Genomic DNA, 70,884 nt, shown 5'->3' with positions numbered 1-70,884 from the left:
ATTGGATTGGCTTGGATTGGCTTGGATTTGGATTGGATTGAATTAACGTGGATTGTGTTGGATTGTGTTGCGTCATAGCCGCGCCACGTTGCGTCATAGCCGCTCCACGTTGCGTCATAGCCGCGGCAGGGGGTTCACGGCACGTTTCACCATCGACTTCATCGACAATGTCTACGCTGGAAGACAACAATTTACAACAACAACCAATACGTGATCCATACGACTTGCAGGCGCCCCCCCCCCCCCCCCCCGCAGAAATGCTCTGCATTTGATCGTGCCCCTCGCGAGGGGGATGTTTTCTTTTTTATTTGAGTAGCTATTTTGAAGGGCAAGTGACTCATAATCGCCAAATCCCTTTTAAACTGTGTTCTATCCTCCAGTTATTTCAAGAATACGTGTTCGATACTGCTAACAAGCAAAGCCCCTTTCCTAATAGAATGATGGTTGAGACGCAAAGCTTTCTCTCATGCAACCTGAGTCAAAGTCGAGAATCCGAACAGCTTCGACGACGTCGGCCGGACAATTGTCGCCTCTGTAATCAACCAGAGACAGTTGATCATTGTTTTGTGCTGTGCCGTGCCGGGACGCGGTGTTCTTCTAGGACGTTTTGCAGCGGACACTAAAAAACGATATTGACATCACCCCGTACACCATTCGCTTCCTGCCATTTGAAGATGTTAATCGGGTGCCATATGATGTTTTCGTTCTCCTAGGATTGTTTAGCTTGTGGAAGTGCCGCATGACTGATCGGCATGTGGAATCCCCTAGGCCGACGAAGTGCATTTTTCGGGAACAGGCGGCGTTGGTGCGGAGCGTTTATGCTGCGCAGAGTGATCCACCAGAGTGGCTGCCTCTTTTGGATGCGTGCGTTTGTTTGCCTGAGTTTTGATCTTTGTTCGACTGATGTCCTTGCCCTTTGGTGTCTGTTAGTGTTTATATTGTGTGTTAAGTGTCTTTTCTTCTGAAGTTTTCTAAAATTTTCATGCATTAAAGAAAAAAAGTCGGCATGGCGAAATCGGATAGACGCCAGCGTCATATCGCGAAGGACCCAGGTTCGATTTCCGCAACGGGAAACGTTCTTTTTTTCTTCATCATCATCACCATGTGTCCTTGGTGGAAACCTTTTGTGTGAAGTTCGCTTTCCTGCAGAGCATTCTGGTGTTACGACCTACGGCGCAAGTGAGGCATAGGAAGCTTCGCATTAATAGAAAGGTCATCAAAGGGATTAATGGTGAAAATTATTTCCAGGAGTTGCGTGCAGCCGTTTTAATGTGCCCGCCGCCGAACACCTTAACTATGGACCAGTTTAACCGGCGTAGAAAACACCAACGGGACTAAGGGATTTTATCTACTACCCCCCGAGAGAATTACCGAAGCTATTTCTTATGTCTAGGGTTGTATTAGTTAAAGGTCTGGAACCGTCCCCGTACACAGTAACGGTATCTAAATACTCCCGCATTTTTTTCATTTAATAACTTGCTTGAGCAAAGATTCGGCGCCGCATGGGGATGTGGCACCTCGGCTTTGCTAACGCCTGACCGCAGCTATATACGTTTTGAGGTTTAACGCGGGACCCATAGGGAAAAGTAGTTCTTGCAGAGAGCGTCCTTCAATCCTCGGTTGCCGAATGAGGTCACAGTGGAATGTTGTGCCTAAATTTCGGAACCTCGGCATAAACATTATAATTGCTGCTGTTAAAATAGCAATGTGACTCCCCCCACAAGGCCGCTAATACGCGCGATAGGGTATTAGACAACGCTTCCCAAACAGGAATGTATGATACTGCACACGCTCGTTGCTACAGGCTCAGAATCCGCGCACATAGTCTCACCCTATGTGGGTACTCTGCCGCCCAGGAAAGTGTAACTCACCAATAGACTTACACATGCCTAAAAAATCTTAATACAAGCATGAATTGACGGCGCCCCGTATAGTCCTGGTGATAGGTTCGGTGAGCCCCAATGTGAACCGTCCTTTTAAATGCAGAGCATTTCAGTAACTCACGATGTCACCCGCGTTGGCGTCCGTAGTCCGCACCGTCGTTGTCCCTACTATATATATATAAAAAAAAACACCACCCGGCGCCAGGTTTCGATCACCCGACCCCGCGGGCGGAACGCAATGAACCTGGTGCTGTACCGACTGCGCCACAAAGCTTTTTTTTTTCTTCTTTAATGCCGGTCTTCGACACAACACAGAAACACAAAACAAACTTATTCACATGAGCAACTCGAGCGACAAGCCACCAACCTATATGAAGGCTGATGTCTCTCTAAAATTCCCTAAGCGTAGTCAAGGGTTCTATCCTTGAGAGCCACTCAGGAGTGCATGCCTTGCGCTTCTGGACTTCTACGTACTGGGAAATAGATTCACGAAAACATTGCCGCGTAGGGCGGGCGTCCACATCACCGTGGAGCCAGGCCATGCGCGAGCGCCATATGCTATGCAAGGCCACCAACATAACGAGGTCCAAGGGTGCCCCCTCGTCGTTTTCCACCGCTAAATAGCGTATGCCATGGGGGCTCAGCGGGAAATCTTTATGAAGGGTCCTCTGGAGGACATCCCACAAAAATACCGCAGCCCAACAATACACAAAAACGTGCTCTATCGTTTCTGGTTGTTTACAAATTGAACACTGAGTTCCCCATAGCACAGATATCCCTCTATCCTGCATCCAGGTTCCAACAGACAAGGTGCCCGTGTGTAATTTGAAGAAAAAGGTTTTCACACCAGGGTGAACCTCCATTCTTTTGACGCGCTTTAGCACATTTTGGCCTGGCCCAGCACGGTAATTATATCTATACATAGGGACGGGAAAAAAAACATCGCAAATGTCCTTATACAGTTTTTTGCGTGTCACAGAGGACAGGTACTCGCCAGAAAAACGTGCGAATAGAAAACGGGCTGTCATAACTATTTCCTTAAAATACCCATACACGCCACCTGGCATGCACCATGTTGATACTACATGTTCCGGCATAGCACGCGCCAGCCGTATTTGCATGACACTCTGCAAGAACGGGTCCCGAACATCTCGCCAAAACAAAAACCGGTTTACCAGCTGTCGCACATAAAGGTGCGCCAGCCCCAAGCCACCATCTCGGACTCTCCGAAACAGGTTTGTTCTGCTGCACCTCTCCCATGTTGATCCCCAAACGAACACCGCAAATACCCGGTGAAGCCTTTGGACGTTGATTCGCGAACAATGCAGTACCTGCATGATATACCAAATCTTCGTTACAAAGAATAAGTTACATGCCGTGGCCCTTGCAAAAGAAAACATCCCCCTCGCGAGGGGCACGATCAAAGGCAGAGCATTTCTGCGGCGGGGCGCGTCTGCAAGTCGTATGGATTACGTATTGGTTGTTGTTGTTGTAAATTGTTGTCTTCCAGTAGACATTGTCGATGAAGCCGATGGTGAAACGTGCAGTGAACCCCCTGCCGCGGCTATGACGCAACGTGGAGCGGCTATGACGCAACGTGGCGCGGCTATGACGCAACACAATCCAACACAATCCACGTTAATTCAATCCAATCCAAATCCAAGCCAATCCAAGCCAATCCAATCGAATCCAATCCAATGTCCCTCGCGAGAGAGTGTTATAGCGCCGAAATCGCCACCACGCGAATGCGTGATGGTGACGTCATGATCACGCCACAGATGTTAGCGACCGCAGCGCGCGCGAACGACATATGTGGTTTAAGCGCGAACCGACCGCGGCGAGAGAGGACGTTGCGAGCGGAGAGAAGGCGAGGAGGACGCGGGGGAGAGGGCGCACCTCTGGCCGACGGTTGAATGAGTCAAGGATATAAGGCACGTTCGTAACCTTCCGTTCTGTGTCGGCTTTGTGGCTCAGTCGGTAGAGTACCGTGCACCTTGCGTTCCGCCCGCAGAGTCGTAGGATCGAAACCTGGCGCCGGCAAGTATTATTTTTTTATATAGTGTAGGGGGAGCGATGCGGACGCGGACTACGGACGCCAACGCGGGTGACATCGTGAGTTACTGAAATGCTCTGCATTTAAAATTGACAAGCTTGCCCCCTTCCATTTCTCGGCCGTCTCCCTCACCGCCTGTGTCTGGCTACGCCAGAATGGTTCACTATCCCTGTAATATTCCAGTTCAACGCCCAAGTACTTCACTGGAGTGGTGACCCAACTAATATTAGTGAAGGTTGGCGGTGTTGATGACCATTTCCCATGCCAAAATCCTAGGCACTTTGCCCAGTTCACAAAACTACCCGTCACCATGCCAAACTTTTTGACAGTGTCAACTACCAACTGAACGCTTTCTTCGTTCATACAAAAAACGGCCACGTCGTCTGCGTAAGCCAAAAGTTTAACTTCTGACTCATGCAGTCGGAAGCCTTCGATGGCACTATTTCTGATTATACTTGTAGGAAGCAGACTCGGTCGTTGTGGTTGATGAGGCTTCCCACACTTTATTGGTGCGCGTAGGCCCGGCCAGGAGTGGGAGCGGCGTGGACAAGCTGCCGCCCAGCTGCACGGTCGTGTTCGATCTAGTTTCCTTCTCGCGAGGCGCGTGGCACTGCTGATGTGCCAGTCCACTGATGATGATAGTGGTGAAAGGATGTGGATGATGATAGTGGCGCTGATTGCGATCGCGTAGATGCCGCTACAGGGCTCCCCCCCCCTAGCGCGTAGCGCGTTAAGATGACAGATGTATCACAAGTATGACGGGAAACAAGCTATATACAGGCATGCACAATTTGTCCGTTGTCAGGAAGAGTCCGTGCGCAGGCAGTGGTCAGGTGGCAGGGATTGACTAACGGCACGGTCCTGGTCGTCGGCGAGATAGCGTCCGGGATGTGGGGAAACCTCTGGTGGACGAGGCTGGGAGTGGGGGTTGGGACGGGTTGGCGCAGAGTGGAGCAGCCCCGAAGAAAGAGTGACGCCAGCCGCGGCCGCTGCGTAGACAAGGCGATGTTTGCTGAATCGGCGTTCTACGCGCAGCCCTTTGTGACGAATGTCCGCTTGCGTTCGGCTGCAGGTACGAGCAGGTTTATAGCCTTGACGGCGACGTTTTAAGTACTGGTTCGGGTGCCGCCTCGTGGCGTGGGTTCGAGGCGCCCAAGACCCGGAATGGCGATGATGGGCCCAAAACAGCACTTGCCGTTGACAGCGCGTGTATGAACGGTGCTGGGCAGGACCGCGCTGATGGCTTGTTGGAGTGCGCCTCAGGAGTGCTCGTGATGCAGCTTGTCTTGGCAACAGGTGCTTAGGGCGATGTCGGTGCCGCTTGGCGGAAGCACGCTGAGCTGGTGGCGACATAGAGCCGTTACGCACTTGGGCGCGTGCTACCGGAGCGTCGGGCTTTGTGAGCGCTTGCTGGTCGTGGACGCGAGAAAGCTCTTGCAACGCATGCCGCTGCGCTGTAGTCGTAGATGCCTTGTCAACGGGCTCTTCAGCAAGGATTTGGGTGTGTTGTTCTAAAGGTTGGGAAGCCGGAACGTTGTCGGCATGGTTAGCGGCTTCACTCCCTTGAGATTTCGGCTTAGGCGTTGACGGCGGCACTATGAGAGACGTCAGTTCGTCTGGCTTGGCTTTGGATGCCACGACGTACGTCTCGCGTGAGTCATGCTGCGACTGCAGTGGAGCAGGGCAGTCTGTCAACTTAGCGGGGCATATGACGAGCGATGGTGGCGTAGCGGGCGATGAGGTTGGAACGGATTTCGTGGTAACACCGGAAAATAGCTCACTAGAGCCCCCGCATGAGGCGGTAGAAGGGGCCGAGGCGGGCTGTGACTTTTCCGTGACGTCGTCTGCTACAAGTGTCGTCGGTGTAGGGGCGGCTGCCGCGCTGGAGGTGGCGTCTAGGTGGCCGATACTAGTGGCCGCGGACGGAGGCGATAGCGCAGAGGGTACAATGGGCGGCTGCTGTGTGTGCGGAGAGCGTGCGTGTACCTCCTCTGGTGCGGGCCGAAACAGGTCGTCCGTGAGGCCGTAGTGCGCGAGCACGGCAGCGCGAAGGTCATCGTAGGGGGTGGCGCTGGGCGGTGGGAGGACGAGGACGCAGCGGAGCTCGGGCGGAAGCGTCTCCCAAAGGATGGAGTTCTTCAGAGGCTGTACAGTGACGTGGTTTAGCAAGAGGGTAGCCTCGAATTTAAAGAACCATCCCCTGAGGTGCCGTGGCTCGAACGCTGGTATCGGCGGGTCCCCCCACGTCACCATGTCGGTGTGCCGCTGGCCGGGTATCAGGCGCGGAACCTCCGGGTCACCACTTGTAGGGAACGTCCGGGTCACCACTTGTAGGAAGCAGACTCGGTCGTTGTGGTTGATGAGGCTTCCCACACTTTATTGGTGCGCGTAGGCCCGGCCAGGAGTGGGAGCGGCGTGGACAAGCTGCCGCCCAGCTGCACGGTCGTGTTCGATCTAGTTTCCTTCTCGCGAGGCGCGTGGCACTGCTGATGTGCCAGTCCACTGATGATGATAGTGGTGAAATGATGTGGATGATGATAGTGGCGCTGATTGCGATCGCGATGATGCCGCTACATACTCATACACAGGGCTTCGATGTATATGCCAAACAATAGGGGGCTGAGGGGGCAGCCCTGGCGCACCGAACACTGCACTTCAATTGGGGCTCCCAACTTTTTGTTCACGATCAGCCGAGTAGTGCAATTGCGGTATGCCAGGGCGACTTCCTCTTTAATTACAAACCCAACGTTCACATGGTCCAAAATACAAAACAATATCTCGTGTGACACACAATCAAACGCTTTTTCCAAGTCAATCTGCAGGACTGCCACTCCCGTGTGCAGGGCATCGCAGCACTCGAGGACACACCTTGCTTTATGGATATTTGTAAAAAAGAAAACCTCCCCCTCGCGAGGGGCACGATCAAACGCAGAGCATTTCTGCGGGGGGGCGCGCCTGCAAGTCGTATGGATTACGTATTGGTTGTTGTTGTTGTAAATTGTTGTCTTCCAGCGTAGACATTGTCGATGAAGTCGATGGTGAAACGTGCCGTGAACCCCCTGCCGCGGCTATGACGCAACGTGGAGCGGCTATGACGCAACGTGGCGCGGCTATGACGCAACACAATCCAACACAATCCACTTTAATTCAATCCAATCCAAATCCAAGCCAATCCAAGCCAATCCAATCGAATCCAATCCAATGCCCCTCGCGAGAGAGTGTTATAGCGCCGAAATCGCCACCACGCGAACGCGTGATGCTGACGTCACGATCACGCCACAGATCTTAGCGACCGTAGCGCGCGCGAACGACATATGTGGTTTAAGCGCGAACCGACCGCGGCGAGAGAGCGCGAGGCGAGCGCCCCACATGTTCTTGCGCGCGAACCTAACGCGGCGAGAGGGGGTGTTGCGCACGTCCCCACCTGTTGTGCGCCCGAACCGAACGCGGCGAGAGAGGGCGTTGCGAGCGGAGAGAAGGCGAGGAGGACGCGGGGGAGAGGGCGCACCTCTGGCCGACGGTTGAATGAGTCAAGGATATAAGGCACGTTCGTAACCTTCCGTTCTGTGTCGGCTTTGTGGCTCAGTTGGTAGAGTACCGTGCACCTTGCGTTCCGCCCGCAGAGTGGTAGGATCGAAACCTGGCGCCGGCAAGTATTATTTTTTTATATAGTGTAGGGGGAGCGATGCGGACGCGGACTACGGACGCCAACGCGGGTGACATCGTGAGTTACTGAAATGCTCTGCATTTAAAATATTGCGACCCTTAATTCCGCACGTCTGATGTGGCCCTACTATTTGTTGGACAACACTTTGAAGCCTTTGTGCCAGAACTTTCATAAAGATTTTGTAGTCGACGTTTGTTAATGATATTGGCCGGTACGACTTGACAAATTTAAGTTTCTCCGCTTCATCTGTCTTAGGAATGAGGACTGTGTGGGACGTGGAATATAATGGGGGCAGTGTTTTAAGATCATACGCTGCATTAAACATCTTCGTTAGCACAGGTACTATTTCGTATTTAAACATCTTATAAAAAGCAGCGCTTAACCCATCCGGCCCCGGCGACTTTCCCGGGTTCAGGCTTTCAATAGCACATTTTACTTCGTCTTCCGAAATAGGTCGTTCAAGCCAGTCCTTCATTTCGTCTTCCAAACGAGGCAGCCCGTCTATGAAATCCCGCTTGAAGCTTTCTGCGTCCACCGCCTTAAGAGCGAACAGTGCTTGGTAATACTCATAAAAAACATTATCGATTTCGCTTTTTTCACTCGTTACTTTACCCATGTAAGTTATCTCCTTGATCTGATTGCGTCGTGCATGTGCTTTTTCTATTCCGAGCGCACGCTTTGTGGGCGCCTCACCTACTGCCCATTGCTCTGCTCTCGCGCGTACTAGGGCACCGCGATAGCGTTCTTCGTCAATAAGTTGAAGCTTATTCTTTATCTGTGCAATGTCGTCCTTAAACACCCCGGGCATTCTGCCCTCCTCTAACGTTAATTTTTGTAGGTTGTTTCTAAGCATTCTTTCCTTTTTGGTTTCTTCATATTTAATACAGCTAAACCGTTGTATGGCTTCTATTTTTATCCCTTGCTTGCTTAACTCCCACAGCGCCCCGATGTCACTATGTGTTCCTTCTAGTTCGGCAGTTTTCTTTCTAACAAACGTCGTAAATGTTTCGTCCTCCAAAAGTTTAGAGTTTAATTTCCATAGGTCCCATGTAAAGGGGGACTCTTCTTTCTTCCTCCGAATCCTGCGCTTAACCAAACAATGATCGGAAAAGGAAACCGCGTGCACATCATAGCTTTGGCATTTCTGTATTAAATCCAGCGAAACGTAAATCCTATCCAGCCTCGCGTGGCTGAAACCTTGAAAGTGGGTGAATCGGACGTCTTTTTCCCCGTCTAGACATTGCCCGACATCAACGAGTGCATAATCCGCAACAATTTCGGATAACAAATTAGTACTAGCATTTCTATACGCGTTGTTACTTGTTTTATCCGGGCCAGAAAGTACGCAGTTGAAATCACCTGTTATAATGAGCATTCTGTCTGTATCGACGTGTTGCCTGAGAGTCCCAAAAAAATTATCCCTCTCTATTACAGCATTTGGAGCGTATACTCAGACAATTCGAAAGTTCACATTATGAAGGCTGCAATCACACACAACAAGCCTGCCCGAACGACACGACGTCACACCCTCCACAACCAGACCCGGCAGTTTCTTCAGCAACAATAGACATCCCGCGGAAATCCCCACAGCATGACTTACGCAAGCATAGTACCTCGACGTGAAACGACGCACCATGGCCTCGGTCTCCTCCTCCCCCTCGACTTTCGTCTCCTGAACGGCTACAACGTCAATGTCCTGCTCTGTTAACAGACGGTAAACCTGACTTTGCTTTCGACGAGTCGACAGCCCCCGGACATTTAATGTTGCTACGCTCAGGGACCCACTCATTACCGTTCACTTATGAAGGCTACCGACCGGGCGCATGGTGCTTACCTGACACGTGAGGACTACGCTACGCGTTCTTAAACGGCGCCAAAGCATCTGGCGGAAGTTGCTGCACCGACTGCGTCTATGGAGGCCCCCGACCACGATGCACGTTCGTTCGAGGCTTGGATAACAGCCGTCGCCCCTGGTTCGTTTACAGTGGCGGCTCCTCGCTGCTGGTTGTGGTTTCGTGGCCGCTCCCTTCACCCGACTTGTCAAGGCTGCGCTTGACTGTACCTCCTGTACCGCCTAGCGTATCCGCGTGCTGGTGCTTGGCGTCTCCCATTGGCGGCTGAGACGCCGCTGCGGCCGGTTGCTCGGCGTCCCCCGTTGGTGGCTGAGACGCCGGTGCGGCTTGGTCCTCCTGCGTCCTAGGCTCCGAGCTCTGAGAGAAGTCCGTTGTGCTGGTAGTCTCCTCCGCAGTCGAGTGGTGTCCCCTCCCTTCCGCGGCCGCTTCCGCCTCGACCACGTCCATGAGGTGCTCGTCAAGTTCCTCGCGTTGCACAGGCCCCGTGACCGCCGCGTAAGTGCGAACGCACTGCGCTTCCGAGTGGCCGAAACGCCGGCACCGGGAGCAGCGTGGCACTTTGCAGTCTCTGCGGACGTGACCCGTTCCCTGGCAGCGAAGGCATTGCATCGGCCGGCCCGGTGCGACGAGGAGGGCCAGCTCCCCAGCCACCCGAATTTGATGGGGCAAATCTTCCAAAGTCACGCCAGATTTTAGCTTCAGCGTCACCACCCTCGTCGTAGACCCTTTGTCAAGGACACCTTGCACTCGCCATCTTTCTTTGGTGATCTCGATGACCTTGCCGAAGGTAGCGAGTGCTGCCCGGACGTCCTCGTTATCAACGCCGTGCAGCAGCCAGTGTAGCTTAAGCCTCACTTGGTGGTCTTGCGGGTCGATGACAAGACACCGGCGTCCCTTCACATCCTGCTCGCCGGCCGCTAGCATTTTCTTTGTGGCCTCGGCACTCTTGAAGGTCACCGCCCACACGTGGTTGATTTGGTACGCCCCCAGCGCAATCACGTCGGGGAGCATACCAACACGGGCGAGCATGTCTCGGAAGTCCTCTACACGAAACGGTCGGGCTTTCACGTCGCCGTGAAGAAACACCGTATTGGAAACAATACGTCCTGTAGGCAACTGAGGCAAAATAACTTGATACTCACTATCTCCCTTAGCATCTACCCTGTTTCCGCGGCCAGCCTGGGCCGCTGTCGCCGCTCCGACGGAGCTCATGATTCCGCGTCCGCACGCTACGGTGGCAAGAGGTGGAATCGACTGCGCCAGAGTATCCAGCTGACCGCACTTGGGGCAGTGGGGTGTGAGGAATTGATGTGGATGCGTATGTACACGTATACAACTTTCCTGTATAAATCCCTTGCCTTTGAGGCACGAAGCTCTGTAGCGCGAGGCATAAACGAGTGTCCCGGTGTTTTTTGTACGCATTACGCTCTAACGCCAGACGTCAAGCAGTTTTATAGTGTTCTAATACCGTGACTACATGAAACGACGTTTACGACGACGACGACAGGAGACGCCAACAGCCCCAGCCCCTACGAGGCTTCGCCCCTAAAAAAATCAATCAACGAAAACTACGAGAAAACAAAAAAATAATAGCATTTCTTTTGGGGAAGTAAACGTATGGTGTGCCTTTAATAATATTACGTCTGTCTTGTACATGTCGGATAAATGACTGAACAATCGATTTCAGCATGACATGGAAGAAGAGGAAGCCACCCTTGTAAGCGGAGTCGTCGCTAATGGGCTGACGTCGGAAACCAAAAAAGTAGGTTGGGGCTATGAATGAGTGAGGGACGAAAGTACTATTCAAACACAATGCTGGCCAGAATGGTGCCGTGCATCAAAGCTATGCAAAGATGGCCAAATGAAGACCCCCTCTTTTTGCCATTTGTTTTCTGAGCCGGGCGAAGGCAGTTGAGACTTCCACAGCGCGGACTTCACTACAGGCCCCGACGCCTGTAGAGCCGCGAAGGCGCTGGAGTATTGAGCGTGATCAGGGATACCTGCGGTGGCCGGTCGCCAGTGGAGAGGCCGCGGCGACGTGCTTCGCAACCAAACAGCGTTGCGTGAACCGGCGGCCGGAACGCGGAATTGAATCTCCCGCCCTGAGGCCGCTTCTACGAGTCTCGCGGAGAAGCATGCAGATGGCGCCACGCGGCCGCCTAGAGGCAGAAATGCTTCCAACTCGTTCGCGCCTCTCCAAACACACAGAAACATCCCCCTCGCGAGGGGCACGATCAAATGCAGAGCATTTCCGAGGGCGCACGACGTTAAGTAGTTTGCGTTACGTTAATGTTGTTGCACTTGTGGCAACTGCAGACGAGAGAGCGCTCGTCAGCAGTAATGTGAACGAGTCAACGATATAAGGCGCGTCCGTAGCGTCACATTCTGTGACTGCGCCACAAGTTGGAAGTATTTCTGCCTCTAGAATCGCTCCAATCAGGACTCTCGCTGGCTGAAGTTTGAAATGCGACGAATGGTAGCGAAGCGGTTGAGCCAGCCGAGTCGCCCGATGGGGAAAGGGAGGGCGACGACCCCGCCGTCTCTGCGACCTCACCCCCAGGCGCGTAGCGACATTTCCATTGCCGGTCGTTCACCCAAGGCAGGATTCGGCCGAGCCGCCGCGACGCAAAAGGAGAGGCGACTCTGCGGCGGGACAAGTCTGGGCAAGTCGGCCGTGGGCGGTTTGGTCTGGTTTGGACGAGGCGAAAATCGGCCCCGCTGTCGGCGCGTCGCCCCGTGCAACGAATTTGTGCCGGCCGCTCTGGCACAACAGCCAACAACCAGCTATGATGACGAAGCCGTAGACAGCATCTACGAGGACGCCGAATAAGGAATGCAGAACGCAACAACGCAATTCATGACTTTGATGGAAGACGTTAACACAAAGGTCGCTAAGACGCAAATGGAAGAAAGCCCAGTGGCAAACTTCGTAATAGACAATCGCAACAGTCGGGGAGATGCACTGGTCGGATTAGCAGATAGAAGTAACCAGAGGTTGATGAACCCTTTCTTCTACAAACGAAAGCACAAAAAATGGACATGGAGAAGTCGGATGGTACAACAAAAAACAAAATTGACTTCATTTTAAGTGACAAACTAGGTATCGTGCAAGACGTTGAAGTGCTCAGTAAGATTAGAAGTAGCGATCACAGGATGGTTAGATGCAACCTAAGGCGGAATTTCAAAAGAGAAAAAGGAAACTTGAAAACCAAGAAACCCCTCATGGAGTCAGTCGCAGCCAGATCGCAGGAGTTTAAAATAACTCTGCAAAACAAATTCGCGCTACTGAACAAGCAGAACCAGTTCATTGTAGACAAGCTAAATGACAACCTAACATCGGCCCTCAGTGAATCAGCAGGAGCTGCGGGAGAAGCAACATGTAGGGAACAAACTGGAAAAGTAAGAAATGAAGGAACTTATTGAGGAGGAGGGATTAAGATTTATTCACCTGTAGGAGTTCCATTGTGAGAGGCCTCCTTAGTCCAGAAAGCCTTGTTCCTTGGCTGCCCGGCGGGCCCTGTCCACCAGTCGCTGCTGGTCTTGAGGGCGTGAGCTGGTCAGCTGGTCCTCCCACTTCTCCAGTGTTGGGTTTGGTAGGGGGGTTAATGATGGTGATTGTCGCACTTCGAGACCATATGGTAGAGAGTGTTGGGTGTGGGGCAGTGTTGATAAGTCAGTGTGTATGGTGTTGGGTAGATGGCATGGAGCAGTGTTCGGGGGGGGGGGGGGGGGTAGATGTTAGTTTGCAGCTTTCTGAGGGTAATGGCGTCCTCTCTGCTGATGTTTGGGTGTGGCGGGGGGTAAATGCGGAGCTTCAGTCAGTAATGGTCGAGGACTTCCGTGTATCTTCTTGGAATGCCATCACTGGAGGTCATCGATCGGTCTGCCAACGAGGGGAAGGCCCGGAAGGTATGCTCGCGGGCAGCGGCGTGGACGGGCCGCTAAATTTTCCTCTAGGTATACGTGGCCTGGGGTCCAGACTATGTGAAGTTCGGGGGGGGGGGGCTTTGTAGAGTGTTCAGGATGCGGATGGCTTGACCAGAAACACGACCTAGTTCGTAATTGCGGCAGGCGGTTTTGGAGTCTGTGATGACAGTGAGCTAGTCTGAGCCCGTGGTAGCAGCGAGGACGATGGTGATTTCCTCTGCAGACTCTGTGTCCGGCATTGAGATTGTGGCCGACATGGGTTCTGTGCCGTGGTTCTACACAACGCTGATGACATGTGCAGACTTTTGAGGGTACCGGGCATCATCTGCGTAGCGGACCGCTGGTTTGTTGTCTCCATAGGATTTTCTGAGGGTGATGACCCTGGCTTGTCGTCGGTACGCATTGAATACGGGATGCATATTCCTGGGGATGGGAGCAACGGGTATAAGTTGGCATAGAACCAGGGGGATGCGCTGTTTACTATATGATGTCTCCTGTGCATCGTAGCCAAGGCGACGTAGAGTATCAAGACCCCTTTTGGTGAGTTTGAGTCTTTGGAGTTGGCTGGTATTGTGAGCTACGGCGAGTTCCTCCCAGGTGTTGTTCAGAACAAGTTTCATTAGCGTGTCGGTAGAAGTTGTCGGAGCTAGACCAAGTGCAAGCTTCTAGGCCTTCCAGATAAGGATATTCAGTTTGTCGCGCTCGCTATTCCTTAGGCTGAGGTATGGAGTGGCGTAAGTGATCGTACTGATGATTAGGGCTTGGGTCACGCGTATTGTGTCGTGCTCTTTGAGACTATGGCATCTGTTGCTTACACGCGCGAATGAGATGGGCGACTTGAAGTACTGTTTCTTGAACGTTTTGTATGGTTGCAAGGCCTGCTCTGTCTCACTGCAACGTTACGACGCGAATCCGCATGGTATTAACCAGGGGTATGGGGTTACCATTGACTGAGATATAGAGCTCGGGTATGGAGGCGGGTGCGCGACCTCTGCTGCGTTTATTGAGCAGTAAAAGTTCCGATTTGTCAGGTGCAGAGGAAAGCCCGCGAGCCCGGAGGTATGCTTCCGTGATATTTATTGTTGTTTGGAATGCGTCTTTTTGTTCTCCTACTAAGCCTGTACGCGTCCATGGTATTTTGTTCAGAAGTGGCAGTAGCACTCGCATTGGCAAGTTAAAAAGCAGTGGAGAAATGACAGAACTTTGGGGGTGTCTTTTGGGGGGTGTTTTTAGAGTTGCCGTGCGGAGCTGTCCCACGCCAATCGTGGCCGCGCGGTCGGTGAGAAAGTCGCGCACATAACGGTAGACGTTCTCTCCGCAGTGGGTGGATTGCAGGCCTTGGAGTATAGCTTAATGGGTGACATTGTCAAACGCGCTTTTGGCGTCAAGTGCGAGAAGGCCGCTCTTGTGGCTGCTGAGATTATCCAATAAGTCTTCTTTAGTTTGAAGAAGGATGTCCTGTGCTGAAACTCTGGGGCGAAAGCCAAACATGGTGTGCTGGAGGTATTCCTTGTACGGCGATAGTCTCTCGGCACCATGTGTTCGTAGAGTTTCCCCACGCAAGAGGTAAGAGAAATGGGGCGCAAGTTGCGGGGCTTAATGGGTTTGCCTGGCTTGGGAATCATGGTGGTGTCTGCATGTTTACACTGCACCGGTAATTGTCCTCGCTCCCAGCTTTCATTGATATATTGTAGGAGGCTGTCAATTGTTTTGTAGTCAAGGTTTCGGAGTGTTTTATTGTTGATGCGGTCGTGTCCTGGTGCGGTATTGCCGGCCAGTTTGCGAATAGTAGCGATAATTTCTGTGGTTGTGAAAGGGACATCTAGGTGCGGGTTGGGTCTTCGAGCGTAATCGGGTAGGCCCGTGGTCGGGGAATGAGCGTTAAGAGAGGCGCCAATATGGTAGGCAGTGATGTCGCGGAGGAGTTCTTCATTTGTCCTGGGATAGTTGTGCATGAGCCGGTGGAGGTGTTGTCGTGTAGTTACTTTACTTTCCGTGCGCCTGAGTAGCGACCGGAGAATGAGCCAGGTGCGGCGATTACTTAAGGTACCTTGTAATTGATCGCAAAGCTGGTTCCAGTTTTTTCGGATGAGGGTGTTTGCATATTCCTCAGCTTGTTTAGTCAGCTGCGCTATTCGCAGTTTGAGCTTGCGGTTGTGTTTTTGTTTCTTCCAGCGACGTATCAAATTCCGCCGGGCGTCCCCGATATGAAGTAGGTGCGCGTCCACCGCTGGGTTGTCCATCGTAAGCTCAACTGTTTTGGTCTGTTCATCTACAGAATCCAATAATTTTTTAGTCCCTTCCTCGATATCAGTGAGAATTGTGGGTTGCGCGGACTTACGGAATGCGGTCCAGTTCGTGATATTCGCTTGCACGATTCTCTGGGGGATCCGATTATGTTTTACTAAGATGCAAATGATGTGATGTTCGCTTCCCAGGGTTTCGTACAGTTTTGTCCATTGGATGTTTTTGATATTGCGGGAGAAGGTAAGGTCGGGCGTCGTGTCACGGGAACCACTGTTGCCGATGGGAGTGGGCAAAGTGGGGTCGATCCAGAGGAAAAACTGCTGCTGCTTTGCAGCATTATGTACATCCGTGCTTTTCTTAGTTGTAATGGTGTATCCCCATGCGGTGTGCGGAGCATTAAAGTCGTCAAGGACGAGAATTTTGTGTCCGTGGGTGAGTTGTTTGGTCGTTCGGAGGAGTTTGTCGAAGCCCACAAGTGATTTCGATGGTGGGCGGTAGATATTGAGGATAAACAAGTTTTGGTGAATCTTGTTGCGTGGTAGTATTTAGACTAGGGTATGTTCGATAGGGTTATCAAAGCAGTGCTGTTGGAAGGTGTGCTGTTTCTTCGTAAGAATGGCAGTACAGAAACGACCGGGAGCGATGTGCGTATCGTATCCACCTAATTTAACGTGATCAGTTTCAGTTGCTTGTAGGGCAATGACATCCGGTTTGTGTTGCTGGCTGAATAGGAGTGAGTGTCGCTTTCGATTGAATGATCTACAGTTCCACCTCCACAGGGTGAGAGTAGGGGAGGTACCTGAGCGGGAGAGGTCGTTTCTCATTGTCGGCGTGTTCACCGGTTTCTTGCATATCGGCTTCGTGTAAGGGGTAGGATTTGGGCGTTTTGTGCGATTATTGGTACTCTTCCTCGAGACCTATAACGCGCTGCTTGAGGTCCAAGCCCATCTTGTCAACTTTGTCACTAAGAGCTTCTTCGAGACAAGTCATGCGGACGCTGAGTGTTTCTCCAAACTTGAGGATGGTATGGGTAGTGTTCTCGAGAGCTTTGTGGACATTATCTAAGTGGGACTTCAAGCATTGCTCTTCCTGTTCCTTGAATTGCGTCAGCTTCTGGTCGATCTTATATTCTATCAGGAGATTTAGCTTCTCGAATGTCGGGAGCGCAGGGACCTGTGGGCCGTCAGGGTTGGGCGGGGGTGCGTCTTGTTGGAGAGGGCGCAGGTTCGCTGATCTGCTTTGAGATGTTTCAATTCGGGTGATAAGTTGTTCTATTTGGCGTTCTAGGACTTCGATTCTGCTTTAGGTGGTTTTCTCAATGAGTTCAAGCCTTTTAGTCAATTCCGCATTTTGACTGCGTAGGTTGCTGTTGGTCTGCTTGTAATGTTGGGTGTTGGTGTTTGATGATCTGTCTGGGAGGGGGGAAAGGGGTTCGGAGCAGTGGGGGAGTGCTTAAGGACGTGTGACCAGCTCACCTTGGTGTTTTCTTCCGGTAGCGTTGACTGAGTCTCCTGGGCGGGTGGGCAGTAGGCGTAGGTGCCTCCGGAGAGTCCGGATACTGGACGAAGCGCTCATGGTTATGCAGAGGTGGCGGGCTTGGTCGAAGGCGTTTCTGACAGTCCTTCCGGGTTGTTTCGTGTGGTAAATCACATAATTTGCGTTTTGGTTGGCACGAAAAACTTGCGTGAGGATTTTCATCACCGCAGAGCTTGCAGGCATTTTTTTTTCTGTGTTGGGGCAAACCTTTTGGTGGTGGCCGAGTTCTCCACATGCCCAACAGAACTGCACGGATCGGCGGTAGAGGCGGCAGCGGGTGTAGATGCTTTCAAACTTGATGTAGAAGAGGACGTGTGGCCCGTCGAAAGTGATTAGGGCTGATGTTGAGCGTACGAGCATACGTGCGTGAAGTATTCTAGAACCAGTAGAAGAGATCAGGTCAGCTAGGTCTTCTTCAGTTGTACCAGCTTCGATGCCGTGTATTACGCCAGGCACAGTGGCGGGTAAAGGCGTAAGGTATGGCGAAAGTTCGTATTCCGACGCGCCGAACTGAAGGGGCGCAACAGCACTGAGCTTCATGGCATAATCCTCGTCCGCAGTGCTCGTTACGATGAGGTTTTGGGTCCATTGTGTTTGAATGGTGCCGTGTGCGTAGAATTCCTCGATGTGGAAACCTCCTACGACCGCTAAGCCTTGCGCGATGTTTTTATCGGACCATGCCGCCACTTTGAGGCCTGTACGTGGAAAATAAACAATCTTGTGTTCGTTCTCCGGTGGCTTCGGCAAGATGTATTCTCTCTGGCGTTGAGCGGGGCACTTTCCAGGGTTAATCGACGAGGGATGGGACGTGTGGGCAGCCCGGGCGCCTGTAGATTCTTCTGAGCGTTCAGAATGGGCGGTTGAAGTACTAGGCGCATGCTGGTGAGTAGAGGCGATGTTGGCGGCTTGCCGTTGATTCTTTTAAATGCAGAGCATTTCAGTAACTCACGATGTCACCCGCGTTGGCGTCCGTAGTCCGCCTCCGCATCACCCCCCTACACTATATAAAAAAATAATACTTGCCGGCGCCAGGTTTCGATCCTACGACTCTGCGGGCGGAACGGAAGGTGCACGGTACTCTACCAACTGAGCCACAAAGCCGACACAGAACGGAAGGTTACGAACGTACCTTATATCCTTGACTCATTCAACCGTCGCCCAGAGGTGCGCCCTTTCCCCCGCGTCCTCCTCGCCTTCTCTCCGCTCGCAACGCCCTCTCTCGCCGCGTTCGGTTCGGGCGCACAACAGGTGGGGACGTGCGCAACACCCTCTCTCGCCGCGTTAGGTTCGCGCGCAAGAACAGGTGGGGCGCTCGCATCGCGCTCTCTCGCCGCGGTCGGTTCGCGCTTAAACCACATATGTCGTTCGCGCGCGCTACGGTCGCTAACATCTGTGGCGTGATCGTGACGTCAGCATCACGCGTTCGCGTGGTGGCGATTTCGGCGCTATAACACTCTCTCGCGAGGGGCATTGGATTGGATTCGATTGGATTGGCTTGGATTTGGATTGGATTGGATTAAAGTGGATTGTGTTGGATTGTGTTGCGTCGTAGCCGCGCCACGTTGCGTCATAGCCGCTCCACGTTGCGTCATAGCCGCGGCAGGGGATTCACGGCACGTTTCACCATCGACCGAATCGACAATGTCTACGCTGGAAGACAACAATTACAACAACAACAACCAATACGTAATCCATACGACTTGCAGGCGCGCCCCCCCGCAGAAATGCTCTGCATTTGATCGTGCCCCTCGCGAGGGGGATGTTTGCCCAAAGTAGCACTACATCGTTAAATTTGGTTATCGCCGCTGCGTGTAGTCTGCTATGCCGGCGATGCGCGGCAGTGCTTTTTGAATGCCTAGGGACAACGCCGAAGCAGCCGAAGTAGGTGGCCTTTCCATGGGTCCGTCAGTGCCCATCGTGTCAGTTTGTGTTGATTGCTACCAGATGAAGCTGCAAATGCGTGAATATACTGTGAATGCTAGTATTCGTGCGATCTCCCAATCCGATTTAAGTGTCTTACAAACCTTTTTGCAGACATGGGCCGTAGTGAACAGAGCGATGTGCCTGTTTCTCCATGGATGAAGCTTTCTTTCTGCCGCTGTCACCTTCGGTTTCCATCGATTCGTAATTGGGGTGGTTTGGTTGAGGTTGACGCCCAGGTAGCTAGACATCTCCTCTTCCCAGGTCATTCCAAATAGATAATTTGGTTTGGAGGCCCATTCACCTAACCAGGCTCCCCTCGACTTGAGGAGGTTAAGTTCTGCACCTGAAAAGCGGCAGAACTAGCTAGCCTGATAACCTCGCCCACTTGTGATTTTTTTGCATTGCTTCGTTCTCTGAGCACTTGAATCCAGGAGCCAGGGCTGTTCATTGTGCGCCCGCTGTTTTCATCGAAGTCCATGTTGGCGATGTGTTGAGAGTGACTGCTGGGAGTCGGGTTCTCCGGTAGCATGAGTGGGTCATGTGTGGTGCGCGTCCGATATCAGTAGTATGGCGAGTCCCGGAGACCCGTGCCCGAGACAAAGGTGCGCCGCGAGCCCAAGGAGGCCGGCGCTCGTGGCACGTGGTGCTCGTACTTCGTGGCAGCCATTCCAAATTTGCTTGGTTAGGCTTCGAGAGAACGCTCGGCGTGGCCAGTGTTCAACCGAGCGATAGCGGTTGGAAAGTCCACTCACCGGCGAGAAGTTGGGTATGTCGCGAATCGGCTTGTCCTAACAATAAACTTAAGAAAATGAACGTGTTAAATACGGCGGACAGGATTGAATTAGCCGGGCTGTCGAAACTGGTTAACAGAATTAAAACAAACGACATTCGTGCATATAACATGGCAGTGATCGAAGAAACGCTGAAAATAGGGGTATGTTTGAGAGCATCTAAGAGATAGCTAGCCGTCGGCAAAGACAGGATGTAGGCTCTGACAGACGAGCAGGAGAACATTACGCACAACTTGGACGAGACAATAAAGGTAGAATAACGATTATACACCAGGCTGTATGACAGTGACGTTATCTCAGGAGAAACTACTGAGAGTACAAGCTCAACTTGCAATGCTCCACTAGTAACTAAAGCGTAAGTTCGAAAGGCTCTCAAAGGCATGGCAATACGTAAAGCTGCAGGTGATGATGGCGTAAGCACGGATCTTTTGAAGGAGGGACGACATGTTTTACTGGAAAAGCTTGCTGTACTCTTTTGCGAATGCTTGAAGACTAAAAAAGTGCCCATAGCCTGAAAAAACGCCACCATTATTCCGTATCATAAGAAGGGAGATCGCAAGGACCTCGAGAATTACAGACCCATCAGCCTACTGTAAGTTGTTCACAAGCTGTTTACCAAACTTATGTTTAGCCGCGTCGGCGACAGCCTGGATTCCCAACAAACCAGAGAGCAGGCTGGGTTTCGGAAACTGCACTCTACCATCGACCACATCCATGCCGTCAATCACGTGATTAAAAAATGTGCAGAGTACGCTAAACCCTTTTACAAAGAATTTATGGATTTTAACAAAGCTTTTAATTGCGTACTCACCGAAGCCGTGCTAGGAGCACTAAAACACCAAGGAATAGAGGAAACCTACATCAGACTTTGGGCAGCAGCGGCGGCACAGTCATCTCGGCACTCAGTTCTTCTGTATTATTTCAGACGCTGTATTCCATGCTTCTGGCCGCCAAGGGGAAATCAAGATACTTCGTCTGTCGACCCGGCTGCTGAAGAAAAGAGCAAGTGATCTGGGAACACTGCTGCGACTGCGCAGTGGGAACTTCACTGCCACTTCAGCGAGCCCGGCCCTTATAAAAGAGACAGCACTCGACATCCCCGGCATTTGGGCAGCAGCGGCGGCACAGTCAGCTCGGCACTCAGTTCTTCTGTATTATTTCAGGTTTGTGATTATTTTAATTGCACACTTCAAGCTTTCGATTGTATTTTGTGCTGCTGAGCTGTTGCCCAAGAGAGTGTCAAAATGAGTGATGACAACTTTTGCTTCGACTGCGACTTGGCTATTGGTTCTGACGATGCTTGCGTGGTGTGTAACGAATGTCTATGCGCCTATCACTTCGGAATTTGTTCTGGCCTGTCAGAAAAAACGTACAAGTCAAGGGGTGATGCCGCTCGAAAGCAGTGGCGGTGCCCTTTTTGTAGAGGTGCGAAATAAAAGAGGGCGATTGATAGCGTCACAGCAGCATCAATCGCAGAGCTGCATGAAAAGGTGAAGCAGGTTCAAGAAACGGTCACTGCTATCGAGGCAAGCGTACAAATGGTGTCCGATAAGCATAGGTCGGCAGAACAGAAAAAACTCACTCAAACTCAATCACAATTTTTTTCATTAACGCTGTACTCAATCAAACTCAGACTCAAAAAGCTCGTCTGTTCACAAAATCACTCATACTGACTCATCGCATGCTCATTTAAAATCGTACTCACTTGTACTCAAACTCATTTGTCCTCACGAGTATTCATACTCAATCTGTACTCATGATACTCCATCTGTAATCATGAGTACTCAATCAGTACTCACGAGTACTCAATCTGTATTCACGAATACTACTCACAAATACGCAACTACTCACTCGCTGCACAGCGAGTGAGTAGTTGCACAGTTAAGCTGCACAGTTAAGTTGCACAGTTGTAAGTTGCACCTTTAAGCTGCACGAGTTAAGCTGCACAGCGGCACCGCTAAATGTTTGTGACTCGTAGATGCGCGTGCGTCCTCGAGTTCGCGATAAAACTTTTTTGCACTACTGTACTCACGAGTGCATGCACTCGAAAATACAGTATTCATGAGTATTGTACTCTCGAGTACTGTATACTCACGAGTAGTACTCATGAGTACTGGGTACTCGCGAGTACTACTCATAAGTACTGTGTACTCATGAGTATTCATACTCATGAGCACTCATACTCTTGAGTACTCATACTCATGAATACTGTACTCATGAGTACTCATTCTGATGAGTAGTGTACTCATGAGTACTGTACTCACGAGTAGTGGACTTACCCCTGTACTCACTCGTCATCGCACTCACTTTTTTCATCTGGGTGTGTACTCACTCATCATCATACTCACTCGTGAGTTTGAGTACAAATGAGTACAAATGAGTGTACTCACGAGTGAGTACGCCGACCTATGCCGATAAGTACGACTCCGTTCTGGCAAAGCTAACCGAAAACGAAAGGGATGTAGCAGAAGTGAAGCGTGTCGTGTCGCGATCGTGTTATCAGCGCAGCGGTTGGCTAGCAGCGTGTGCGCAGCAGCGACGCTTTGTGTATAAATTGGCGCACCCGGCTTGGGTGCGCGTCCTTCAGTTGTGAGGCTGCCAGTGCGCGCCTCGGGAAATAAAGCAACGTTTTCCACGCTTGCCCGGATGCCGGTTACTACAAGTGGCGACGAGGATGGGATCCGCACCGAGCTTCTAAAATGACTGCGCCCGTTGTGCACAGCAAAACCGTCGGCACGTTGCCGGAGTTCCAGCCGGACAGCGGTAATTTCGAGGTGTACTTGGAACGCTTCGAATTGTTCGCTGCCGCCAATGACATCGCTGCAGAGAAGAAACTGCAAGTCTTCTTAACGGCCATAGGGGAAACCGCCTATGTCACGCTCCGGAGCTTACTGCTGCCCAAGACACCGGCCAAGGCATCGTACGTGGAAGCGGTGAGTGTGCTGAAGAAACATTACACTCCAAAACGTTCACTGGTCGCCGAACGCTATCGGTTCAACCAACGCCAACAAGCGCCACATGAAAGCGTGGCAGACTTCATAGTGGAATTGAAGAAGCTGGCGTCGACATGCGAGTTCGGCAATTTCCTGAACGACGCTCTGCGGGATCGGCTGGTGGCGGGATTGCGCACTGAAGCCGTACGCTGCAGGTTACTTGCCCTTCCGGACGAAGAAATCACGTGGGAGCATGCGTGCAAGGTCGCCATTGCCATGGAAGCAGCGAGCCAGGACACGAAAGAGATGCTGCAACCAAACAAGTCGGGAGCATCTTCTGACAGTACGGAAGTGTACTGGCAACGAGGGACGCAGAAATCTCCGCAAAAAGGAAAACCAAGCAAAGCGGGACGAAGAAAAACGAGCCCTGCTAAGAAGGCGTCGCAAGGGACTAAAACGAGCTGTCACTGGTGTGCAGGACACCACCCTCCTGTGAGTTGCCCTTTTTTGACTAGTGACTGTTTCAAATGTAAAAAAAAGGGTCACATTGCGAAAATGTGTAAAACGAAACTTGTGCATAGTGTAGAGCCGCAGGAGGCTAGAGATTTGCTTACTTTGTGTCACGTGAACCGTGCCGACACACCCCCATTTAGAGTAAACGTTACGGTAAATGGGAAGGTAGTTCCTATGGAAATTGATACGGGTGCGGCCGTGTCGATTATTTCGGAAGTAGAGTGGGCGAGGCACTTTCCTAATGCCAGTTTCACGCAAGAGGATGTGAAATTAATGACGTACAACGGTACGCCTGTCGCTGTTGCTGGAGTAGCCGACGTAAAAGTTGAGTATCAAGAACAGTGTTTCAAATTGCCTCTGGTGATTGCTAAAGAGACTGAAGGCGCAAGGATGCCTACGCTGTTTGGCCGAAATTGGCTTTCAAAGATAAAACTAAACTGGCGTGAGGTTTTTTCCGTGCAGGCATTGGAAAGGGAAACGCCCCTCACTGAAAAGTACCGTGATGTATTTAATGCCGGTTTTGGTGCTATCAAGGGTTTCAAAGCAAGCATTGTACTTAAAGAGAACGCATGCCCAGTGTTCTGCAAAGCGCGATCAGTGCCATACGCCTTGCGCGAGCGAGTCGAGCAAGATTTTGCTAATCTCGAAAAAGCGGGGGTAGTGTATCGGGTAAGGCACAGCAAGTGGGCGACGCCTCTTGTGATTGTTCCAAAGAAAGACGGAACAGAACTTCGGCACTGTGGGGATTACAAAATCACAGTAAATCCGGCAATTGAAGTCGATCATTACCCCTTGCCGCTGCCCGAGGATATTTTTGCCACACTTGAAGGCGGAACCGTGTTTTCCGTCATTGATCTGTCGAAGGCGTACCTTCAGCTGGAACTGGATGAGCAAGCACAAGAAGTGCTCACTATAAACACTCACATGGGCCTTTTTAGGTTCCGTCGCTTGCCTTATGGCGTAGCGTGTGCTCCAGCAATTTTCCAAGCTGTAATGGATCAAATCCTGCAAGGTATGCCTGGCACTGCCTGCTACTTGGATGACATTGTCATAGCCGGAGTAGACTACAAGCAGTGTTACGACAGAGTGGAGGAGGTGCTAAGGCGCCTGAGTGAACATGGTATCAAAGTAAATGCCAAGAAGTGTAGGCTCTTTCAGCAGCGCATAACGTATTTGGGGCATGACATTGACAAAAATGGCTTGCACCCTACGGCCGAAAAGGTCGTGGCCATCGAAGAGGCGCCGAAACCTACTAGCGTGACGCAGCTGAAGGCCTTTTTGGGCTTAGTAAATTTCTATGGAAAGTTTCTGCCAAATTTGGCTACGATTCTAGAACCGCTGCATGACTTGCTCCGCAAGGACAGCAGATGGCATTGGTCGCGTAAGTGCGACGAGGCATTCGCAACTTGCAAGAAAATGCTGTCCGACAAAAGCGTCTTGCAGCTCTACGATGTAAAAAAGCCACTGCAAATCACGTGTGACGCATCGGAATACGGGCTAGGGGCTGTGTTATCGCACGTTGAAAACGGGAATGAAAAACCCATCGCTTTTGCTTCGCGGTCGTTGTCCCCGTCCGAGCGTAACTATGCGCAAATAGAAAAAGAAGCCCTAAGCATAGTTTTCGCGGTGAAGAAATTTCACAAGTATCTTTACGGGCGAGATTTCAATGTGTTAACGGACCACCAACCCCTGACAACCCTGCTTGATCTTAAACGGCAGGGCAGCGCTGTTGCAACTGAAAGAGTGCATCGATGGGTCACATTTTTGGCGAACTATCGCTACAAGATAAAGCATAAGCCAGGGTTGGCTATCAGTCATGCGGACGCGTTGTCTCGCTTGCCGCTGCCGGACACGGATGACCACAGTGAAGATATTTTTTTATTTTGCGCCACTGAATGAGTTGCCGCTGACAGCGAAAGATATTGAGCGCGAAACTGGACAGGACAAACTGTTGAGTGTCGTTCGTGACATGATATGGCACGGCTGGAAAAAAACTGTACCCGAGCAGTTAAAGCCATTCTGGTTGCGCCGGTTTGAACTCAGTGTAGATAACGGATGCATTGTGTGGCTGAATCGCGTAGTTGTGCCGCAGTCCTTGCACAGTGTTGTCTTGGGGTTGCTGCACGCACAGCACTTAGGGATAACCAAAATGAAAGCGGTAGCAAGGTCAATGCTATGGTGGCCAGGCATGGATAGCGCCCTGGAAGAAACTGTGCGGAAGTGCAAAATTTGTCAGTCTGTCCTTCCTGAAGCTCAACCTGTACCTTTGACACCATGGCAAGTGTGCCAAAACCCATGGGAAAGAGTTCATCTTGATTTTGCAGAAGAAAAAGGAAAAATGTTTCTGCTAGCCATAGACTCCTACTCCAAATGGTTGGAAATTAAACCTATGGGTGTAACAACTGCCGCGAAGACGATTGAAGTTGTGCGATCTTGGTTTGCTGCGCATGGACTTCCTTTGGAAGTGGTAACTGACAATGGTCCGCAGTTTCGTGCACAAGAGTTCGAAGACTTTCTTTCATCGAATGGTGTTAGGCACACACTGACACCCCCCTATCATCCGCAGTCTAACGGAGCTGCGGAGCGCGCGGTGCAATCCACCAAGAAAGCACTACTCAAACAGAATCTAGAAGATTCTGAAAAAGGCACTACGAGGTCTCTTCAACACAGACTAGACAACTTTTTGTTTTCTTACCGCACAACTCCTCACACTTTTACGGGAAGGACACCCGCGGAATTATTCCTGCGAAGGAAACTGCGGACCAGGTTGTCGTTGCTACGGCCAGACACTCGAAATGAAATGGTTGTGAGGAGGGAGAAAATGAAAACTCTGGCTGACAAGCGAAGAGGTCGGCCCCGAGTGTTTGCTGTGGGTGACAGTGTGTTGGTGCGTTCTGTGCGCGGTGATGTGGTGAAATGGTGGCTTGGCAGAGTGACGCGTGTCAAGTCTCCGTCAACCTATTTGGTGTGCGTCGGAAACAAAGTGAGGTTCGTGCACGCTGACCATCTGCGGCCATCCTGCGTTGAATCGACCAATCATCCAGACAACCACCCTGAATGCGAACTGCCTCATGCACCTGACGTGGTCCCTGCTGCACTTACAACGGAACGCCTTGCCGAGCCGGCTACACGTGCCACGGTAGCGCCGTCGGCCAGCAATGAAGAAGCGGTCCCTTTGCGGAGGAGCAACAGGGAACGACGACCACCGGACCGTTTGACCTACGATAGTTTTTAGAATTGTGCAGGGAGGGAGTGTCGTGTCGCGATCGTGTTATCAGCGCAGCGGTTGGCTAGCAGCGCGTGCGCAGCAGCGACGCTTTGTGTATAAATTGGCGCACCCGGCTTGGGTGGGCGTCCTTCAGTTGTGAGGCTGCCAGTGCGCGCCTCGGGAAATAAAGCAACGTTTTCCACGCTTGCCCGGATGCCGGTTACTACAAAGCGGCGAGTTGATCGAGTTCAGGCGGAGCAAGGTGGCGAGGCCATCAGTGATGTAAAAAAAGACATCAATGAACTTGAGTGTCACAACAGGAAACTTAATCTCGAAATCCATGGCATCCCAAAGAGTGAAAACGAAGACGTTCTTTCTAAGGTGAACGAACTAGCTACAACACTGCAGCTTCCCCAGCTCGAGATAAATGACGTCACGGCCGCTCACCGCCTGCCTTCGAAGCCCGATAAAACACCCGGTGTTATCGTTCGCTTTACTCGGCAGGCAGTACGTGACGACTGGTTTGAAGCTAGAAAAAAGCTGAAAACGGCTGACAGCGACGTGTACATCCAGGAAAACCTCACGAAGCAGACTAGAAAGCTGTTGTGGGAAACTGAGCAGTGGGCACGTGAAAGCAACTTCCAGTTTGTGTGGCGCAGCAATGGAAAGGTTCTTGTGAGGCGAACGGAGGGTGACAAAGTGATTGTTGTCAAGTCCCAAAGGTCTCTTGAAACAATAGTATAAGTCCCCGACCACGACACGAATAACATAAGGCGTTCATATGCAACTTATGTACGTCACATCGAACGAGCTATGCGCGCACCTTGGTAATGATTACTTATCAGGTTTAAAAATTTTTCACTTAAATGCTCAATCCGCTAGAAATAAACACGAGTCCTTAGAAATATTTTTCACTCAAATTGATTTTGAGTTTGACATAATTATGCTGTCAGAAACATGGTTCGCTGATGGTGATAATGTTTTCACAATGCCAGGATATAACGCATTTTTTTTTAAACCGCCTAACTCGGCGCGGCGGTGGCGTAGCAATATTAGTCAAAAGCGAGTACCGCTGTGAACTTCTTAAAACATTTACTTGCACACATAACGACTATGAAGTGTTATCACTGAACATGAACAAGTACGTCATTTCTGTTGTATATCGCCCTCCCTCTGGATCACACACAGCTTTTCTTTCGTATTTAGAAAATATAGTCCGGTTTTCCGCTCAGAATAAGCTTGAGACAATCTGTGGCGGTGACTTTAATATAGATTTGATATCTAATAGTCCTATAAAAAATGAACTAACCTGGTTGTACCAAAGCTTCGGTTTAACTAGTGTCATCGACCACCCAACCAGAGTAAGCACTAACTCTTCGACCCTGCTTGATTTTTTTCTTGTGGGTTCTCGTGTTACAAATATTAAAGCTGGAGTCATAGCCTGTGATTTGAGTGATCACCTTCCCATATTTATGGCTGTCAAACAATCTAAAAAGTTTCATAAATCGGCGTCTTTCGTAAGAAACATTTCTTCTACAAATTTGAATAGATTTCGAGAGCAATTGGCCACAACCGACTGGAAAGACGTTCTTTCAAAAGAAGATGCGCCGTCAGCCTTTGAATCCTTCCTAGGAAAATTCAAATCACTTTATGACGAAAACTTTCCATATAAGCGGTTAAAGACGCCTTGCAAAATTCGCAAACCCTGGATGACGCCTGATCTCTTAGGTAAAATTAAAGTAAAATGCTGCATGTATAATGAATTTCTCACCGATCGTGACACTGATCTACTTAAGAAGTTCAAAAAATATCGCAACAAACTTAACAAAGAAATAGCGAAGGCTAGGAATAATTACTACAATACCCTTTTTGAGAAATGCAGCGGTGATTCTGCTGCTGCTTGGAGGAACCTCAATTCAATTTTCAACGTTTCTAAATCACCCACGGTAGTAACCGAAGTTACGATGGATGGCAAGCAGGTTAAAGGAAGTGCTCTTGCGAATGCTTTCAATGACCATCTTGTGAATATGACTTTTACAACAATTACAGGCGACAGTTCTAAGTACACCCGCCCAATTTTTTACCAATATCACGGGAGCGTCGACCGTTCCGCCGATCAGCGCCGTATGATGGGGTGATAGGACAAACTCGGCGAGAGTAACCGCATGCGCACTAAGCGAAGGCCGCTGCTGCCGTCGTCTGCTAGGCTGTTCTAATAGCAGACAGTCACCCCGTACTGCTGTTACCACTCGCTTTCACTTGCCCTCTTCGCCCCGTTAACGGCGGGTTGGGGGTGTTGCGACTGGCCACCCGAGCGCAGTCACCGGTGTAGCGATGTCGCCTTGCTCCGTCCGCTATCGACGCGGCGCAGAGCAGAGCGACGAAGTCCTCGAGCCGGCGAAGAGTTGAAGTAACATTTATATACAGTATATACAGGGTAAGCAAAAGTTACATCATTCGCACAAAGGCGACAGCACTCTTTCACTCGGTGCTTCCGAAGAGACTGGTGCCGGAGAGAAGCCGCCGAGGAAAGCCGACGATGAGAGCCTCCAGGCTTCTTTTATAGCCCGGGAGTTCGTTGTGGCCCCAAGAAGTTCGAAATGCTCCAATCAGGGCTCTCGCTGCCTGAAGTTTGAATTCCGACGAATGGTAGCGAAGCGGTGAGTCAGCTGCGCCGCCAATGGGGAAAGGGAGAGCGATGCCGCCGCCGTCTCCGTGACCTTGCCTCCGGGCGTAGCGACATGCCCTTGTTTGGGTCGTTCTCCGCTGAGAGATTCGGCCGCGCCGCAGTGTTTCGAGATGCAGGATTCGGCCGCGCCGCAGCGACAAAGGGAGAGGCGTGACTCAGCCTCGCTGTCGGCGCGTCGCCTCGTGCAACGCCTTTGGGCCAGGCGCTCTGGCACAACAGCACCCCCGCCGCCAGACAATGCGCCGTGAAGACGAGCTGCCTCCACGTGGCTCGGATGCCGGGCGCGCTCGTTTGCCAGGCTCATCCAGGTACACCTCCAGTGCCCCAGGAAAAGGGCGGCTCCACCAAGTTCCTCTCCATGAACGGGTACCGCCCGCCAGGTCCGGATCACAGGTACCTCGCTGTGCTGCCCAGGTGTCTCCACCAGCTTCGTCCGGCTCTTCCTGTCTGTCCTCAGCACCGGTTGCTCATCGTTCTGGAGCTTGCAAAGAACCGACCGACAACAGGCAACACCCAGCGCAAGCAAGCACCCTCTGTCCTCCGTCAGAACACCAGACTCCAAAGCGTGACAAACTCTCCTAGCTAAGTGTCTATCCCCAATTTGGACCCTCTACACCAAGAGACCCATGCGGGACGTAAAACTCTTAAAGGAAGAACTCACACTAAGTGTCAAACGTAACACACGACATTAAATGATAACTAAGGTTGATTACTTGAAATCACGCGGTGCGGAAATAATCAACTGAGGCAGCAAATGAGGGCAATAATTTTGCTCCCATCTACCTGCTAAGATAAAAGCTGCTCACGAAGAGGCGAAATGAAAGACACGGGGAGGATGAACGCAGCTTTACTTAGAACGCACGGCTTAGTGCGTCTGCGTTAGCGTTCAACTTTCCTTTCTTGTAGCGAACGACAAGATTGTGCTGCTGGAGTATCATACTCCACCTTAGCAAACGACCGCTCTTAGAGGACATGTTATTTAGCCAGGTTAGCGGGCAATGATCAGTTTCCACAACAAACTGGGAACCGGCTACATAGCACGCCAGCTTCTGTACTGCCCACACGACGCAGCCACATTCCTTTTCGGATGTGCTGTACGCCTCTTCCCTGCAAGTTAGCTTGCGGCTTAAGTACAAAACTGGTCGTTCCCGGCCATTCGCATCCTCTTGGCATAGTACAGCTCCCATGCCACGATCGCTCGCATCGCACTGAATCACGAAACCCTTCGAAAAGTCGGGGGCCATTAGGACTGGCTCCTCGCTCAGTGCTCGTTTGAGCGTTTGAAACGCGTCCTCCTTCTTGGTGTCCCATGCCACCTTTACTGGCTCAGTCTTTCTGAGAGCGTCAGTTAAAGGACTAGCGAGTGTGGAGTAATCTCTCACATAATGCTGGTAATATCCAGCCAAACCCAAAAAAGCCCTTATCTCGGACTTAGTCGTTGGTCGGCGATAGTTTAGAACCGCGGCTACTTTGATTTCCGACGGTCTGCGTCGGCCGCGCCCCACTACATGTCCTAGGTACGTCACTTCGGCGCAACCTAGGTGACATTTCGACGGTTTGACTGTTAGGCCGGCTTCTTTGAGCCTGCTCAGCACGACTCGTAAGTGCTCTACATGCTCCTCCCATGTGTTCGAAAAGATGGCGACATCATCGAGGTAAGGGAGCGCGTACTCTGAGAGGCCGCGAAGTACATGATCCATTAGTTTCGAAAAGCAATACGGCGCGTTCTTGAGACCGAAGCTCAACATGACGGGACGGAAGGTTCCGAACGGGGAAACGAACGCAGCGTATCTGCTGGCACGCTCAGAGAGGGGCACTTGCCAATAGCCTCGTACGAGGTCTAGTGTGGAAATGTAATTCGCCTTGGATACGGTCTCCACCCGCTCCTTGAGGTTCGGAATCGGATACGTCTGGTCTCGGGTTATCGCGTTGAGGCGCCGGTAATCGACGCACGGCCTGGGGTCCTTTCCAGGTACTTGAACTAGTATTAGAGGGGAGGTGCAATCGCTCTCACTCGGCACAATGACCCCAAGGTCACACATACGCTTGATCTCGTCCGCCATAATCTGTTTCTGTACGGGAGAACATCGGTACGGCTTGCTACGAACCGGCTCGTCCCGCGTTAACTCAATGTCATGCTCGATTAGCGTAGTCTTTCCGGGCCGATCAGAGAAAACATCCTCAAACTCGAAAATTATCTTCTCCAAGTCCTTCTTTTGCGCTTCGCTTAGAGAGGGTTCTAACCTCACTTGCTCCCGCAGGAGATCCGAAGTGCCTTCCTTCAGGTCCGCAGAGGTCAGAATATCTGCGCCTTCCTCATCCTCGGCATTCAAAGCTATGTTCACCACAGCATGACGCTGAATGTAGGGTTTCATCAAATTGCTGTGGTAGATTTTGTTCTGCCGTTTGCCTAGCTTTACTTCGTAGTTTGTGTCAGATAGCTTCGACACTACTTTCGCTGGCCCCTCCCAATGAACTTCTAGCTTATTTTTCTTCGAAGGGCGCAGCAGCATCACTAGGTTACCCACTTCGAACGTACGCTTCCTAGCCGACTTGTCGTAGTACGCCTTCGACAATGCTTGTGCCGCCTTCATGTGGCTCTCAACAAGGTCTTTACTTTTCCCGAGCCTCTGCAGTAGATTAAGAACGTACTCCACCACGTTTGGATCCTCACTGTAACCTTCCCAAGACTCGCGCAGCATTCGCAGCGGGGTTCTGAGACTCCGGCCGTACACCAGCTCCGCAGGGCTAAACCCCGTACTTTCGTGTGGAGCCGACCTCAAAGCGAACATAGCGGCAGGTACGCATGCTTCCCAATCGCGTTTTCGCTCAAAGCAGAGGGCTCGCAGTATTCGCTTTAACACTGAGTGCATTCGCTCCACTGGGTTGGATTGCGGGTGATAGATAGAGCTGTGCACCACTTTGATCCCGCACCTTTCAAAAAAAGTCGAGGTTAGGCAGCTAGTGAAGACGCTACCGTTGTCGCACTGAATTTCCGCAGGAAATCCGACACGAGCGAATATTGAAAGGAGCGCGTCAACCACTTGAGGAGAATTGAGCTCTCTGAGTGGCACTGCTTCCGGGAACTTTGTCGCGACACAAAGGGCGGTTAGAATGTACCTACAACCGTTCTCGGACTCGGGCAGAGGCCCAACAATGTCGATCACCAGCCGACGGAATGGTTCAGTTATGACTGGTACCAACTTCATAGGCGCCTTCCACTTATCCGTACTCTTGCCGACCCTTTGGCATGTGTCGCAAGAGCGCACAAAGCCTTCGATGTCTTTCCAGCATTTAGGCCAGTAGTACTCTAGCGCAAGTCGAGCCTTTGTCTTTTTCAGACCGAGGTGCCCTGCCCACGCGTTTTCGTGCGCGAGTTCCAGTAGCTGACGGCGATACTTTTCCGGGATCAAAAGCTGCTCGTACTTCTGACCCTTTGCATCTGTGTAACTGCGGTACCACAAGCCGGACTTCTCATGAAATGAAACGTTCTTTTTCTTTGCGCCCCGTTTCACATTCTCAAGCAAGGCTTTTATCGAGCTATCATTTTGCTGTTCTCGAATGAACGTTGCTCGATCCACCTTGATTAACTCATGCCAGCTGTCGGAGACTGGGGACAACGTATCGTTCGTCTCACACGGCGGCGCCGCTTCGGTTTCTCCGCCGAAAGGGGTGACACAATCCGCTTCGGCCGCTGGCGGTTCAACCAACCTATCGCGAGAGTGTGCGGTCGGCTCGCAGCTCTGGCTACATTTCTCCCCCGCCTTTACAGTTTCGCTCGCTGGGGTAGTGTCAAGTTCCTGGGAGAGCTTCCGCGCCTGCGATCTCGTGAGTGCCATGCACGCCAAACTGGTAAAGAACGATTTTCCCTGTTCTTTGAGCAGTTGCTCCGAGCTATTAGAGAAGAGATAAGGAAAATGCTCGGGGAGCGCTGCGGACACGGCCGCCTCGGTGTTAAGCTTACCAAAACCGCCTTCAATGACGACCCTCGCAATCGGCAAGCAAACGCTCTGCTCCTCGGCAACTTGCCTTATCCACGCGCATTCTCCTGTGCAGTCGTTTGGAGAAACTAGTGACGGGTGGACTACGTCCATAGTTGCTGCGGAGTCTCGGAGTGCTCTGCAATTCTTGCCGTTCACGTTTATCTCCTGCATGTAGGGCTCGAGCAACCGCATGTTCTTTTCGGTTTCTCGGATCGTAGCGAATGCAACCTTTTGTTTACAGTTTGCCGCGATGTGCCCTTCCTTTTTGCAGTTGTAGCAGATTATCTGCTTCCGCGACTCAAATGCCCGGGCGGCATCCGCGCGCTGCTTAGCATCGCTGTTCGATTTTCGAGACTCATCTATGCCTTCCCCAACAGTTTCTTTCGTAGGAGGTGAGTCTTTTCGAAAACTGCGACGCGCTAGCTGTTTCCCTTCCTCGGGCTTCTTCCTAAAAGCGTCCTTACCGTCCGCTTTTTCAATGCGCACCGCCTTATAATGCAACTTTCGGCGGGTGTAGTACTCCTCAGCTAACTCTGCTGCCTTGTTAAGCTTTACTTCTTGGAGCTTATCCTGCAGCCACAACCTGACGTCGTCTTCGACGCAGCGGTAGAATTGCTCAAGCGCTATGCACTCAACCACTTTGTCGCGGTCGTCATAGGCTTCCTCGCCTTTGAGCCACTCAATTAGGTCAGCCTTCAGACGAAATGCGAAGTCTATATGCGACTCATTGCCCTTTTTCGCAAACCGAAACCTCTGCCGGAAAGCCTCAGGCGACAACCTGTATTTCCTCAAAAGAGCCTCTTTGACCTCGTCGTAGCTCTCAAAGGCCTCCTTCGACAGGCACGTTATCACGTCCGATGCCTCTCCAGGAAGCAGGGCTAACAAGTTTTGCGCCCACAGAGACCGTTCGATATCGTTTCGCTCACAAACGTGCTCAAACTTAACGAGGTACTTCGCCATGTCCTCGCCAATAACGAACGGAGGCAGTTGGTCCCGAATTCTCGGACCGTTCGCAGGAGCCCTTGGAGAAGCTACGCTAGGCGCCGGCGACCCCTGCCGGAACTCTAACTGCTTCAACTCGAACTGCCTTACGGCTTCCCGTTCCTGCCTTTCGGCTTCCCGTTCCTGCCTTTCGGCTTCCTCGCGCTCACGGCGCTCTTTCTTTTCGGCTTCCTCGCGCTCGCGGCGCTCTTTGATTTCAGCCCTGGCCTCATTGACTTCCTCAGCCGTTACTTTCTCCTTCCGCAAGACTTCAAGAATTGCTTGCTTCCGTTTCGCACGGCCTAAGTCAAGGCCCAGCTCCTGGCAAATTTCGATGAGTTCCTTCACTGTAAGGCCCTCCATCGTTTGCACTGGCCTCTTGCTGCTTACCCGCGTTAGAATTCCCTTGCCGTTCCTATACTATCGAGCTACTAGTAAGGCACGCGCAAGTAATTCTCTACGCTCCTTTGTTTACCTCTCGGCACTAGCTTTGGTTTCAAACACTTTCTCTAGGCTTGAAACACTCAAAGCTATACACAGTGCTTCACCCAGCCCTTCTCTAAACTACCATAACCTGTGCTAGAGAAGTCTGGTGAACTGAGAGAAAACGTCGAGCGCTTACCACACCAGGTAGTAGCCGTTGCCGGTCGATCCCGCAGCTGCCATCCACTGTTGCGACTGGCCACCCGAGCGCAGTCACCGGTGTAGCGATGTCGCCTTGCTCCGTCCGCTATCGACGCGGCGCAGAGCAGAGCGACGAAGTCCTCGAGCCGGCGAAGAGTTGAAGTAACATTTATATACAGTATATACAGGGTAAGCAAAAGTTACATCATTCGCACAAAGGCGACAGCACTCTTTCACTCGGTGCTTCCGAAGAGACTGGTGCCGGAGAGAAGCCGCCGAGGAAAGCCGACGATGAGAGCCTCCAGGCTTCTTTTATAGCCCGGGAGTTCGTTGTGGCCCCAAGAAGTTCGAAATGCTCCAATCAGGGCTCTCGCTGCCTGAAGTTTGAATTCCGACGAATGGTAGCGAAGCGGTGAGTCAGCTGCGCCGCCAATGGGGAAAGGGAGAGCGATGCCGCCGCCGTCTCCGTGACCTTGCCTCCGGGCGTAGCGACATGCCCTTGTTTGGGTCGTTCTCCGCTGAGAGATTCGGCCGCGCCGCAGTGTTTCGAGATGCAGGATTCGGCCGCGCCGCAGCGACAAAGGGAGAGGCGTGACTCAGCCTCGCTGTCGGCGCGTCGCCTCGTGCAACGCCTTTGGGCCAGGCGCTCTGGCACAACAGGGGGCAGTGTGATAAGCGAATAAAATAATCGGGGGTGGTTGTCTGCTCTTGGAACAGCCCAGCACAAGACGATAGCAGCGGCCTTTGCTTAATGCGCATGCGGTTACTCTCGCCGAGTTTGTCGTATCGCTCCATCATACGGCGCTGATCGACGGAGCGGTCGACGCTCCCGTGATATTGGTAAAAAATTGGGCGGGTGTACATGAATCCTCCATGCCTAGATACAATATATATTACTCCTGTAACCGAGCAAGAAGTTTTCTCAGCAGTTATGCAACTCAATAATAGTCATTCTTCCGATCCATTTGATATGCAAACACATCCCCTAAAACTTGTTGCGGATATGATTGCTACTCCATTAATGCATGTATTTAATATTTGTTTTTCTAGCGGAACGTTCCCCTCTTCTCTGCAGATAGCGAAGGTTGTCGTTATTTATAAAAAAGGCGACAAGAACAATCTTGGCAATTACAGACCTATTTCTATTTTGCCCATCTTTTCGAAGGTATTAGAAAAACTTCTGCATTCTAGACTTACCTCCTTTACAGATAGACAGCACACACTAACAAAATCCCAGTATGGGTTTCGAAAAAACTGTGCCACCGAACTTGCACTTTTTGACCAAAAAGAATTCATTCTTGAAGCTATTGAGAACAAGAAATTAGTTCTTGGAATTTTTGTAGATTTCTCCAAGGCATTCGATTTCCTTAATAGGAAAGTTTATCATATTGTGTGACCGCATTTGCCACAGCAAATCTCGACTCAGCTGAAAACCACATTTGTTCACAGAACGCGTTTAGGAAAACGAACTCTAAGCCCCTAATTTTGGAAAGACGATAATACATTTATTCGCTGTTTCTTGGCGTCCACTGCTGAATAAAAACTGTTTCATTGATGGTCTGGAGAATAATTGCCCTCTTAAAGGGGTCCTGAAATACCTTCCGCCGATGCATGGATGTACATGCACCCAAATAAAGCAATGTATTTGCAATCTCCTCCCGCAAGAATTTTGTTAAAGCGATGAGTATTAGCTGAGAAATCGTAAATCAAAAACCGCGCATTATCGTCGCTCCGAGTTTCCTCCTCCTTTCGACTTACTCTCCGCTGTTGACGGCGCGCGAGCCTTGCCTCCCATGATGCTGCGCTCCGCAGCGGTGACGTACTTCCGCTGTTGCGCTGCTCAGACCGTCGTCTGCTACGGGCAAGCTTTGTTGACACCATGAATCCCGCACGCACTCTGCTCAAGGCTGGAAAAGCGAACGAAAAATCTGGCCGCTTGTATGCGGCGGCCTGGCCTTGCCCTTTCGCGGTGTACGTTGCTGGCGGCACATGACTTTTTATCGGCGGCGAACTCGCAGCCGCACGGGGAGGGTCGTGCGCTCGTTCCCTTGATGCACCGCGCACTGTTTATCCAAAAAGCGCCGTATCAGATGTGGCCCCGCTGGTGCCGGGTCTTATTTTGCGGCGGTGGTAATTCCTGCCGGCGCAATGTGAAAAAGACATTTTGAACCGATACAGAACCCGTGCACAAAACGCTTCAATCATGTGACCAGTTCAGCTTGGGGCGACGCGTGGTGGAGAGCGGCAACGTTGGCAAAACATTCTCCGCCGCGGCTCTGAGCTTTCTAGCGCTGGAGCGAGCGCCATTACTTTGACAATCTCAAAGATCGGTTGCCTTGGCAACAAGGCACAAACCGCTCCAGAAGTGAGTTACGGTTCCGTGATCACGGTTCAGCTTGGGGCCCCACCTCGCGACATGTGGGCACTGCAGGCGTACCACCCACTCCTATTGGGAAGTGCGAGATGCGTTTGCCATTACAGGAGGCGATAGTGTGTGTGCTGTGGACGCCTTTGTTTCGCGATGAAATGCGACGTTGTGCTTCTGCGGGTGGATAGTTCTTCCCATGGTCTGGATAATCTTTCTCGAGCGACGTACGACTCAACCTCGCATGGGGTATGTGCAGTGTGCGTGGCTAAAAGCCATCGGCTTGTGCGCCAGAGGTAAGTGACTTGCTGTTCGTCCCCGCAAACCGCGCGCGAGGTGAGTACCGAATTTACGACGGGCAGGAGGCAACCCATCCTCTGTCAATCGTGGTTCAGACTTTCAACGCATGTTGTGACGTTGTATTCGTTAGAAACGCATCTCTGGATTGTTTTGAAGCTGAATAAAATGTATGCGTCAAACCCGGGCATTCGGCTCAGGGCGTTCTCTGGGATTGCACGAAAGAAGTGCCACGGGGCTTGAACGCTTTCTTTATGGAACGTACTCAGGTAAGAGAATATCCATGTCGTGTTATGGCCGTGTTGCATTCAATACAAACGGTTAAGCGTTTGTTTTACACTTGTTTCGTTTGTCGTAAAATGCCCAAGCATTCCGGCACTCCGCTGGCAGATCAGCCGGCGAGCCGACGCTGAGCAGACGACTCATCTCTTTGCCGGAAGTGCGTGAAAAAGCCGCCCAATAGCAGGATGTCTAGCTCATGACGAACATCTGGGAATCGATGATGTAGACATGTGAAGATGGCGGCGTCCAAAAATACGAAGGAAAGGGTGAGAAAAAAACGACAAACTTTGCAACAAAAGTGTGAGCTTTCCGCTGCGCGTAAAATAGTAATACTTGGCACAGAGGACGTTGACGACCCAATCTAACGGTTGCGCTAGTTCATTTAGTGTGCTCAAAATGCCTTTCAGGGCCCCTTTAAGCTAATGAAGTTAAACTTCAAACTTAGTACGTCTAGGCAATTTAGAACTGCAACATTTATTTGTCCAGGACTTATTATATCTCCTAAAAACATTTTCATCTACCATGTTCTAGTCATACGATACACTCCGCAACTAAGTCTTTCAGATTTTCTCGAGCCAGTTTATGCTGTAGGTAGGGATCCTATCTAGAGGATATTTGGAATACAAAACTTCTACTCTCCACACACTTTTTCACCGCATCGCCAGCATAGAAATACTTGACCTTAAGTCTGAAGCCAGCCAACGACAAAATTGAATTATGCTCCTCGCGTCCTACTGGGGCACAGAAATTAATATTTTATTTTAATGCGACGTCCATCCCGTGCTATGTATCACATACCGAGACCCTAATGACTCTAAATTTTCGCGTCATAAGTTTAAGTTTTCTTTGATTACGGGACGAGACTTTGCCATCGACGACATCTCCCACAAACTTACATCAAATTCTAAACGAAGTCTTCTCAGGAACGAACTGTTCTATGCCTGCCGATGAAAATTCACGCGCGAGTAGTCGATATTGCCGTGAAAGTATGTTTGTTTTGTTTCGTGTCCGCGACCGGCAGAGCGGCGTTATCACTTTTTCGAAGTTAGCAAAAAGGCTTCTTGCCGTCGCCGCCGCTTGCATGGAAGTTTAACCGCGCTTTAGCTTTAGCTTTAGCTTTCCGTAGCTTTCCGTAAGTTTAACCGCGCTTTAGGTTTCCGTAACCGACAATTCACGGCTGTTCTAAAAACCATCGCTTTCGTGCTTGAGAGGTCCGGAACCAGCGTGGAAAGGAAATTACAGGCAGAATTCACCTCTGATTTTCGTTAGATGAGGCTTTGAAGAAATACATGCAGAATTCATTTTGTTAACTTCAAATTACTTGTACTCACTTTGAATTACGTGTAACTACTTGGAAGTTTTTGGGATATGATTTGACTTGGTTGAAATTATTTGGAATTACCTGACATTACTTTGGATTGCTTGACATTACTTGAAATTACTCACAATTTAATTGTCCTTTTTGGAATTACCTGGAGGAGGAGTAAACGCTTATTATGTCGCAAATTTGGAGAATGAAAGTAAGTACTGGAAATTGGCTTGAATGCTTTGAAATTACTCGGAATGCTGAGCACGACATCCCGGGTTCGATTCCCGGCCGTGGCGGCCGCTTTTCTGATGGAGGCGAAAAGCAAAAAAATCGCGCCAATCCACCCCGTGAATGTGGTTGGAAAGCAAAGCTGTAAACGGCACCCATAACGATTTCCCATGCGACGTCACTTAAATTCACTGACATCGCTCTACAAATAGTAAAACCAGAAAAAAGTGAATTGCCCTTAACCACACCATTTATTACTTCAAAGAGATATTCTTGGTAAGGTTAAATGATTGCATGATGCATGAACGGTGTTTGGTTGAGTTGTATTGGTGAAGCACAAGAGTGGAATCTTTTTTATATAAAATTAAAGCTCCAACCCGGTATTAGACGATTTGACTACTCCGCCTCTGCGCCGCGGACAAAGGCGACGAGATTTGCGGCAGAGAAGGAGCAGAAGGAGGAAGAAATACTTCTGTTCAGATTTCTGAACGGCCCAGAGTGCAGCCGTGGGGAGTGATTTCTTCTTCTGTGGGGCCCATATGCAGACCGCGCGGCCTGTGTTCTGTCCACCCGCTGAAGCTGGGTAGGTTGAGAGAGCCTGAACAGCAGCATCTCCCATTGCTCATGTTGGGTAGTTGACGGAAAGAGAGGAGGATGCTCAGGGCTAAAGTCGCGCACCCCGATTACGGGGTGGAGTGTTCCTACTTCTGAGCAAAATTTACATTCAGCGTCGTAGCAATTCGGATGCATTAAGTGAAGACACGTAGGCTGTGGGAAGGAGCCCGGATTGTATGAGCCGTAGGGTAGTTTGTTGTGCTCTGGAAAGGTCAGGGTAAGGCGAAGGTACGGTCTATCTCAGAAGGCGATAATGCTGGGTTATCTCCCTGAACGTGACAAGCGGGTGACGGTCCTCGTGCAGCTCCATAGAACGGGAGGTAAAATCGCAGGCTTGTTGGGTGGGCGTATTTGTTGCCCTCCATTGAAGCGTGAGGGGGTGTCCAGATGAGCTGAATGGAACCGTTTGGAGAGTGGTTTTTTAGCACGCACAGTGCAGGTGAGGACACCCAACACCACTGGTTTTTCCAGTAGGCTTGCTGGGAATCGGTGGCTACCCTCCGAACCCCTGGTTGAGTGAGAGCCAGGGTGATGGCTGCCTCTTCTGCTACCGTCATTTCTTGGGTCCTAATTTAGGTACACGCAAGGAGGTTGGTTCTGGAGGTAGCCACGATGATGGCGTATTGCTGCCCTCGATGATTGGAGGCGTCTGTGTAGATAACTGCATGATCCCCACCGAGAGTGGTGTTTCGCGCTTGAGCCCGTGCTTTTCGGTGACTCTCGTCATGTGAGGGGTTCATATTTCTAAGCAAAGGGAGCATCTTTAGTTTTAGTCGCCAAGCGTCTGGGAGTACGTCAAGCGGAGTGACATTCTGGGCTACAGCCAATCTGGTGAAGCATGCGGTTACCCACCACAGTTCTGAGTCGGACCTTCTGGTTAGAAAGATGGCCTTCTATCAGCTCTTCCACCGTGTTGTGGAGCCCCGTGCTAAGCAGCCTCTGTGTGGACGCACTCATGAGAAGACCAATGGCCTGCTCGACCGCTTTTCTAATCATTATATAAAGCATCTCTATGTCTTTTTTGTTGAGAAGAAGACAGGGGGTTGACGTAAGTGATTCTCGAGAGGACAAAAGCTTCAATTAATTGAAAGGTACCGGATTATTTTAGGCCTCGCTTCTTGGTGGCAACTCGCCTGATCATGTGTATGCTTTGATTAATGCTGTTTTTGAGGCGCTGCAAGGAGACGTCACTCTTGGTGTTAGCCTCGAGATGTAGGCCCAGGATGTTGACGCTGGTGATTGGAGTGATGGCCTGGCCATCAAGGAGTATTTGAATGTATTCCTTGATTTGGCGTGAGGGCGGACGACAAGGAGCTGTGATTTTTCGCGTGAACAGTGGAGGCCACAGGCTTTAGCACATTGGCGTACTAGAAGTGAGATGCTATGCACTGGTTTAGCTTGCTTTAATTTTTCTAACTCTTAGCAAATGAGCAAGGTGCGCACAGGGCCGCTAGGTGGGCGTGAGTGGTCGTGTTACGCTTTCACGTGGCATTCAGTGAGAACGCAGGGGGTAAACTCGTAGATGTGTTTGGTGAGTACACCACCTGTCTTCCCAGTCTTCGCGTGGGCTCGTAGCTAAATCGGTAAGCCAATGGGCTTTCGCTTTGTTAGTGTATTAGTTCCAGGTTCGATTCCCGGCGGTGCCAATAAATTATTTTATTTGTTCGCTGGAGTTTTCTGGTGACACCAACGGTCGCGAAAGAACCCTTGGGGGGTAGAGGTAAAAAGCTTTGCTTTAAAATTGGAATCCTATGGTATACGTGGCATAGCGCACGATATCATCGAGTCATATTTAAGTAATCGTACCCAATATGTTTCAATAAATAATCACCATTCCTCAAAAAAAGAGACTGTGTTCGGAGTCCCCCAGGGGAGTATATTAGGAGCTTACCTATTTAACATTTATATCAATGACATTGTTCAAATTGATCCTTCAGTCAAGTTCGTAATTTACGCAGATGATACAAGTCTATTCATTTCAGATATTAACTGTGAAGTTTTGTTTAAACGAGGAAATGAAACTTTGCTTAAGCTTCGTGAATGGGCATCGTTCAACGGACTAGCTATAAACACTGAAAAGACCAAAGCTGTTGTATTCCGAGCAAAAAACAAACAGCTGCATCAAAATCAAACTCTTTTCCTGAACGGCTCCCCCATTGAAACAGTAAGTAGTTTTAAGACGCTAGGAGTAACATTTTCTGAAAATATGCTTTGGGACTTACAAACAGATTAAGTAGTCACTAAACTATCACGTGTCACAGGTGCACTTTACCGTCACCGAGACTTGCTTCCAATGAAAACTAGACTCTTACTATATAAATCACTGTTCTTACCATACATTGAATACTGTTTTCTTGTGTGGGGTACCACTACTTCTACAAATATACATAAACCTACTAGATTACAGAATAGAATAATAAGAAATATTTCAAACGTCGTCTCTGACCACCCCGTGCGTCCTCTGATAGTAAAACTTCACCTGATTAGCATCCCAAACTTCTATGATTACCGTCTCTGCAAGAAGCTAATTACAGAAAGAAATAAAGGTACAAATAGCCTGGTTATTATTTCTGAATTATTTAAAAATGTTCATGCACGTGTTACGAGACATCCGGAGTTATGGTCGGTCTCTTTCAACAGAACCACTTACGGAGACAGTATGCTACGAAGCAGAATACCGGTATTGCTAAAGGGCCTTCACAGATTGGGGAAGGACATAGATACTTTATCTGTTAAAGGGGTCCTGAAATACCTTCCGCCGATGCGTGGATGTACATGTAACCAAATAAAGCAATGTATTAGCAATCTCCTCCCGCAAGAATTTTGTTGAAGCGATGAGTATTAGCTGAGAAATCGTAAATCAAAAACCGCGTGTTATCGTCGCGCCGCGTTTCCTCCTCCTTTCAACTTACTCTCCGCTGTTGACGGCGAGCCTTCCCTCCCATGATGCTGCGCTCCTCGGCGGTGACGTACTTCCGCTATTGCGCTGCTCACACAGCCGTCTGCTACGGGCAAGCTTTGTTGACTCCATGAATCCCGCTCTCCGCTCAAGGCTGGAAAAGCGAACGAAAAATCTGGCCGCATGTGTGCGGCGGCCTGGCCTTGCCCTTTCGCGGTGTACGTTGCTGCAGAACTTTGCTATCGGGGGCACGCGACTCTTTATCGGCGGCGAACTCACAGCCGCACGGGGAGGATCCTGCGCTCGCTCCCTTGATGCACAGCGCATTGTTTATCCAAAAAGCGCCGTATCAGATGTGGCCCCGCTGGTGCCGGGTCTTATTTTGTGGCGGTGGTAATTCCTGGCGGCGGCATGTGAAAAAGACATTTTAAACCGATACAGAACCCGTGTACAAAACGCCAGTTCAGCTTGGGGCGACGCGTGGTGGAGAGCGGCAACGTTGGCAAGACATGCTCCTCCGCGGCTCTGAGCTTTCTAGCGCTGGAGCGAGCACCATTTCTTTGACAATATCAAACATCGGTTGCCCTGGAAACAAGGCACAAACCGCTCTAGAAGTCAGTTACGGTTGCGTGATCTCGGTTCAGCTTGGGGCCCCACCTCGCGGCATATGCACACTGCAGGCATACTACTCACTCCCATTTGGAAGTGCGAGATGCGTTTGCCATTACAGGAGGCGATGGTGTGTGTGTTGTGGACGCCTTTGTTTCGCGATGAAATGCGACGTTGTGCTTCTGCGGGTGGATAGTGCTTCCCATGGTCTGGATTATCTTTCTCAAGCGGCGTACGACTCAACCTCGCATGGCGTATGTGCAGTGTGCGTGGCTAAAAGCCATCTCGGCTTGTGCGCCAGAGTTGCTGTTCGTCCCCGCAAACCGCGCGCGAGGTCAGTGCCGAATTTACGAGGGGCAGGAGGAGGCAACCCATCGTCTGTCAATCGCGGTTCATCTTGCAACGCATGTTGTGACGTTGTGTTCGTTCGAAACGCATCTCTGGATTGTTTGGAAGTTGAATAAAATGTATGCGTCAAACCCGGGCATTCGGCTCAGGGCGTTCTCTGCGATTGCAAGAAAGAAGTGCCACGGGGCTTCAACGCTTTCGTTATGGAACGTACTCAAGTAAGAGAATATTCATGTCGTGTTATGGCCCTGTTGCATTCAATACAAACGGTTAAGCGTTTGGTTACACTTGTTTCGTTTGTGGTAAAATGTCCAAGCACTCCGCTGGCAGATCAGCCGGCGAGCCGACGCTGAGCAGACGACTCATCTCTTTGCCGGAAGTGCGTGAAAAAGCCGCCCAATAGCAGGATGTCTAGCTCATGACGAACATCTGGGAATCGATGATGTAGACATGTGAAGATGGCGGCGTCCAAAAACACGAAGGAAAGGGTGAGAAAAAAGCGACAAACTTTGCAACAAAAGTGTGAGCTTTCCGCTGCGCGTAAAAGAGTAATACTTGGCACAGATGATGTTGAAGACCAAATCTAACGATTGCGCTAGTCAATTTAGTGTGGTCAAAACGCCTTTCAGGGCCCCTTTAAACAAGTGTTTGTGCTATACCTTCATGATTAATTACTTTGAACTTTCTAATATTTTCTTGTGTCATACGCCTGATTTTATTAAATAAATTGTGTGTTTACTGGAAGATCGATGCCGATGTATAAGTATGAAAAATTGTATTGGCCTTTCTTGCATTCGTATGTCGGTGTAAACACTTGTTACACTTCTGACTTCCAATCATTCGGGTTACACCGGAATTTTGGCATGCATATCAAGTTGATTTTACATTTGCGTATGTATGTATCTATTGTATCTGTGCGTAACTATGTATTTATACAATGTTGAAAAATTGACAACATATTCTTTTGTCTATATTGACAACAACATGCTCTTGTATGTACTGTGCTCAATGTTGTCCATGTTACAGGAGGCAGGGGCCTCGTCAAGCTACCGTTGGGTGGCTTTTTCTCCCACCTCCTTGTGTACCAAAAATCGTGAAATAAATGCAGACTTGAAATGAAAAAATGAAATGAAAAAAAAAGACTAGAGAACATATATAAGGAATGTACGGGAAGGATAACCCTCCACAAGCAAAGCGATAAATTTCTGATCCGAAAGTGAGTAAAACAGGGAAATACAATCTGGTCAAAACTATTCACAGCACCTCTGGAGGTGGTATTTAGAAGGTTTGACTGGGAAAACATAGGATTAAAGACAAACGGGGAATACTTGAGCCATTTGAGGTTTGCGGACGACGCAGTCTTGCTGAGTGAGTCTACAGAAAACCTGCAAACAATGCTTCAGGAACCACAATCAGAAAGCGCCGCCGTGGGATTAAAAATAAATATAAATAAATTTATCGTAATGATGAATAAGCATTTCAAAACCGCCCTCTTCAGCTTATGAAGCCAAAGGCTGGAAGAAGTAAAAGAATATCATTGCCTAGAACAGATGGTTAGTGCTGACCCCAACCACGGATGAAAATCCGGTGAAGAAGCAGTAAAGGTTGTGGAGCACTCGCAGATGAAAGTAAGGTACCCCTATCACTGAAAAGAAAACTCTACAATCAATGCATACTACCGGTGAAGAAATACGAAGCTGAAACTTGGAACCTTACTAAACAACTGGAAAGCAAACTTTTGCCTGCTCAACGGGCCATGGAACGAATAATGGTAGAAATAACACTCATGGACAGGAAACGACCTACCCGGATCAGAGAACAAACTAGAGTAGAAGATATCATACTTCAAATAAAACAAAATAAAGGGGCTTGCGCTGGCCATGTAGTGAGATGAAACGACAACCGGTGGACAATAAAGCTGACAGAGTGGATACCAATAGATGGGTCTGGAAGAAGGGAAAGTCCATTAACCCGATGGAGGGAAGAAGTAAAGAAATTCCAATGTAAACTGTGGTCGCCCGCAGCACACGACAGGAGCGGTTGAAGGTTAATGGAAGAGGTCTTCGTGCTGCGGTGGACCTGAGTAGGCGGACGATGACGATGATGACGACGACGACAACAAAGACGACGAGGATGATGATGATGAAGAAGTCAGTATGGCGGTCTTTTTTGGGACCTGTCCGATCGTTGAACGTAACTCGGCTGTGAGAAAGTTCTCTGGACATCACAGCTTCCGTTAGATATAGCACAACAATGACAGCGAAGCATTTTCAGGTTGGGCTAGCGAGCGGCAGAGTCATGCCAATACAAGTGAGTTCAAAAACTGTGTCTGTGGGGGCTTGCTCCCTGCAAGTACTGGTCGAGAACGGAGGACCGTCAGCCCACAATAGCGCCTATTGCTACATTGAAAAGCCCCATTCGGGGAGACATCGGGCTTTACCTGATGCTTCTGACAGATGTTCAGGGTGTAAATATGGGGTGAAATCGGGTTTTACCCAAAAGCCAACAACTCGATCAGTTATACACCGAGTTTTTTATCCGAAGGTATCACAAGCATCTTAAATCTAGAGCGTTAAAATGGGTGTTTGCTTTAAGCTGGTACTAAGGGGTACATAGGGGTTATCTAACAAATGCGATGAGATATTTGGTGTTTGTTCGGAAATGAATCAGTAATTATGACAGTAAACGGTATTGGTAACTTTTAAGAACTGAAACATTTTAGTGACGAAAAGCTGGTCATCATTTTTTTTTTACAATTTCATGACATACCTTATCTGCATGCGCAACCCGTCGGTCTCTATCGATACCTGTGCGGTTGTTGAACGTGCCTCAGCTGAGAGAAAATTATCTTGATAACACAGCTTCCGTTACTTAGGCACAACAATGTCAGTGCGCATTTGACCGCCTGGAGTAGAGAGCGGTTGAGTCATGCCAATACCCAATCAGTTCGAAGGCTGCGTTTGAGGAGCTTGCCTTTAGAAAGTACTGGCTGAGAACGGCGGACCGTGAGTGCACGATTGTGCAAGTCCATACTTTGAAAGGTTCATTCGGAATGAAAAAAGATTTAACCCGAGTTTCAAGCCATGTTTGGGGTGTAAACATCGGGTAAAACCCGAAAACGAACAACCCCATCTGTATACCATCACGCTTCACGTGTTTACCTCTTGGCTTAGGAAAGGGGCGAATAACTTTTTAGTTCTCATCTCCGTAATATGAACAACGTAATCAGAGAATTACAGGCGCGTCCGTAGTAAATATGTGTCCTCATGTTGTGTGATATGGGCCTGGTCCATGAGTTTCAGGACTACAAGTAGTGTTTGTTTAGCACATGCATCTACAACAACATTGCGACTATCACGCCACATCCTTCAGTGAGCCTGTGTGTCGACGCGCCGCGGACACCTCACTGTCACAAAAACAATATGCACGTAACGTGCTATCTAAAAACTAGAGCGAATACGGTACGAGGGAAAATATGGTCTCCCGCTTACATGGTTTTCCTTAGTATTCATTTGTTTTGTTTCGATTGTTATTCTCGTACCACTACAATAGCGGCAATCAGATGTTTTATTGAATAACTCTTCATGATGATCGTGTTTTTAAGTAGCTAACGTGCCCAGACTGATGATTGGTCAACATACCCTATGTTCCTCTTTTTTTTGTTAAACTAAATAATAAAATAACTATAGGCGCCAGGAAAATGAGATAATGAGAGGGAAACGCTGAGGTAAAGAATTTGTTAATACATAGCAGTATCTCGTGTTTCGACGAGGATGAGGCGAAGCAACTGGAGCTCGAGATGCTCGTTCTCTTCCTCGTCGCCACCGAATGCACAACAGCAGGGACGCTCGGTGAACGGCAGCCATGTTTCGCCCAAACGGTGAACGGCTCCTTTTGGTGCCGACGACAGCGTCGTCGGCACCAGAGACGTCAGCGCATTCGGGACGCAAAAGGCCTTGTGGTGCAAAGTGAGACTTTTCTTGCGGTACTCGGTCTGCGGACAGTACGGCGGTCGTCGGGATGTGCTCCCCCGTGTGGTCTCAGAACCTGAGGTCAGGGTCCTGCGGTCTATTCTCTACTCGAAGGAGCTGCCCATGACACGAAACGACGGGCTTGAATCCCTGGAGGCCGCCGACATGCTCCTCTTGGATGCCGCCGTGGGCGAGTGTCCGGCCCACCGCCGGCTCAGCGAGGACCCCGACAACTGCGGCTGTCTGCCGACTGTGGCCCTCCGCTACCCCAACCCGTACTTCAAAGAGGCCGTGGTCATCACCGTTAACCATCATTTCCACTTGGCCGGCAAGCGTTGCGACCCATTCATGGACCTTTCTGTCGCAATCCTGCAGGAGCTGCTCAGCTCGGACGAGCTGAACGTGCGCCACGAAGACTTGCAGCACGCTATCTACCGCTGCTACACGTGAGTTCTCCCCGTGGACGACAGCGTGATGTCGGGGCTCCTGCGGGGCCTGCCCGTTGGAGTGAGTGAGCAGGCAGCCCTGGACAAGGCACGCAAGCGGCTCCTGGCTATAGCAGAGAGATCCGCGTGCCCCAAGTTCTTTGACTGCACCCTTGAACGAGCTCTGTGCAGGTTCCTGTCGGGCGAACAACCCCATCTTCCGGACAGTTGTCGCTTGTGCGGTGCATCACGCCCGCTGCGGCTGCCCACACGCATTCTCCACGAGGTCCCTTTTTCGGCACCAGGCTAGATCTGAAAAGAAGACCGTTGGACATGGAAATATAAGACCCCAGCACCAACAGTGGGCACTGCGCTCCGCTATCACCACTGGGCTGGTTCGATGAAACAGACATTTTGTCATCCCTCTAACGAGGGCCCCACTGAAAAATGGTTGTCACCACCGCAGCTTTGATATAAGTTTTATACAGTATTAATGAAATTTGAGCGGTATTCTTCTTCCATTTCTACACAAAGAGAACAAAAGCAATCCAACAAACACTCTGTCTGTCTGTCTGTCTGTCTGTCTGTCTGTCTGTCTGTCTGTCTGTCTGTCTGTCTGTCTGTCTGTCTGTCTGTCTGTCTGTCTGTCTGTCTGTCTGTCTGCCTGTTACGAACAGGTTAATCTATAGAAAAACGGAAATAAAACTTTGGCGCAGGCTATCGTAGGTCTTGCCCTGTCCCGACAAATGACGCACGCACCGACAACATGAACCCACGCAAATCCTTTATATAGAGCTTTGCAAACACCGAGATGGATAAAACAATCAATATTGATCATTCCACCTGATACGAAAGACATGGTAAAAGAATGCCATAAAACAGAAAGCGCACATGGTCGTAGCAACCCGTAGATTGATAGATCACGCCGAAAAAAAATTATTTTCTAGAAAAATCAATTTGAAAATGCTGTCCTCCTCTCCGCATCCTCGCTCGTTTTCTGCGGCATTTTCGTGTAACGTCAGGAGGAAATGCCTTGGCTTTTCTGCGCTACTGCAAGGCTCGCCGACCTCCTGACATGGTCAGTCGGCCCAGCGTTTGGTCCGCCGGCCGCCGACGGGTCGTCGCAATTTGTTTGCTCAGTTGAAACTAAGCCACAACACGGTTGTGAATGGAATAATGTGCCTTGATTTAGTTTGTTAGTTTGTACACCGTATAAAGCTCCAATTCCGGGTCGCTCCAGACAGGCGCTTCATAAGCGCACAGGTGACACTTCGCCGTCTGGTACGCTACTAGGAAAATCCAAGGCCACTTGAAGAAAAAATTAATCGGCGCTAAAACAGGGACGAAGATGAAACACCTAACACACAACACTGTGTGATACGTGAGTGTTGTGTTGTGTGTTACGTGTTTCTTCTTCGTCCCTGTTTTAGCGCCGATTAATGTTTTAGCATAATGTACCAACTCGCCCACATCAACCTTTTGTCACTTGAAGAAGGGAGAAGAGTCAGCGAAGCCATTATAGGTACTAAGGAAATAAAATCAACTGAAAATTTTACCGTACAGCGTAAAACTTGGGGGCAGGGAGCGCTTTTTTGCGCTCGGTGAACAAGCACAGCGGTCAGCAGTACGACCTCACATCCGCGGACGCTTTTCTGAGTAAGAAATGCAATTGCTAGACGTGAGATATTATGGAAATTTGGGGAAAACTTACTGCATGAGCGCTATACAACAAACAGTCACCCAAGCTACTTGAAATGCTAAAAATAAGTAGAAGTGTAAACTGGGTATACTATATATACCTTATTATTCCAGCGCAGGAGTGAGAGAGAGAGAGAGAGAGAGAGAGAGCGAGAGAGAGAGAGAGAGCGAGAGAGAGAGAGAGAGAGAGAGAGAGAGAGAGAGAGAGAGAGAGAGAGAGAGAGAGAGAGAGAGAGAGAGAGAGAGAGAGAGAGAGAGAGAGAGAGAGAGAGAGAGAGAGAGATGAAAACTTTATTGAGCAGTTATATGCGTAGGGATGGCTTCTTAGTCCAGAAGTCCAAGCGTCGTCTTCGCACGTTCCGCCATCTCCGTCATCATGACCTGGCCTCCAGCGCCGGCCGGACAGCGCTCGTGCTTGGCCTTGTTGTGTGGAGCGCTGGGTATGTTAGTTTGCAAGTCGCAAGTTCGAATCTCCGATGGTACGTTTCTTTAAAGTTGATTTTTTCGTCTTCGGCCCATGTTTTCTATACTGATTTCCCTTTTTTTTTTTTGTCGTAACGTCATTGCTCCACGAGCGAGTTCGCAGACGCGGAAACTGACGCGCTAGCGAGTTCTCGTTGGCGCGCTGTTGCCATAAGTACCTACTGCTTGCGGGCAGAGGGCACAGGCCAGAATCAGCAGACCCTTGGCCTGGTGCAAACAGGCTTTTACTATGCTTGCATGAGTGAGGCAGGCTCCAAATATGCGGGAAAAGCGCATGCCATTTCAGCGTCTGGTGTAACGGGGAGGGCGTTCATCCACTGCGTAGGCATTGGTTATTGATTGCTACGATGCCAAGCCGTCTTAGGAGGCTTACCTTAGGTATTTTACAGCCGACATGACACGCGCGGTATGGCGATTATTGAGATATCGAGAATGCCCATCCAATGATGACGTCGGATGTCAAGCATGTTGTTTTACAGAACTGGAACCGAAGCTTGCATGAATGCTAATTTTGGACGTCATCCAATCACTGTGCACCTCCTCCGGACATCACAGCCTTTAGTTGGAGCGGCTGCTGTAGACCGCTCATGGTAGTTTTTCTTCTTTCGAGTTTCATGAAATAATTACCGACTCATAGACTTGATAACTGATAAAAAGTATGGTAATTTGAGCCAGTCTACGAAGTGCAAGCAATAACGGAAGCTTGAGCAATTCACTTCAGTGTCCCTTTGACCCGATAGAGGGATGAAATAAAGAAATTCGTGTGAAAACGGTGGACGACACTAGAACAGGACCGGAGCAGGTGTGGTATGTACCCTGTGTCAGAAGCCAGAAACAATCGAACATGTGTTCCTGGATTGTTGGGACGCGGTCTCTCTTTGGGTTGTGCTCCAGCGTACCCTGAAAAAGGACTTCCCTCTTGATTGTCACGGCGTACGGTTCCTGTGTGTAGAGGGCGGTAATGGTGCACCTTATGATTTGTTAATGGTTTTTTCTTGAAGGGGATATGAAGGGCTCACATGGATTTTCACAAGAGTGATATCGATGCCAGCCCGGCGAGGCAGTACTTCTGCGATAACGTCAGAAAGATCGTAGAAGTCTGGAAGGCCCAGCCGCGTGTATCGGACTGGCTTTTGAAGGTTCAAAAATAATTGAACGTGCCACGTTTCTAATTAGGCTACTCTAGAAGTTACCCTCGTTGATGCCTTTTGTTATTGTCCAAATCCGCCAACAAAGAAAAAAAAAGAAGGTTAAAAGGAGAGGCCTTCGTTTTGCAGGGGAGCTGAGTAGGCTGATGGTGGTGATGTGGACGACGACGACGACGACGACGATGATGATGATGATGATGATGATGATGATGATGAGGGTGATGATGATGCGCAGCATGTCGGTCTCCATTCGGAACCTGTCCGACCGTTGTACGTATCTCAACTGCGACAAAGTTCCCTGAAAATCACAGCTTCTGTTAGCTATAGCACAACAATGACAGCGCAGCATTTTCAGGCTGGCTAGCGAGCGGCCGAGTCATGCCAATACTCGTGAGTTCGAAACCTGAGTCTGTGGGGCTTCTTGCTCCCAGCAAGTACTCGTTGAGAACGGAGGACCATCAGCCCACAATACTCCACATCGCTACTTTGAAAAGCTCCATTCCGGGAGAAATCGGGATCAACACGATGCTTCTGAAAGATGTTCGGGGTGTCAAAATCAGGTAAAATGGATCTTGACCAGAAAACCAAAAACCCTATAGGTAACACACTGACTTTGTTTTGTGCAAGGGCATGACGGGCTCCTTAAATGTAACGCGTTAAAATTGATGTTTCTTTCAAGCTAGTAATTGGATGGACATAAAGGTTTCTCAGGTTGCTTGTTTGGAAATTAATCAGTAATTATGACAGTAAACAGCATTGATAACTTCTAAGAACTGAAACATTTTAGTGACGAAAAGCTGGTCATCGATCTTTCACACACAAATGAGGCGTTGTTTTTCTAAATTCGCCAGATCCACGTAACGAGAATTCTAAACACAACTGGAAGTTTGTTACTTGAACTAAATGCAATGCTGTCAAAGCTCTCATTTGATATATTTTACGTGTCAGCTATGGGACGTTTATGGGCAGTAATAATTAAAAATTATGTCGTGAATTTGAGCAATAGTGGGGCGTAATGTATGGATTTACTGATATTGAATTGAGACACTGAAGGTGATGCGTTATTCTTATGAAAACTTGATTTAAATTGACTTTCAAGCATGGTGTGATTCCGTTTCGGTGAAAAAGACATTAAAATATGCATGAGGGCTTTTAGAACAGTAGAACAGTAGTATACATGGGCTGCAGAAGAGGCCTCTTAGCATCATCAGCAGCTCCCTTGGAATTCTTCCCCAGGATAATTTTTTTGGGCACGCCTGAAGGCACTCTCGAAGTAAACAAGCTCTTCATTGCTTTCCAATGAATTTCGAAAACGCCTCACAAGAAGGCTGCTCCTATCTTCTTCACCTTTATCAAGCGGTTCTTACTCGCAAGGGGGGGGGGGGGGGCATTTGCCATTGCTTGGAAGCAGCCCCTATTTAGTTAAGTACTAAAAAGGTAAATACGGGATCCAAAAAATAAATAGCCAAATTATTTCGTAGGGCATGTGCAAGACGACATGACCTCATTGTTTCCCATCTCTCAGTTTCATTTCGTTCCCTTCTTCGGTTCACTTCGTCCGTGACATGTGGGGACAGATCTTTCGCCGATCTTCTAATTGTGGCCTGAATGCATAATAAGCCAGCTTCGAACTGCAAAAAAAAACTTCCGAAAATACCATGGAAACAGTCTGAACAGTCAAGTCAAAAGCAAACTCCCATTAGGGAAATGGATTTGCCTTCTTCTGATCCGCGAAACAGCAGGATCTGGGTCCTTCTTGATACGAACAACGATGTGCGTACACCTTTTCAGGCCGTTATCTCAACTGTTTTCTTGCAACCCCTTTTTTAGGGGAAATTTGCCCAGTTTTTCTTCACACTGCAGTGTTATCCGACTTAGTTCCGGTTTCTAGGTCTGGCTATTTTCGAAAAAAAAAACACGTCAAGTGGTTACATATATTATCATCTGCATGCGCAACCCATCGGTCTCCATTCGAAAGCTGTCCGATTGTCGAACGTACATCAGCTTGGAGAAAATTGTCTCGATAACACAGCTTCCGTTACCTCGGCACCACAATGTCAGTGCAGTATTTGACAGCCTGGAGTGGAGAGCGGTTGATATATGCCAATACCCAATCAGTTCGAAGGCTGTGTTTGTGGGACTTGTTTTTACGAAGTATTGATTGAGAACGGCGGACCGTGAGCGCACGTTAGTTGAAGTCCGTTGTGAGAGGTCAATTAGGGAAGAAATCGGATTTAACCCGACCATCCAAGAGTTAACTTTCGTAGAGGATCGGTCACTGAAGTCGATCGATCGAAGAGATGATCCGATGAAACGACGATTTCTGGCTTGTTGGGCGACGGCACATAGCTGACGACGGCCTACTCCAAGTGAACTCAAAATGTACAATGTGTACACTTATTTACATTATGGATCTATAACTTTCAAGGCATACAGGAGGTCGAGCAAGGCCCTCGTCGAGCGGGAGCTCACCGCTCTCCATCTCAACTCCGTTCCTCTTGTCTCTCCCAAAACATCAAAATCCTCGGTTTTACCAACAAAACCCCGCCCACAAAAGGAACGTCACAACTTGAGAGTGAGGATGGCTTATTGATTAGCCCACACGAGGCCACTGATTGACCACCGTGACAAACAAAGCTAGGTGGGTTCAAAATAGTCACGTGACCCGCCTCTCTCACTTTCATACAGCAAGCAAAAGTTATTCCGCAAAACACAAATATAACAGAAATGAAAACCAACCAACTAAAAGCAGACCTAACGACAGAAATCTGCTCTCGGGCGTCACGTCTTAAGTATTGTCATACCGTGCACTTCCATGTTTGTGCTCCGCGCCGCCAGAATTCATTTCCTTTGTGAACACGTGTAGCGCCTAACAAAGCCTACCATGGTTTTTCTAACAGGGCGTAGCGCCTAACAAGGCCTACCTAACCTATTTGAGGGTCGAATTTTTTCGTCAAATGCGACCCTCCAGGGTCGATTTTTTTATTGCTGATTTAAATTCTTCGGAAGAATCTATTTCTAGAAACAATTATCGTATTTTTTAGGGTGAACATAAAGTGACAAAACAAAAAAAATTACACCATCTTCCCGAGGGGAACCATGGGGTGATGCGGAGCGAGTACTGCTGCTCGCTCAGGTACTGCTGCTCGACGTTGTCGTTTCGAAGCGGCTTCTCGTTGTCGTAGCTCAGGTTCCGCTGCTCGACGCTCCCGAACCGCCGCTGCTTCACGTTGTCGTAGTTCAGCATCTGCCGCTCGACGTTCACGAACCAACAATGCTTCACGTGCTCGAAGTTCAGGTACTGCTGCTCGACGTTGTCTTTTCGAAGCGGCTTCTCGTTGTCGTAGCTCAGGTTCCGCTGCTCGACGCTCCCGAACCGCCGCTGCTTCACGTTGTCGTAGTTCAGCATCTGCCGCTCGACGTTCACGAACCAACAATGCTTCACGTGCTCGAAGTTCAGGTACTGCTGCTCGACGTTGTCGTTTCGAAGCGGCTTCTCGTTGTCGTAGCTCAGGTTCCGCTGCTCGACGTTCCCGAACCGCCGCTGCTTCACGTTGTCGTAGTTCAGCATCTGCCGCTCGACGTTCACGAACCAACAATGCTTCACGTGCTCGAAGTTCAGGTACTGCTGCTCGACGTTGTCTTTTCGAAGCGGCTTCTCGTTGTCGTAGCTCAGGTTCCGCTGCTCGACGCTCCCGAACCGCCGCTGCTTCACGTTGTCGTAGTTCAGCATCTGCCGCTCGACGTTCACGAACCAACAATGCTTCACGTGCTCGAAGTTCAGGTATTGCTGCTCGACGTTGTCGTTTCGAAGCGGCTTCTCGTTGTCGTAGCTCAGGTTCCGCTGCTCGACGTTCCCGAACCGCCGCTGCTTCACGTTGTCGTAGTTCAGCATCTGCCGCTCGACGTTCACGAACCAACAATGCTTCACGTGCTCGAAGTTCAGGTACTGCTGCTCGACGTTGTCTTTTCGAAGCGGCTTCTCGTTGTCGTAGCTCAGGTTCCGCTGCTCGACGTTCCCGAACCGCCGCTGCTTCACGTTGTCGTAGTTCAGCATCTGCCGCTCGACGTTCACGAACCAACAATGCTTCACGTGCTCGAAGTTCAGGTACTGCTGCTCGACGTTGTCTTTTCGAAGCGGCTTCTCGTTGTCGTAGCTCAGGTTCCGCTGCTCGACGTTCCCGAACCGCCGCTGCTTCACGTTGTCGTAGTTCAGCATCTGCCGCTCGACGTTCACGAACCAACAATGCTTCACGTGCTCGAAGTTCAGGTACTGCTGCTCGACGTTGTCTTTTCGAAGCGGCTTCTCGTTGTCGTAGCTCAGGTTCCGCTGCTCGACGCTCACGAACCGCCGCTGCTTCACGTTGTCGTAGTTCAGCATCTGCCGCTCGACGTTCACGAACCAACAATGCTTCACGTGCTCGAAGTTCAGGTACTGCTGCTCGACGTTGTCGTTTCGAAGCGGCTTCTCGTTGTCGTAGCTCAGGTTCCGCTGCTCGACGTTCCCGAACCGCCGCTGCTTCACGTTGTCGTAGTTCAGCATCTGCCGCTCGACGTTCACGAACCAACAATGCTTCACGTGCTCGAAGTTGAGGTACTGCTGCTCGACGTTGTCTTTTCGAAGCGGCTTCTCGTTGTCGTAGCTCAGGTTCCGCTGCTCGACGCACCCGAACCGCCGCTGCTTCACGTTGTCGTAGTTCAGCATCTGCCGCTCGACGTTCACGAACCAACAATGCTTCACGTGCTCGAAGTTCAGGTATTGCTGCTCGACGTTGTCGTTTCGAAGCGGCTTCTCGTTGTCGTAGCTCAGGTTCCGCTGCTCGACGTTCCCGAACCGCCGCTGCTTCACGTTGTCGTAGTTCAGCATCTGCCGCTCGACGTTCACGAACCAACAATGCTTCACGTGCTCGAAGTTCAGGTACTGCTGCTCGACGTTGTCTTTTCGAAGCGGCTTCTCGTTGTCGTAGCTCAGGTTCCGCTGCTCGACGTTCCCGAACCGCCGCTGCTTCACGTTGTCGTAGTTCAGCATCTGCCGCTCGACGTTCACGAACCAACAATGCTTTACGTGCTCGAAGTTCAGGTACTGCTGCTCGACGTTGTCTTTTCGAAGCGGCTTCTCGTTGTCGTAGCTCAGGTTCCGCTGCTCGACGTTCCCGAACCGCCGCTGCTTCACGTTGTCGTAGTTCAGCATCTGCCGCTCGACGTTCACGAACCAACAATGCTTCACGTGCTCGAAGTTCAGGTACTGCTGCTCGACGTTGTCGTTTCGAAGCGGCTTCTCGTTGTCGTAGCTCAGGTTCCGCTGCTCGACGCTCCCGAACCGCCGCTGCTTCACGTTGTCGTAGTTCAGCATCTGCCGCTCGACGTTCACGAACCAACAATGCTTCACGTGCTCGAAGTTCAGGTACTGCTGCTCGACGTTGTCGTTTCGAAGCGGCTTCTCGTTGTCGTAGCTCAGGTTCCGCTGCTCGACGCTCCCGAACCGCCGCTGCTTCACGTTGTCGTAGTTCAGCATCTGCCGCTCGACGTTCACGAACCAACAATGCTTCACGTGCTCGAAGTTCAGGTACTGCTGCTCGACGTTGTCGTTTCGAAGCGGCTGCTCGTTGTCGTAGCTCAGGTTCCGCTGCTCGACGTTCCCGAACCGCCGCTGCTTCACGTTGTCGAAGTTCAGCATCTGCCGCTCGACGTTCACGAACCAACAATGCTTCACGTGCTCGAAGTTCAGGTACTGCTGCTCGACGTTGTCGTTTCGAAGCGGCTTCTCGTTGTCGTAGCTCAGGTTCCGCTGCTCGACGTTCCCGAACCGCCGCTGCTTCACGTTGTCGTAGTTCAGCATCTGCCGCTCGACGTTCACGAACCAACAATGCTTCACGTGCTCGAAGTTCAGGTACTGCTGCTCGACGTTGTCGTTTCGAAGCGGCTTCTCTTTGTCGTAGTTCAGGGTCTGCCGCTCGTTTCAAACGTTTACGTTCAGCGTCGCGTGCCATTCGCTTCGCAGCTATGTCTTCATTGGAAGTAACGTTGCTGTGTGCGTTTGTGCTGATGCTACTATGAGGTTGCGTCAGCCCACTCGCCGACGGGGCGGTTGCGCCTATCACACTGCATCTGAAGTAAACGGAGCCAAGCGGAGTCAACTGCGGTCAACCGAAGCAAGCGCTGCACTGACGCGCGCAGCGCGCTACCGCTGCTTATATTCACACTTGAAGGAGAGGAGACTAGAGGAGGAGAGATGCGCAAGCGCCGAGCATGCGCGGTGTGAGTAGAAGCGAACGCACGGGAAGCGCACGCAGCTGGTAGAGAGAGAGAGAGCGGAGAGAGTAACGCGAAGCTGTTGGAGAGAGGGAAGGAGGAGAGTTGCGCATGCGCAGTGGGAGTGCGGACACCGACGACGGCGACGCCGACGCCACACAGGCCACCGCTATAAGATGCTCCGCATTTGAAATCGTTTGTGTTGTTGCATACATGTGGTTCATTCATGAGTAAGACAAGAAAAACTCCAAATAGAAATTACGCTCACCTCTCTTAGCGGGAACCCTGGTGTGATGAAACGCTGAGGAGGGTTCAAGCGCAAGCGGAGAGCAACCGTCGACCGAAAGGCCGCCGGAGAGCGGCACACCGGTTATATGCGCAGCGCGCCCGAAGGAGAGGAGCCCGCGGAAGAGAGAGTACTGGACATGCGCCGGCGGCAGTGTGTCTGCCGCGGCTATGACGCAACATAATCCAACACAATCCCTCTCAATCCAATCCAATCCAAGCCAAGCCACTCCATTCGAATCAAATCCAATGCCCCTCGCGAGAGAGGGGCATCGGAGAGGCGAGGGGGTGATCGGCGGAGAGCGCAGCTCGCGCGGCGAGGAGGATGAGGGAGGGGCGGACGACAACAACGCCGACGACGCTGCATGGACAAGGCGAGTTAATGAGATGTCGCATCTAAAACGAGAGAGTAACATGCCGGCACCTTTTGTGTGAATCGACATCAGATAGACATCAGTTTCGCGGGCGCAAAAAGGGGGAAGCGCCCGGAGGATGATACCGAAATCAGCGGCTTCGCCCGCGCGCGGGCGCGGCCGGATGCGCGAGCGATAGCCGGCGCACCGCTCCTAAAAAATACAAAAAGGAGAAAAGAGCCTCATCAGTTTCGCAGGCGCCCTTGGTCTGGGGCAGGCGCAACAAGCGAGATGCGCACGGTGGGCGTAGCCTTAGGTGGGCGATACCCAGCGCGCTCCCTAGATACCGGATGCGGAAGCGATAGCCGGCGCGCCGCTGAAGTAAATCCATCGGCGCAAGAAAATAATTTCAAGTATTTCCCCAGTATGGCAGCACATGCCAAGCAAGAGAAGTTGGCGAAAAAGGTGGGCTTTTTAAACATACAGGCGATGACGTACATGTTCATTATTGTCCATTTTGAAGGTGTTTGCAGAGGACGTACACGTACGTCCGTGACCCTGAAAGGCTAATGACGCATCCCATCCGCCAAGTCGTCAGCTTCAGGCATGTGACGACGAACGGGAACTTCGCCGGGTAACTTTGAGCAGTGCAACTGTCAGAGACAGAACGTCTGGTGACCTCTTCCTATGTTTGTTCCAAGGTTTGACCCATTGACCGACATTCAGCTCCCGCCGTCTTCGGGGATTCTCGTGGCGGTCGTTAAAATCTCAACGGTTCCCCTCCGCCGGCTTCTCAAACGAACGCAAGGAAATCTTCCTTTGAAAGCTGACATCGCTTTCAGCTATTATGGGGTGACCGACGCGATTGTACGCTTCGTCTCAGGACCCGCTCGTCGGGTGCGCGGCGAGTAGCAACAACGCCTCCGCGGTTTCTCCTTACGCCCCTCGCGTTCAAGTCAGTTCTGTTGGCTCGGCCGGCGTGAAAACAAACTCCATGCAGGTAACTAAGCTACCTAGAGAAATATATCTTATTGCTTGGCGGTTTTAATTAATAAGTGAGGGACCCGAAATTCAGACTAACCATGTTCGGGGGATAAAAATCAGGTGAAATCGAAAACAAACAACCCTATCTGTATACCTCCAAGCTTCGCGTGTTTTACTTTTTGTTTAAGAAAGGGAGGAGGAGGAGGAGGAGGAACACTTTTATTCAGAAAAAGGGAGAGGGGAGGGGGAGAGAAAGAGTTAGGAGCGGTGGGTGGCCATCCTATTCCCGTAGGCCGCGCAGTGTCGCCGCCGCCTTCGCCCGAGAGATCAGGGCTTCCTGGCCCCCGAGCTGGCAACTGCGCAACGCGCTCTCCCATCGCTCTACAGAAGGGGTATCGGGTGGTTGGGGGTTCAGTGGGCACATCCAGACAAGGTGCAGGGTCGTGTTGGGAGTGTCGCAGAGTGAGCAGTTGGGTGCATAGCAGGTGGGGGAGATGCGGTGGAGGGCGACGTGGTTGTGGTATGTGTGAGTTTGAAGTCTTCATTGTCCTCATTTCCTCATTTCTGTGTGATATGCGTCCTCATTTCTGTGTGATATGGGCCTGGTTCATGATTTTCAGGATTATAAGTATGTTTGTTTAGCACATACAGCCGTGAGCTGAAGTAAACGGACCACGGCAGCGGTGGCCAAAACTAATCCCTGCGCCGTCTGGTTGCGCGGCGCCTGTTGTCGAGACCGCGCACAGCGCAGGCGCGGCCTAGCAGTACAGCACACATGCCGCTATCGCTCGCTTCTTCGCGACTGCTTCTTGCGTCGATAAATCAACGCCAGGGGAATTACGCCACGCAGTTAGAGGAACACTGCCGGGCACCGCCCTATCATTGAAAACGATGAGACTCACCTGATATGCGGCAATGGTTCTACGCTGCTACACATAGCGTGCTGTGGCTGCGTTGGGCTCGTAGCCATTTTTTATTCTTCAGTATCACAAGATCGCAGCGGGAAAGCATTGCCGTAAATACATCCGGAAAATTGGCCAACCAACGTACGGGTGCTTTCTCTTAGCTCAAGATGGTGTACTGGCTATGTTGCTTGCTTTGATATATTTGCTCCTAATGCAGGGAAAAGTTGTCCCCTTCTGAAACAGGCTTCCGATCACATCTCAGTGAATCCTATCCTTTTTAGCTGCCACAACCCCTTACGCCCGTCACCAGTCCCGTAATTGTATACATCACACCTCGTTGTAGCACTTGGGTTTTACTTGGCTGTTTTGAAGTGTACCGTCGCTTGTTTGCCGCATGCCGTCGACCATAAGATATATAGTGATCTTTTTATCTTCAATCATCGACAGAACGACCACCCTTTGGATCAAATCCTTCAATTTCAACTCGTGTCACAGAAGTGCGCAAGAACTGTCAATGATGTTTTCCAGTGCAAATCAATCCAATCGAAAAATGTAGTTTGCATGCGTTTCGATAGTCACTGGGCATTCCAGCGTTGTTCAATGGTATCTTATATCGCAACATAGTTTTTGAACATTAAATGTATGTGTCGGTGCCTGGAACTTGAAGAAATTGCGAAGTTGGATTTTCCCCAGCAATTGCGAAATAGCACATATTGATTGATTGTAGGGTTTAACGCGCCGACGCAACGCAGGCGATGAGGCGCGCCGTAGTGGAGGACTCCGGATTAATTTTGACCACCTGGGGATCTTTAACATGCGCCGAAATCTCGTACACACGGGCGTTTTTGCTTTTCGCCTCCATCAGAAAAGCGGCCGCCGCGGCCGGGAATCGAACCCGCGCAAATAACGGGCTCAGCAGCGCAACGCCTTAGCCACTGAGCCACCGCGGCGGGTGAAATAGCAGGTATGCCGCATACGGCAAACAAAGTTTCATAAAGCAATGCAGTAGATATCTAAACACAGCAGTATTTGTCAAAACCGTAGCATCTAAGGCTACATCACTAATTTTTCGACTTCGGTGATATTCTCGGAAGGCTATAATTTCGCATGTATCCTCAAAACCGACAAATATGGTGTTTTGTCTTATTTTCTTCGACTGCACAGCGATTTTTTTTCAGCTTCATTTTCTGCTTCAGTATATGATGCGGAGGTAAAAGGGGAGCAAAAAGAAAGCTTCAAGCACGAGATAATCACCAGTGCGCTAACTCTGCCAGCGGGGCCGCGTTGCCGCCGATTGCGCCACCGCACCGTTTCCAAATGTGTGTTGACCACCAAACAGCAAAAGGGAAGCTCGGTTCCCCTTACGTCAATTTATCGGAGCGTGAAACAATCGCGAAGAAGCCAGCGATAGCGGCATGTGTGCTGTACTTCTAGGCCGCGCCTGCGCTTTGCGCGGTCTCGACAGCAGGCGCTGAGCAACCAGACGGCGCAGCGATTAGTTTTGGCCACCGCTCCCGTGGTCCGTTTACTTCACCTCATGGCTGTACATCTGCAAAAACTTTGAGGCGGTCAAGCCGCAGCCTTCAGTAAGCCTGTGTATCGATGAGCCGCGGCAACCTCAGTTTAACAAAAACATTATGCACGTAACTTGCTACCTAAAACGTAGAGCGAATACCGTGCGAGGGAAATATAGTTTACTGCTTACATGGTCTTTGTAGATATTCATTTGTTTTGTAGCATACCTACATTGGCCGAGGTTGAGCAGTTTGGCGTGGACCCTGAAGGGCCGTGCTGGGCAAGTGCTAGAATTATTGGATTGGATTTGGATTTGGGTTGTATTGCATTGGATTGGATCCAATTGGAGTGCATTCGTCGGTCGGCGCATTCCAGAGGAGTGACGTCATAGCCGCGGCAGACGCACTGGAGGCGGCGCGTGCCCAGCTGTGCGCCTCCGTTGCGCAGTAGCCAAGTCTGACGCTGTGCCGGAGCCGCTTGATAGCCGCTTCCCCTGGCTCCTGGAGAGCTGTGCTGCGTGTGCGCGAGAAGCAGTGACTGGGGCCCTAGGGCCCTATTCTTGACTGCACAAATTCGCAATTTGCCGGAAGTCTTCTGTGATTGGCTTTTAATTTTGGTCATGTGCTTCCGGTTGACAAAGCGGTTGTGTGTGCTGTCGTCATTTTGACGTTTTGTGACGTGTACGGGCACCAGCTCTAAAGTTTACCTTATTTCTCCTTACTGAAAGCGCATAATTCTTGGCCGGCAATGAAAAACCAGACTAAATGCAGCGGACATGACAACGTAAGCCTGTCTTTGCTATTCAACAACAATACTGCTTGCAATACACACCCCCTCTGTGATTGGCTGACAAGGCGAGACGTAATTTAAACAATTGGCGGAAACGATTACGTCATGCATTGGCAACTTAAGCTGCGTAAAAGTGACGTAATGCTACGTAACAGCTTAAAAATGGTGGCTGTTTTTGTCGCAAAATACAATCAAAATAGGGCAAAATGGCTAAAATGAGGTAAATGCGCCGAATGTCTGACGCTTTACGTTTGCATTTATTGATCTCGATCGTAGATGTGGCGACGACGTTTCTCGCTTCCGACGACGCGTTTCGGCGAGCGGCGTGCGGCACCACCGCTTACCACCCGTTTCAATTTGGCGCCGCGGCGTCCTGGAAGCAGACGACGCGCCTCCGTTGCTATAGCGAAGGGGCGCATACGCAGAGGGCAGTGGAAGTGCGATCAAGTGCGAAACGTCCCCCTCGCGAGGGGCACGATCAAATGCAGAGCATTTCCGGGGGCGCACGACGTTAAGTAGTTTGCGTTACGGTAATGTTGTTGCACTTGTGGCAACTGCTCACGAGAGAGCGCTCGTTAGCAGTAATTTGAATGAGTCAACGATATATAAGGCGCGTTCGTAGCGTCCCATTCTGCATCGGCTTTAAGTGCATCTTTCGGGAACAGGTGGCGTTGGTGCGGAGTGTTTATGCTGCGCAGAGTGATCCACCAGAGTGGCTGCCTCTTTTGGATGCGTGTGTTTGCTTGCCTGAGTTTTGACCTTTGTTCGACTCATGTCCTTGCCCTTTGCTGTCTGTTAGTGTTTATATTGTGTGTTAAGTGTCTTGTCTTTTGAAGTTTTATAAAATTTCCATGCATTAAAAAAAAAAGTCGGCTTTGTGGCGCAGTGGGTAGAGCACCATGTACATTGCGTTCCGCCCGCAGGGTCGAGGGATCTAAACCTGGCGCCGGATAGTATTTTCTTTTATATAGTGTAGGGGGAGGGGTGCGGACTACGACTACGGACGTCAACGCGGGTGACATCATGAGTTACTGATGATGATGATGAGAAAACTTTATTTTGCCCAAACTGGGGGAGCGAAGAGGACGAAAGGGAGCGTTCGATAGTCCTCCCCCTTCAGATGGCGGCCAGGAGCACGTGAGCCCTAGCGGCATCTTCGGCCAGTTGGACAAGACTGCGTTGAGTCTCTTGGTCGGGGCTGAGCAACACGGCCTCCCATTGCTCCAGAGTCCTGATCACTATTGTCTGTGATGTGTGTTGTGGTTTCTCGGGACAGGCCCATACCATGTGCTGCAGGTTGGCTCGTTCGGAGCACCATCTACATTGCTCTTTGTAAAGGTCTGGGTATAGGCGGCTGTAGGCTACGGGGTTCGGAAGGGTGTTGGACTGCAAGAGTCGCCAGGCCACAGACTGCCACCGACTGAGGGAGGGATGCGCCGGCGGGTACTTCAGGTGGCCTAAGCGATAGTGAGCGGTAATGTCCCTATATGTCACAAGCCTGTCCCTGCCCCGCGTATGTAGCGATTGCTCATCAAGATCGAGGCGGTCCCGGTAGCTGAAACCTCGGGCCGCTTCGTGAGCATGCTCATTACCTGGCAAGGACGAATGTGCTGGCGTCCATATAAGAAGGACCTCGCGGAGTTTAGACCCAGTAAAGGATTGAAGAAGGCGCTGCGCTTGGGGTGAAATTCTCCCCTTCTCAAAGTTTCTAATGGCTGTTTTCGAATCAGTCACAATTATTTTTGCGGGTGTGGAGGATATGGCAAGTGCAATGGCTGCTTCCTCTCCGGTCTCTGGGGGAATTGTACAGACTGAACCAGAGGCAGTTGAATTACCCTGCTGATCCACGACCACTATGCTCATGGCCGCTCTGTCTGGGTATTCTGCGGAGTCGACGTAGAACACTTGTTTCTCCTCTCGAAGGCGGCTGTGGAGAGCAGCCGCCCTGGCTAGGCGTCGATCAACGTTGTATACCGGGTGCATATTTCGATGAAGTGGAGATGTACGGATATGCGCCCGCTGTGAGTCAGTAAGTGAGTTACTGAAATGCTCTGCATTTAAAAGTTGCCCCGGCTTACAGCGCCGCGAAATGTGCGGCAATTTGAAACAGGCGAAGTTTCGCATGCGCGCTGTTTAAAGCATGTTTCCTACCGAAACAAATTATAGTTTCAACTGCTTTCAAGTCAGCGATCATGGGGCATACAAATAACGTGCAGTATTTTGCTTTTATATTTGGCAATAAACTAAAAATTATTTGTTTGGCGTAACCGCAACGTAAGAGGGTCTCTCCATGACAAAGAGAACCCAATGCATGGCATTTGTCCACACTCGTCCTAGTAAGCTGTTAAGTCACATGATCGAACTCAAGAGAAAAATAACAAAGAAAAGTTACTATTTGGCTCATTACAGCGCTGATTGAAGTCAAGCTTGACGAATGAGTGAATCGGCGACATCGGTGCGCTCCGCGGTTATCAGGCGTAGCGCTTCGGTGCTCTTATGTGTCATAGAAGCGATGGTCGCGGCCGTCTTTTTCTGTGATCACGCCATAAACTTGTAACATAGCAACAGACGATGGCGTGGCGGCGGTGGTGGCAGGGAAGGTGATAACGCAACAAAGCTTGCATTGAAGAGAGCCCAGCTATGTTACTAAAAGCGATTGAAAGAAATAAATAGATACGGTAAAAAAAATTGTGTGATGTTCTTTAGCTCGACATCCGCCTTTCGCTCGCTTTTGGATCAACGTTACTCTATCGCCTTGTGGTGTTGACGCCAAATTTGACCTCCAGAATTGTGTTTTCAATGCAGAGCATTTCTTAGCCTCGCCTCTTCCTGCGTCGGACGGCGTCCACAGCTCCGCGTCCGCAGCAGGTGCGCCTCTCCTCCTTCCCTCCTCTCTCTCAACAGCAGCTGGCGCGCCCATGCGTCGTAGTCAGCCCGTTCGCTCCGTCGCGGTCTCGGCCGTCGCGGTCTCGGCGTAACAGGTGCGTGATAGCAGCGCGGTGGGGCGTGGAAGAGCGCGCGCTCCTTGCGCATGCGCGCTCTCCCCCCCCCCCCGTACTGCTCTCCCTCTACTGCGCGCGCTGCAAATATAAAGCGGCTAGCGGTCGCTCGTGCTTCAGTCTCTGCGTTGCTCCTTCTTTCCTTGGTTGCCGCTCGCTCCACCCTACCGCGACTTTACTCTGCTCTCTCTACCCCAAACCAACACCAACGGAACTACGACCCAACTACCCACCCTAACGCGACTTTACGCGGCGTTAACGACCCCCAATGCTCTGCATTTACTCGTGTTCCCCTCGCGGGAAGGCGCGGGATTTTTTTCTTGTCAGCCTCAGCTACCGTCTTAATTTTCATAGTACACGTCAGGTGTTTTTATATCTTTTTGCACAAGATTTGATACCTTGGTAGCGATCTTTATGAGTGACTCGTCAAATTACACTGCATGTCGTCATCGCTATAGGTGCAGCACGTCACTGATTGCTCACGTCGTGCTTACCCAAAAAAAAAAACATGGGCGAATTGCCGGCAACTTGTGCAGTCGAGAAGAGCGCCCCTATTCTCGACTGCACAAATTGCCGGCAACTCGCCCGTGGCCTCCGCGATCGGCTACCGGCGCGCCGCCGGCAGCAAATCGCGGAGGCCACGACTGGCCCATGTTGTTTTGCGTAAGCACGACGTAAGCAATCAGTGACGTGCTGCACCTATAGTTATGACGACATGCAGTGTAATTTGACGAGTAACTGATAAAGATCGCTACGAAGGTATCAATTATTGTGCAATAAAGATATAAAAACACTTGGCATGTACTATAAAAATTAAGACGGTAGCTGAGGCTGACAAGCAAAACACATTACTGGAGGTTAAATTTGGCGTCAATACCACAAGGCGATTGATCAACGTTGATCCAAAAGCGAGCGAAAGGCGGATGTCGAGCTCAAGAACAGCACACAATTTTTTTACCGTATCTATTTATTTCTCTCAATCGCTTTAAGTAACATAGCTGGGCTCTCTGCTTCAATGCAAGCTTTGTTGCGTTATCACCTTCCCTGCCGCCACCGCCGCCACGCCATCGTCTGCTGCTATGTTACAAGTTTATGGCGTGATCAGACAAAAAGACGGCCGATACGATCGCTTGTATGACACATATATAAGATCAGCGAAGCACTACACCTGATAACCGCGGAGCGCACCGATGTCGCCGATTCACTCATTTGTCAAGCACGACTTCAATCAGCGCTGTAATGAACCAAATAGTCACTCTTCTTTGTTATTTTTCTCTTGAGTTCGATCATGTGACCCAACAGCTTACTAGGACAAGTATGGACAAATGCCATGCTTTGGGTTCTCTTCGTCATGGAGAGGCTTGTACTGCCCTCTTACCTTGCGGTTACGCTAAACATATAATTTTTTGTTTATTGCCAAACATCAAAGCAAAATACTGCACGTTATTTTTATGCTCCATGATCGCTGACTTGGAAGCAGTTGAAACTTTAATTTGTTTCGGTAGGAAACATGCTTTAAACAGCGCGCATGCGAAACTGCGCCTGCTGCAAATTGCCGCACATTTCGGGGCTCCGTAAGCCGGGGCAATGTAATTGCCCAATTTTACTTGTATTTTGTGACAAAAACAGCCGCCATTTTCAAGCTGTTACGTAGCATTACGTCAGTTTTACACAGGCTGAAGTTGCCAATGCATGACGTAATCGTTCCCGCCAACTGTTTAAATTACGTCACGCCTTCTAAGCCAATCACAGAGGGGGGGTGTATTACAAGCAGTATTGTTGTTGAATAGCAAAGACAGGCTTACGTTGTCATGTCCGCTGCATTTAGTCTGGTTTTTCATTGCCGGCCAAGAATTATGCGCTTTCAGTAAGGAGAAATAAGGTAAACTTTAGAACTGGTGCCCGTACACGTCACAAAACGTCAAAATGACGACAGCACACACAACCGCTTTGTCAACCGGAAGCACGTGACCAAAATTGAAAGCCAATCAGAAAAGACTTCCGGCAAATTGCCTGAATTGCCCGCAATTTGTGCAGTCGAGAATAGGGCCCCTGGACTGACTTGACCGCACCAGAGTGGATTGGATTAAACTGGGCTGGACCGGACTGGATTGGATTGGATTAGATTGTTGAACCTTACCTCACGCTACGTATATCCCGGCATAGCCCAGCTAGCCCACTGCATTATTTTCTGTTTCGATTGTTATTCCCGTACCACTACAACAGCGCCAACCAGATGTTCCTGTGATTGACGAACACTTTATGTAGTAACTCGTGATGATGATCGTGTTTTTAGGTAGCTAACTCGCCCATACTGCTTGTCAGCCACTATAGCCAATGTTCCTTTTTTTGTTAAACTAAACAGTAAAAGAAATATAAGCGCCACGAAAATGTGATACCGAGAGGGAAACGTCCAGTGAAAGATTTTAGGCAGTAGCAGAAACGTTTGTTTTGAAGAGGATGAGGTGAAGCAACGGGAGCACGAGGTGCTCGTTCTCTTCCTCGTCGTCACCGAATGCACAACAGCAGAAACGCTCGGTGAATGTCAGCCATGATCACCCATCCGGTGAACGGTTACTTTTGAGCGACAATAAGAAGTACGACAGCGTCGTCGGCACCGGAGACGGCAGCGCCTTCGAGACACAAGAGACCTTGTGGTGCGCAGTGAGCCTTTTGTTGCGGGACTCCACCTGCACACAGGTCGTCAGCCGTCGGGAAGTGCCCCACCGTGGGGTCTCAGAACCTGAGGTGTGGGGCCTGTTCTCTATTCTCTACTCGAAGGAGCTGCCCACGACACGGGGCGACGTGCTTGAATCACTGGAAGCCGCCGACCTGGCCCTCTTGGATGCCGTCACGGACGAGTGTCCGGCCCACCGCCGGCACTACGACGACCCCGAGAACTGCGCCTGCCTGGCGACTATGGCCTGCGCTATCCCGGCCCATGCTTCGAAGAGAGCCGTGGTCATCACCGTCAACAATCATTACAATGGGGCCAGCGAGCGTTTCGAAGAATTCGTGGAAATTCCAGTCGCATTCCTGCAGGATCTGCTGAACTCGGACGAGCTGAACGTGCTCCACGAAGAAGACTTGCTGTTCGCCATTTACCACCGCTACACAAGAATGCTCCCCGTAAACGACAGCGTGATGTCGGGGCTCCTGCGGGGCCTGCCCGTTGGAGTGAGTGAGCAGGCAGCCCTGGAAGAGGCGCGCAAGCGGCTCCCGACCATGGCGGAGAGATCCGCGTGCCACCAGTCCATCGACGACGATGCTGAACGGGGGTCATGTACGTTCCCGACGGAAGAAAAACCCCGACTTCGGGACAGCTGTCTCTAATGCGTTGGATCACGTCCGCTGCGGCTGCCCAACCGCATGCCCCACGAGGTCTGCTTTTCGACACGAGGCTGCATCTGAAAAGAATACAGCTTGGCAATGGAAATTAAGATCCTAGCACCAAAACTGGGTTGCGCTTTGCTTTTACCGCTGGACTGGTTCGATGCAAAAGACTGAATTTTGACATCCCCCTTAAAAGGGCCCACTGACGATTCGATGTGCCCATGGCAGCTTTGATATGTTTTATAAAGTAATAATCAAATCTTGACGGTAGTCTTCTTCCTTTTGTACACACAGAGCACACAAAGCATACCCACAAACACTCTGTCTGTCTGTCTGTCTGTCTGTCTGTTTGGAATGCTAGGTATGTTTGGATTGGAATGTTTGGTTTGGAATGCTATGTTTGGATTGGTATGTTTGGATTGGAATATGGATTGGAATGTTTGGTTTGGAATGCTAGGTATGTTATTTTGCAAGTCGCAAGGTCGATTCTCGAAGGATATGTTTTTTTTTTTTTTTGGTAAGTTGATTTTTTTTCCGATTTTTTTCTATACTGAGTTCACCATTTTTTGGGCGAAACGTTCATCGCTCCACGAGCGAGATCGCAGAGCGGGCGCAGACTGACACTGACAGGCTAGCGAGTTCTCGTTGGCGCGCTGTTGCTATAAGTCCCTACTGCTTGCGGGCACTGGGAACAGGCCAGAATCAGCAGACCCTTGGCCTTGTGTGAACACGCTTTCACTATACATGCGTGAGTGAGGCAGGATCAAAATTGGGGTAAAAGCGAATGGCATTTCAGCGTCTGGGGTGACGGGGAAGGCGTTCATCCACTACGTAGGCCTTGGCTATTGATTGCTACGATGCCAACCCGTCTTGGGAGTCTTATTTTAGGCATTTTAAAGCCGACATGACACAAGCGCGTAACGGAGAATATTGATATATCGAGAATGCCCATCCAACGATGACGTCGCAAGTCAAGCATGTTGTTTTACATAACCGAAACCGATACAAGAATGAATGCTAATCTTAGACGTCTTACAATCACTGCGCACCTCCTCCCGGCGTCACAGCCTTTAGTTGGTGCGGCTGCCGCAGACCGCTAATGGTAGTTTTTCTTCTTTCGGGCTTCATGAAATAATTACCGACTCATCGACCGGATAAACGATTAAAAGTATGTTAATTTGAGCCAGTCTACGCGGTGCAAGCAAAAACAGGGGCTTGCCCAATTCACTTCAGAGTCCCTTTCACCCGATATAGGGATGAAATAAAGAAATTCGTGTGAAAACGGTGGACGACACTAGAACAGGACCGGAGCGGGTGTGGTCTGTACCCTGTGTCAGAAGCCAGAAACAATCGAACATTTGTTTCTGGATTGTTGGGACGCGGTCTCTCTTTGGGTTGTGCTCCAGCGTACCCTGAAAAAGGACTTCCCTCTTGATTGTCACGGCGTACGGTTCCTGTGTGTAGAGGGCGGTAATGGTGTACCTTATGATTTGTTATATTTTTTTATCTTGAAGGGGATATGAAGGGCCCGCATGTATTTTCACAACAGTGATATCGATGCCAGCCCGGCGAGGCAGTACTTGTGCGAGAATGTCAGAAAGATAGTAGAAGTCTGGAAGGCCCAGCCGCGCGTACCGGACTGGCTTTTGAAGGTTCAAAAAGAATTGAACGTGCCACGTTTTTAATTAGGCTACTCTAAGCAGTTACCCTCGTTGATGCCTTTTGTTGTACAAATCCGCCAATAAAGGAAAAAAGGAGGTCACGGTCAAGGGGAGAGGCCGTCGTCTTGCAGTGGAGCTGAGGAGGCTGATGGTGGTGATGTGGACGACGACGACGACGACGACGACGACGACGACGATGATGATGATGATGATGATGATGATGATGCGCAGCATGTCGGTCTCCATTCGGAACCTGTCCGACCGTTGTACGTATCTCAACTGCGACAAAGTTCCCTGAAAATCACAGCTTCTGTTAGCTA

General features: G+C 50.3%; 3 protein-coding genes across 3 annotated transcripts; 2 read left to right on the top strand and 1 right to left on the bottom strand.

Moving 5' to 3' along the window:
- Window positions 1–22,423: 22,423 nt before the first annotated feature.
- Window positions 22,424–24,320, top strand: LOC144172683 (uncharacterized). The gene is made up of 2 exons (XM_077701318.1): window positions 22,424–23,650; window positions 24,291–24,320. Exons 1-2 carry the CDS (start codon window positions 22,580–22,582, stop codon window positions 24,318–24,320), a joined length of 1,101 nt encoding a protein of 366 aa, XP_077557444.1. The 5' UTR covers window positions 22,424–22,579.
- Window positions 24,321–30,549: 6,229 nt separating this feature from the next.
- LOC144172682 (uncharacterized) lies at window positions 30,550–34,550 on the bottom strand. The gene is made up of 3 exons (XM_077701317.1): window positions 32,739–34,550; window positions 31,095–31,853; window positions 30,550–30,558 (listed from the first exon to the last, which is right to left on the bottom strand). The coding sequence occupies exons 1-3, from the start codon at window positions 34,548–34,550 to the stop codon at window positions 30,550–30,552; spliced, it is 2,580 nt and encodes an 859-aa protein (XP_077557443.1).
- A 13,012-nt stretch (window positions 34,551–47,562) lies between these two features.
- Window positions 47,563–48,184, top strand: LOC144172681 (kelch-like protein 10). The gene is made up of 2 exons (XM_077701316.1): window positions 47,563–47,614; window positions 47,808–48,184. The coding sequence occupies exons 1-2, from the start codon at window positions 47,563–47,565 to the stop codon at window positions 48,182–48,184; spliced, it is 429 nt and encodes a 142-aa protein (XP_077557442.1).
- The last annotated feature ends 22,700 nt before the right edge of the window (window positions 48,185–70,884 follow it).

This window comes from Haemaphysalis longicornis, unplaced genomic scaffold (assembly GCF_048455015.1).
Source record: "Haemaphysalis longicornis isolate Haplotype H1 unplaced genomic scaffold, Haemaphysalis longicornis Haplotype H1 scaffold_25, whole genome shotgun sequence".
NCBI lineage: Eukaryota > Metazoa > Arthropoda > Arachnida > Ixodida > Ixodidae > Haemaphysalis > Haemaphysalis longicornis.
The sequence above is the reverse complement of the archived record's forward strand: the minus strand, read 5'-3'. Positions and strand labels throughout refer to the sequence as shown.

Bases quoted from the DNA above. Each gene is read 5' to 3' on its own strand.
- LOC144172683 (XM_077701318.1), top strand. From the start codon at position 22,580: ATGACTGCGCCCGTTGTGCACAGCAAAACCGTCGGCACGTTGCCGGAG. The intron at 23,651-24,290 runs GTTGAGTATCAA...CTTATGGCGTAG, and splicing joins CTGGAGTAGCCGACGTAAAA to CGTGTGCTCCAGCAATTTTC.
- LOC144172682 (XM_077701317.1), bottom strand. From the start codon at position 34,550: ATGGAGGGCCTTACAGTGAAGGAACTCATCGAAATTTGCCAGGAGCTG. The intron at 31,854-32,738 runs GTGAAACGGGGC...AATCTACTGCAG, and splicing joins TAAAAGCCTTGCTTGAGAAT to AGGCTCGGGAAAAGTAAAGA.
- LOC144172681 (XM_077701316.1), top strand. From the start codon at position 47,563: ATGCTCGTTCTCTTCCTCGTCGCCACCGAATGCACAACAGCAGGGACG. The intron at 47,615-47,807 runs GTGAACGGCAGC...GTGTGGTCTCAG, and splicing joins CACAACAGCAGGGACGCTCG to AACCTGAGGTCAGGGTCCTG.